At 35.4% G+C, this 72,089-nt stretch overlaps 4 protein-coding genes across 4 annotated transcripts in view; 1 reads left to right on the top strand and 3 right to left on the bottom strand.

Moving 5' to 3' along the window:
* LOC107777282 (pectinesterase) overlaps positions 1-1,743 on the bottom strand; it is a 4,622-nt gene extending 2,879 nt beyond the window's left edge. The window contains exons 1-2 of the mRNA XM_016597279.2: positions 867-1,743; positions 1-121 (exon numbers count right to left, since the gene is read on the bottom strand). The exon at positions 1-121 is cut by the window's left edge and continues 227 nt beyond it. Coding sequence (XP_016452765.1) covers positions 1-121; positions 867-1,605 — 860 coding nt within the window. The 5' untranslated portion in view covers positions 1,606-1,743. The remainder of the gene's footprint in view (positions 122-866) is intronic.
* A 39,568-nt stretch (positions 1,744-41,311) lies between these two features.
* Positions 41,312-42,688, bottom strand: LOC107807068 (RING-H2 finger protein ATL60-like). Its single transcript, XM_016631356.2, has one exon. It carries the CDS (start codon positions 42,495-42,497, stop codon positions 41,706-41,708), a length of 792 nt encoding a protein of 263 aa, XP_016486842.1. The 5' UTR covers positions 42,498-42,688; the 3' UTR covers positions 41,312-41,705.
* Positions 42,689-45,924: 3,236 nt separating this feature from the next.
* On the top strand, positions 45,925-55,070 carry LOC107807071 (26S proteasome regulatory subunit 7 homolog A). The gene is made up of 10 exons (XM_016631358.2): positions 45,925-46,133; positions 46,252-46,333; positions 50,108-50,199; positions 50,280-50,357; positions 51,757-51,818; positions 52,581-52,725; positions 52,839-53,057; positions 53,136-53,317; positions 54,060-54,235; positions 54,686-55,070. The coding sequence occupies exons 1-10, from the start codon at positions 46,038-46,040 to the stop codon at positions 54,841-54,843; spliced, it is 1,290 nt and encodes a 429-aa protein (XP_016486844.1). The 5' UTR covers positions 45,925-46,037; the 3' UTR covers positions 54,844-55,070.
* Positions 55,071-55,491: 421 nt separating this feature from the next.
* On the bottom strand, positions 55,492-64,572 carry LOC107807070 (protein STRUBBELIG-RECEPTOR FAMILY 6). The gene is made up of 16 exons (XM_016631357.2): positions 63,782-64,572; positions 61,255-61,387; positions 61,071-61,142; positions 60,921-60,986; positions 60,763-60,834; positions 60,582-60,653; positions 60,156-60,227; positions 60,008-60,073; positions 59,835-59,894; positions 59,441-59,736; positions 58,384-58,670; positions 57,646-57,911; positions 56,796-56,928; positions 56,162-56,298; positions 55,897-56,053; positions 55,492-55,799 (listed from the first exon to the last, which is right to left on the bottom strand). The coding sequence occupies exons 1-16, from the start codon at positions 63,864-63,866 to the stop codon at positions 55,656-55,658; spliced, it is 2,118 nt and encodes a 705-aa protein (XP_016486843.2). The 5' UTR covers positions 63,867-64,572; the 3' UTR covers positions 55,492-55,655.
* Between the last annotated feature and the right edge of the window lie 7,517 nt (positions 64,573-72,089).

The raw sequence follows: 72,089 nt of genomic DNA, 5'->3' as shown, positions 1-72,089 counted from the left end.
TCTGCCGCTACCACCACATCCGCCGTCACTGACGGTGATTGCAGCAGTCTTCTATCTCCGGTAGACAACCACTCCGGCCATGTTCCACTGCTTTCCTCATTGAGTTTTCTCTTCACTTTACCTGTGTTAAGAGTTGAGACATAAAAATGTGATTTTATTAAACAGTACTCGTACATAAGTAGCGTGTTAAGAATATAATTAACTGGTCCCCTTTAATTAGGTTGTATTTTACGGGTGTCAAAATATATAAAAATAAATATACAAAAAAACAATGAGTGTTCAAATATATATATATAAGTAAACAATACACAAAAAATCAAGACGAGGGTCCGCAACTGTTTGCGTGTCCATTTAAAAAATATTAAGAAATTGATTAAACTATTTTTTAATTTCAACTTATCACTCAACTCTTCTTCTCACCACATTAATCTCTCCATATTTACTAGAGTAAGGGTAAAAATGGGAAAAAATAAATTAATTGTATCTTAATTTTATAAAATGACACGTACTTTTGACCAAATATTTTTAGTAACCATGACAACTTAAAAAAACTGGAGGGAGTATTTCATCCATTTCACTTTACACGTCTTAATTTGACATTTTATATGTCTTAATATGAAGTTTAAAAATGTAAAGAGAACTTTAATTTTGAATTTTGTAATCTTAAACTAGAGGTATGTATATTATAGAACTAAAAAATACTTATTGAATCTTGTGACCTTATACATGTTATGTCATTCCTAGAAGGTACTGTGGTAAAATGAGATTGTTGATATTAAAAACTTACTACTCCTACTAAATATGCAAAGGCGGCATTATCTTTAAATTTAACTAAAAAGAAAAGTAAGACAGTAACATTCAATTACCTGAAGCAACTAACTTCATCTCATTCTGAATATCTGTATCAGTCATGTTCTTAATCATGGCTAAAGCATTACTGCACAATTTCTCCACATACACTTGCCCTTTGAGCAAAATCTTACGAACTTTTTTATCAGCTTCATCATGTGAAAACCCGTCAAGACAAGTCTCTTGATTAGTAATAGCAGCACTAATTAAAGTTTTCAAATCATCTGCATGTTGTCTCAACGACTTAGCATTAGGATATTTTTCCAAATCTTCAACGGCTGTGTGAAGCTCATCAATAGTCTCGTCTATCGTCTCTAAACAATCGTGTAACGCGATTTTTTCGCGTTCTGTTAAACCCTTTCGTGTTTTTACTAGCTTGTCTATGGCGTAGTAGTTGCGTTGAACGGCCTTAGTTGTAATATTCAAGGACAATTCAATGACATCCTTTTGGTTTGTGACTTTTTTGGAGGAGTTTGGGATATTATTTGCAATTGTAGAGTAGCATAGTTCTTGGTGTAAAGTGATGCTACATGAGGATTTTACTATGGTATGAGTTGCCAATGAAATGGCCTCGATTTGGGCTTGATTTGAGCTATTTTTTCGTGAGTTTACTCCAACAACGACTCCAATGACTGCAGCAATTAGTAGGATAGAGGCAATGAGGGATAAAAAGAGTTTTGGTCTTTTTAACATTGGAAAAGAATTTGTGTGTTTGCCAGAATCTGTTATTCCGGCTAAGAATTCTTTGAAAGTCATTGAGTTTGTAGGTGAAAGAATGAAGGAAGAGTATAGTTGTGAGGAAGAGCGTTAGGTAGGTGGTGTTTATATCAGTGACAAGAGCATATATTTGAACTTTGTTTTTTGTTACTCCTCTATCGCGATTCATGTAGTTCGAATTTAGAGAGTATTCTTTGATCCTAATATTTTTATATATATGACTTTTAGATATTTTGGATTGTTAATTATTGTGACTTATACTACTTTTTATATAGTTTTCAACAATAATAAACTCAGTGATTTCCCATATGTGTGGTGTGGGAAGGATAAAATGTACGCAGCCTAATTATCCGGCTCTAGCGTAGTTCGGGCAAATAAATTATTTTTGATAGACTCGCGACTGATAATTTTTAAATATATAAATTTTATTTTAAGAAACCTAAAGATTCTGTATGTCCGAATTCGTGAAAAATTAAGATATTTGATTTTCGAAATTTGAAATGTACCACATAAAGTGGGGAATAATAGAGAGAATAATATTATTCAGATTTGGTTGAAATCATAGAGAGAGCCATGTGAATTATAGTTGTTGGTTTCTCTTTTTGTCATTCATTTTCTCTCTCTTTTTTATGCAATGTGTGCATCATATACTCGTTTCTGTCTGTATTTACTTTTAAATACTCACTTATTATTCCGTTCAAGATTCTCACTGACTACTGAATATCAACAATATATGCAGTAAATTGCTAAACAAGAACAATTGGGTGTTTTTTAACTTGGTTTGGCCTTGGATACTGTGCGGTTTAACTTGGATTAGATGCTGGAAAATGACCAGATTTGAATGGAATGTCTTATTTATTGTATCTGTTTCTTGCGCAGTCTCTTCGTTTATCGTGATATTCCTGGTCAAACGTTGCTCAAACTCAGAGGTGGTTTAATTTGATGGTCTTTGGTTGCCTGGAATAATTACGTATGTCTTTTAAGGTTTTGCATCCAATTGTTAAAAAATATGTAATAACTTTAATTATAATATGATTTATCTAAATTATTTATCTTTTCTTTAAACATCTCACTTGATTAATATTTCACTAATCAAAACTGTGTGTGTAATTTTTTTTTTTTTTAAAATGGAGTGCTAAATAATACGTGCAGAAGATGAAAATAGCTTAAATGAGGATATTTAGATGGATGTGTAGGCATACTAGGAAAGGTAAAATTAGGAACGAAGATATACGGGACAAGGTCGGAGTGACCTCCGTGGTAGACAAGATGCGAAAAGCGAAGGTGAGATGGTTCCGGACATGTGAAGAGTAGGAGCATACATGCCCATTGAGGAGGTGCGGATCTAAGGAAGGATAAAGGTAGACCGAGGAAGAATTGAGGAAGAGTGATTAGATAGGACATGACACATATCTTCAGCTCATCAAGGACATGATCTTAGATAGAAGAGCATTTAGGCCGAGAACTAATGTAGAAGGTTAGTAGATAGTCAAGCAATTTCTCTCTTTTATGTGAGAGAGCATGTATGGTTCTAGTTTAGAGCACCTTATCTGCCGTATTATTGTTATTCATTCTATTAATATCTTATTCTTCAAATTTATTACTATGTTGTTTCTTTTACTTTGGTTATTTTTATTATTATTTTTTTTCCAGTATTTTCATCATAATTGTTTTACTCTTATATTTTTCAAAGCTGTTTTGAAAATACTTTTATTGAGCCGCTAGTCTATAGAAAATAAAACCTTACTTTTGGGATCACACTTATTATTTTATTATTGTTGTTATAGATTTTAGAATAACTTTAGTTTGCTAAAAGAACTACGTAGTAAAATAGTAAAGTGGAAAGAAACAAATAAGAAAAAGAATGAGGCATTCAAACTGAATAACGCGGTAGTGCTCCCAAGTTGAAGTTAAATTTGAAGGCTGAAACAAGGGTGAGCTCCCACCAATCAAGACTCCATTCCCCATAGATTTGAACACTTCAATCCAAATTAAACGTGTGTTCGGAGCTGACAGCTTTTGAGATATTGTAACCCCACATATGGATATGGTGGTAACATTTCAAAGAGAAAAGGAAACAAACAAAGATGTACACGTCCCCTACAAATCCGGGACATAAATTGCATTTCGATAAAATTCAAAACAGAGGAAATTTGTAATTAGAACTTTATCACGAGTCTTTTGCTTTATTGTTAATCATCACATAGGAGAAACTTGCACTTATTTGTATTTTGCTATGGCACTTTAATCATGAGTCTTTTGCTTTACTAGCAGAGGTGGATGTAGTGTTCCGCCGACAGGTACAACTGAACCTGTAATTTTCAACGTGGAATAAAAATTTATATGTAAAAATTCATTAAAACTGTAAAAATAGTACTCCTTATGTTTCAATTTATGTGAACCTATTTCCTTTTTAGTCCGTGTCAAAAAGAATGACCCATTTCCTTATTTGGAAACAATTTACCTTTATGCAATGATTTATAGCCATACAAAATATATGTGTCTCATTTTACACCACAAGTTCAAAAGTCTTCTCTCTTTTCTTAAACTCTGTGCTCAGTCAAATGGGTTCACATAAATTGAAACGGAGGGTGTACAAGAAAAATGTATTCATTTTATTTTTTTTGTGCCTTAATTTGATCGGACACAAATTTTTAAACATAAAAAAGACTTTTAAATTTTGTGGTCTTAAATTAAAAGTGTGTATAACAAAACATGGAACTAAAGACATACTGTCACGACCCGAAATTCTCGCCTTCGAGTCCGTGATGACCCCTAACATTTCACTTGCTAGGCAAGCCAACGTTAGAATATAATTAGCCATTTAAAACAAATTTTAAACTAAATAATAACAAGAAAACAAATGCAGAAATAAAGTCTCAAATAAAGTGAATATTCCATAATAATCGCGATACCTAAATATCATCCTAAAACTAGAACCACAAGTACACGGGCTTCTAGAATAATACAAATAAAGGTCTGAATAAAGAACACGAGAGAAATAATTAATATAATAATTAATTCATGATTTAAAATAATTTATGATTTTTCAAGTAATTATGCAAACAATTAATTTGACGACGTATAGACACTCGTCACCTCGCCTATACGTCGTTCACATGCATTTCACATAACAAATAATTCAAGGATTCTATTCCCTCAAGTCAAGGTTAACCACGACACTTACCTCGCTCTGCAACCAAATTCAAGAATCCAATAAACCTTTGCCTCGCGAATTAGTGTTCGAAATCCTCAAATCTAGTCATAAACAATTCACTTTACTCAATACAAATCGTAGGAATTAATTCCATATGAATTTACTAATTTTTCAAATTAAAATTCGAAATTCATTTTAAAAATCGACACTGGGACTCACGTCTCAAATCTCCAAAAAAACTTATAAAACACGAACACCCGTTCCGATACGAGTTCAACCATACAAAAATTATCAAATTCCGATGTCAAATGGACCTTCAAATCTTAAATTTTTGTTTTTGGAAAGTTTTATAAAAAATCCAATTTTTTCCATCTAAATCTGAAATAAACGATGAATATAATCATAGATTTATGAAATATAAACACTTTAGGATATAGAACACTTATCCCAATCCATATGGTGAAAATCGCCTAAACAATCGCTTCAATTCGAGCTCCATAGATCCAAATATGTTAAAAATGGCTGAAACCTCGAAATATAGCTACTGCCTAGGTATTTACTCTTCGCGATCGCGAAAAATGCTTCGCGATCGCCAAGCACAACTTTTCTCAGCCCAGAATTTGCCTTTCGCGATCGCGAAGTACAAGTGGACAGCTCTTCCAGACAACCTCTAGTGTAATGGTCATAACCTTTTGTACAAAACTCCAAATTATAAATGGTTTAACTTTATGAAAACTAGACACAAAGGGCTATAACTTTCACTTGTTGTTCATCTCCCAATTTCTTATATATTACAAGATATACGCTTCCAAAGTCAGCCCTGTGCAACAAAAAATTTTCAGCTCCTCCCACACATCCTATAGTATATCTACCATAACTTTTTGTGCATAACTCTAGACAGCAATTAATTGTAAAAATTAAGGATGTAATAGGTATTTTATTAATTAGTATGCTAAACGTCAAGTAAAAATTAAGTCACATAAATCAAATAAGCATGTAGCAATTATAACATGGATTCAAGGTATGATATTGAGCAAAGAACACGAGATAAACAATTAATATTATAATTAATTCATGATTTAAAATGATTTATGATTTTTTAAGTAATTATGCAAACAATTAATTTGATGACGTATAGACACTCGTCACCTCGCCTATATGTTGTTCACATGCATTTCACATAACAAATAATTTAAGGGTTCTATTCCCTCAAGTCAATGTTAACCACGACATTTACCTCGCTCTACAACCAAATTCAAGAATCCAATAAACCTTTGCCTCGCGAATTAGTGTCCGAAATCCTCAAATCTAGTCATAAACAATTCACTTTACTCAAGTATAATGGTCATAATGTTTTGTACAAAATTCCAAATTAAAAATGGTTAAACTTTCTGAAAACTAGACACCAAGCGCTATAATTTTTATTTGTTGTTCATCTCCCAATTCCTTATAGATTGCGAGATATAAGCTTCCAAAGTCAGCTCTGTGCAACAGAAATTTCCAAGCTCTTCCCAGACAACCTATAGTATATATACCATAACTTTTTGTACATAACTCTAAATAACAAATGGTTTATCTTTCAGAAAACTAGATTCAAAGGTCTACAACTTTCATTTTTAGATCATATCCAAATTCCTTATAGATTAATAGATATAAGCTTCCAAAACCGTTGTGTGCGGCAGGATTTTCCTCTACGCGATCGTGAAAAGGCTTCCGCGATCGCGATTCACAGTGTCCAAACAGAAAAATTGCTCTTCGCGATCGCGACCGTTTGTCCGCGATCGCGATGCATACCTCTGTGGATAAAACCAACAACTAGAAATGGCCTACAAATGGTCCAAAACTATCCTGAAACTCACCCGAGCCATTCGGGACCCTATCCGAACATACCAACAAGTCTAAAAATATATTACGGATTTAGTCAAAACCTCAAATCATATCAAACAATGCTAAAACCACGAATCATACCCCAATTCAAGTTTAATGAAAGTAAGAAATTTTAACTTCTACATTCGACACCGAAACCTATCAAATCAAGTCTGATTGGCCTCAAATTTTTCACACTAGTCATAAATGACATAACAGACCTACTCTAACTTTCGAAATCGGAATCCGACCCCGATATCAAAAAGTCAAATCCGTGGTCAAACGTTGAAAATCCTTAACCTTTAAATTTTTAGTTTCCATCAAATGGCCATAACTTGAGCTAGGGACCTCCAAATTAAATTTCGGGCATACGCCCAAGTCCCAAATCACGAGAACAGGCCTGTCGGAACTGTCAAAATACTGATCCGTGTCCGTTTGCTAAAAATATTGACCAAAGTTAACTTAATTGAGTTTTAAATCTCTATTTACCATTTTAATCTATTTTTCACATAAAAATTTTCGGAAAATTATACGGATTGCGCATGCAAGTCGAGAAATGATGAATAGTGCTTTTCAACGTCTTAGAACACATAAATAATTATTAAATTTAAAGATGACCTTTTGGGTCATCACGTTCTCCACATCTAAAACAAACGTTCGTCCTTGAACGGAATTAGAAAAGTACTTGAGCTGGTGAAAAGGTATGGATATTACTCCGCATGTCCGACTCGGACTCCCAGATAGCTGCTTCTATCGGCTGACCCTTCCATTGTACTCGAACTGAAGGATAACTCTTAGAACTTAATTGTCGTACCTGCCAGGTTAGAATAACTACCGGCTCCTTTTCGCAAGTCAAATCCTTGTCCAATTGGACTGAGATAAGTATAGACGTCCCTGTACCGATCCTTCATACTCTACTAAGTTTGCTCGTGACTCGTGAGACCTATGTAACCTAGTGCTCTGATATCAACTGTCATGAACCGAAATTCCCACCTTCGAGACCATGATGGTGCATAACATTTCACATTCTAGCCAAGCTAACGTTAGAATATAATTAGCCATATTTAACAAAAATTTAAATTAATTAATAACAAAAAAACAAATACGAAAATAAAGTGAATATTCCATAATAATCGTGATACCTAAATATCATCCCAGAACTGGAGTCATAAGTACACGGGTTTCTAGAATAATACAAATAAAGGTCTGAATAAAATTTAAGTTGTTTGAAATATAATACACAGTTGAGATAAGATAGAAGGGGACTTCAAAACGGCGAATGTTGTGCAGTTATACCTCAAGTATCCACTGATAGTTCTATCCAGGCAAATCTACAATACGCTGCTGGGACCAACTCCGAAATCTGCACAAGAAGTGCAGAGTATAGTATCAGTACAACCGACCCCATGTACTGGTAAGTACCGAGCCTAAACTCGACGAAGTAGTGATGAGGCTAAGGCATGTCACTTACATTAACCTATACACAATAATAATAATAACAACAATAATAGAAATAAAATAGGTATCTCTTTTCAACAATTGAAGCCAACTCGACAGTCATAACCAATTATTATTTCAATCAGTTTCTGTTGCGGCGTGCAACCCGATCCCACAATATATTCATATTCAATTCTGTTGCGGCGTGAAACCCGATCCTCCAATATATTCATTTCAATCAATTCTGTTGCGGCGTGCAACCCGTTCCTCCAATATATTCATTTCAACAATTCTGTTGCGGCGTGTAACCCGTTCCTCCAATATATTCATTTCAATCAATTCTGTTACGGCGTGCAACCCGCTCCTCCAATATATTTATTTACCAATTCTTATAAAAGAAATTACTCCAATAAATGCAACAACTAATATGAAATTATAAGACAACACGCATATAATAATTATGATTTATTAGAAATAACTGGTGACAAGTAGCAATTAATTGTGGAAATTAAGGATGTAATAGGCATTTTATTAATTAGTATGCTAAAAGTCAAGTGAAAATTAAGTCACATAAATCAAATAAGCATATACCAATTATAGCATGGATTCAAAGCATGATATTGAGCAAAGAACACGATAGAAACAATTAATATTATAATTAATTCATGATTTTAAATGATTTATGATTTTTCAAGTAATTATGCAAATAGTTAATTTGACGACGTATAGACACTCGTCACCTCGCCTATACTTTGTTCACATGCATTTCATATAACAAATAATTCAAGGGTTCTATTCCCTCAAGTCAAGGTTAACCACGACACTTACCTCGCTCTACAACCAAATTCAAGAATCCAATAAACCTTTGCCTCGCGAATTAGTGTCTGAAATCCTCAAATCTAGTCATAAATAATTCACTTTACTCAAGTATAATGGTCATAACATTTTGTACAAAACTCCAAATTATAAATGGTTAAACTTTCTGAAAACTAGACACCAAGCACTATAACTTTAATTTGTTGTTCATCTCCCAATTCCTTGTAGATTGCGAGATATAAGCTTCCAAAGTCAGCCATGTGCAACAAAGATTTCCAAGCTCTTCCTAGACAGCCTATAGTATATCTACCATAACCTTTTGTACATAACTCCAAATGATAAATGATTTACCTTTTGGAAAACTAGACACAAAGGACTACAACTTTTATTTTTGGATCATCTCCAAATTCCTTATAGATTGAGAGATATAATCTTTCAAAGTCGGTCTATGCAGCAGGATTTTCCTCTACGCGATCGCGAAAATGCTTCCACGATCGCGATTCATAGTGTCCAGACAGCAAAATTGCTCTTCGCGATTGCGACCGTTATTCCGCGATCGGAATGCATACCTCTTTGGTAAAAAACTAGCAACTAAAAATGGCTTAGAAATGGTTCGAAACCACCCCGAAACTCACCCGAGCCATTCGGGACCCCGTCCGAACATACCAACTAGTCTCAAAACATATAACCGACTTAGTCGAAACTTCAAATCACATCAAACAACGTTAAAATCACGAATCATACCCCAATTCAAGCTTAATGAAACTAAAAAATTTCAACTTCTACATTCGACGCTAAAACCTATCAAATCAAGTCCGATTGACCTCAAATTTTGCACACTAGTTATAAATGACATAACAGACCTACTCTAACTTTCGGAATCGGAATCCAACCCCGATAACAAAAAATTAAATCCGTGGTCAAACTTTGAAAATTCTTAGCCTTTAAATTTCTAGTTTCCGTCAAATGGCCATAACTTGAGCTAGGGACCTCCAAATTAAATTCTGGGCATACGCCCAAGTCCCAAATCACGAGACGGACCTACCGCAACTGTTAAAATACTGATCCGGGTCTGTTTGCTTAAAAATGTTGACCAAAGTCTTATTGAGTTTTAAATCTATATTTCTCATTTTAATCCATTTTTCACATAAAAAATTTTCGAAAAATTATACGGATTACGCACGCAAGTTGAGGAATGATGAATAGTATTTTTCGAGGTTTTAGAACACACAAATAACTATTAAATATAAAGATGACCTTTTGAGTTATCACACATACTAAAAATTAAAGGTGGCATTTTATGAAAAGAAAAAAACTAAGATGAGAGTAAGGCACATAATTGAAATGAGTGAAATATCAATTTTAGTAAGGGAGCAATTGGTTTCTAATATAAATATAAAGTACTAGTTTTTGCTAGTATTCAACATGGGTAAGAATGTCGGTTCCCGTGTTAACAAATTTCATTAGACATTAGGTGAAGAAAACTTGAGCACACCTAACTAAAGAAAAAGATGATGTAACAAGTCAGTATGTAGTAATATTTATAGCTAGTTCATTATTAATTATCAGTCTGTTGAATTTCAAAATGTTTTTTTTTTCTTACAATACATAATTAGTTAAGCCTCCACTCGAAATTTGTGACCTCCATTTGTCATTTACACCATTCACATTACTTCGATCAACGATTAATAGTTGTGCCCTCTCTTCTGACTTCCAACAGAAAAGTTACTTGCCTCTTATGTAGTGTTTGTTATCATGCGTGAACACGAGATACTTTGTGCACCGGGCTGCCCATTATTCCTAATATAATACCGATAAATTCTTTATACTGATAATGTATTTATGTGAAGTCCTTCAAATATTTTGTAACAATACTCCAACTTACATGTCTAACTGTTCCCTATTGTTCATGTTGCATGGTTTAGCCAAAGAACAGGGAACCCATTCCACACATTTTCTCCCGTTTTAACTATTTAATTTAAGGAAATTTTATCGTATACACCCTATTTATTATAAAACCAAAATTATTTTAAAATATTATTTTCTATAGCTATCTTTTATATTTTATAGCAAAATAAGTATTTATGGTATATACTACCATTGTCCATCGAGACATAAAATAAGACATGAAATATGCTATTTATGTTTTTTCTCTATTTCTTTCAATTAACATACGATTCTCTCTCAAAACATTTCTTCTCTCTTCGAGCAAAATATGCCGAATCATAGATACACGAAAGAAAGCCATAAAATCTCAAAATCAGAAACATGGAAATAAACTTATAATCAAAAAAGGAAGCGGAGATACTTTGGGTGACGGAGAGATTGAAGAGAAAGAGGGATTCTTAGCGCGGTAAGTAAGAAAGGAAAGAGGAAGAAGCGGTCGAATTGGAAGCGTTGTAAATTGTAATAGAAGAGGTAATGAAGCAATACAAGGAGTCTTAGCCGGAAAACGCCATCTCCGACGAACTTTATTCTCTTCTTTGCTAGTTAGTCACATACAATGATACAAATACATTGTATTCTGTAGAAATTCACTCAAACACATTGTATTTTTGTATAAATATATTTTTTTGCCTGTGTTTATGTATTTTTTTAATATAGCTGAATACACTTGTATTTATGCATACTATACATACATTATGCATGAATACATGATATAAACATTGAAATACACTTAATATAAACATTAAAATAGAGCAGAATATGAACAGTGAATACATCTAATTTTAAAATATAGTAAAATACACTGAATACAAATAAAAATACAGTGAATATAACCAATAAAATATACTTAATACAGCAGTAATAACATGTATTAGGAATAACTAAAATATTGTTAATACAAATACATTTGAATACATTGTATATAAAATAGCGAATATAGTAAATACAAACATTGAATCTAATGAATGCAACAGTAAAAAAAATTGAAACACATTAAGGGGTCGTTTGGTAGGACGCATTAGATAAAATAGTGCATGTATTAGCTTTATGTATTAATAATACCTTGTTTGGTGCACTTTTTGAACATATGCATACAAGCATTAGTACACCCTATTTGGTATTATCATATGCATAACTAATGCATAAGAAACCCTAGTATTAACAATGCAATGGGTTTTAATGCATGCATTAGCTTAGTTAAAGATAAAATTATCCTTCAAAATTTATGCTAGATAATTATATTATTATATTAACGCAAGTTTGAAATAATCCAATAAAGTAGGAAATAAAATTATATCCCTAGTAAATAAATAAATACTTAGCATATTTTCTTTTTTTATAAATAAATATCAGTTCTATACTACAATATAGGTAGACAAATCAAATATTCTTTTTAAAACCTTTTTCATATAAAAACATTACTCAACATATGTTTCTTTTAAAAAGATAAAGTGATGGACTGATTATGAGGGTATTTTTATAAACAAATAATTCTTTTAGAAATTGTGCAATGCTTTAATACATCAAACCAAACAATGGATAAGAAATATGTTAGCATAACTGATGCCAGCATAACTAATGCAAGCATAACTAATACCAGCATTACTAATACAGCATATTCAGCATTATTCTTATACACTCTACCAAACGACCCTAAATACAAAAGTTATGTATAACTGAAAAATTATTCTAATTAATTGGGTTGATAATGAGGCATGTTAGAATTGATTTTGTTAAGTTATATTAGGAGTGTATCATGCTAATTGATATTATTTCCGTTAATAGACAGCTGGACATACATATTTTAAAGGTGATTATTGTTAATGTATTTATGAATACATGACGCAAATACATGTGAATACATGCGCATACAACTTGACTGCCCTGATTTTAGGTATTTTTTACTACTGTATTCATACAGTAGCACGAATACATGTGAATACATGCGCATATAGCTGGAGTGCCTTCATTTTAGGCGCTTTTTGCTGTTGTATTCATGAATACATGGCGCGAATACATGTGAATACACGAGCGTATAGCTGGACTGCCCTGATTTTTAGGAGCTTTTTGCTACCGTATTCATGAATACAGCAGCGCGAATACATCGAATACACTACCGTAACAACTGAATAGTAGCTATAGGAAGGAATTATGTATATGGTAGCTGCAGAAAGTTAATAGGCACTAAACAATAGTAGTTTAAAAATTCCTCTTAATTTAATCGACCATTGCGATTCATTTTGCTTCTTCTTGAATAATAAACTAACTTCAAACTAACATTAAAGATAAGAAGTATATTTAAGCAAGAAATGTAAAGTAAGCCAAAGTATAAAGTTGAAGTTACTAACATAGTTAAAATTTCACTCGGTCCTTATTCAACCAAAAATTGCACTCTTCTCTATCTTTCCTTCTCATATTATTCATGTGTTTATCCGTCCAAAAAGAGAGAAAAAATATTATACAGTAAAAAAATAATCGGATAAGGGTCTGATTTGCTCTTTTACTATCATAAATAGGTTTTATTTACCCTCCGTTTACGTTTTCTATCAAAAATATCCCTACAGTTATACATTAGGTTCATATTTACCCCTTACTCATTAAAATGGGTTACATTTGCCTTTCGTTATACTTTAGGATCATATTTACCCCTCTACTCTTCAAAAAGGGTTACATTTGCCCTTCGTTATACTTTCTTGATATATTTATCCTTACAATTATACCCTACATTTACCCTCATCTAGTAGATCGCCATGTCCCACCTTTGTTTTCCTACATGGCGCCTATGTGGATTTCTTTTTCTTTCAATTTAAATATGGTCACCTATTTAAAATAATTTAACCCGCCCACCCAATTTAAACAAGATTTCATTAACTCCATTATTGTGCAACTTCTTATAATTTACTTTGGTTACTGCAATAATTGTGAGCTGTATTAGATTAGTGATTTTGAGTTCAAAATTATTGTTTGCCAATATGTTGTCGCTGCTATAACTATTGTATTTCTCACAATCTTCATAAATGCCTTATCAGAAAATTGCTTTTCGTGAATCAATCATGGTCAATTGACCCAATTTAGACTTTACAGAGTTGTATCTCTACAAACACTTCAAAACATCTTTGAGTGATTCATGTCTCCTAACTCCTAAGTATTAAAGTGAAACAAATTAACATAGACAAAGGTGAAATAATTAAATAAATCAATTAGAGATAGCACTATAGTTTCGTTCACTCACTGTCCAAAATTTTCTCATTCTCCGAAAAATATAGAGCTGACCCGGAGAAGAGAGATGGACGGGGGGGGGGGGGGAGGGTTGGAAATTATGATTTTTATTTATTTTAGTTAGTGTGTCTTATTTAAATTGGGTAGGTGGGTTAAATTATCTTAAATATGTAACCATATTTAAATTGAAAGAAAAAGAAATCCACATAGGTGCCCTGGTAGGAAAATAAAGGTGGGATATGATGATCTACTGAATGAGAGTAAATGTAAGGTATAATTGTAAGGATAAATATGTTAAGAAAGTATAATGAAGGGCAAATGTAATCCGTTTTGAAGAGTAGAAGGGTAAATATGATCTTAAAATATAATTATTTTTAATGTATAAGGGATAAATATGAACCTAATGTATAGCGGTAAGAATATTTTTTATAAAAAAATTAAACGGAGAGTAAATAAGGCTTATTTATAATAGTAGAGTCACAAATGAGACCCTTATTCGGAAAAACATTGTAGACCATCGAGAAGGGAATTAAAATAAGGAGATGTCTTTTCGGAGGATGAATATACTGACATGTGAATTTGTTAAGCACATGGGTATATATTGACGCAAGTTGTAACGTGGTTTCTGGACCGGTTCTCAATCATTCTTCGCCTTCACACACACACAAAAACAGACCGAGGGGCCGAACTAGAAGTTCGAAAATAAGTTTGGTCCAACTTAATAACTTTTATTTAAATAATATATTTGTATTAAAATTCTGAATTCATAAAATTAAAATCTTAATTATGGCTCTGCACACATTCTCTCTTTCTCCTTGTCGGCCATGCTTTATCGTTTTCTAAGACTTACACCCAATTACACCTTCTGGTCCATAATAAATAATTTTTTGTCTTTTTATTTTGGTCCAAAATAAGTGATCTTTTACTTAATTAAGAAGGATTAACTTTGTTTTTTCAAAGTTTGTCTTTATTTACATATCTCAGTGTGTCAAGTTAACAATATGCAAATTTTAATTATGGGTAATTTAGTCAAAATACCTATGTTTTTCTAGGAGTTAGTATTTTCTTAAAAGCTTGTTTGGATGGTTGTTACACATCGTTTCATAATGTATCGTATCGTATTGTATTGTATTGTATTGTATTGTATTGTATTGTATTGTACTGTATCGTTTGATGAATACAATGTTTGGATAGATTGTATCGTTTGTTGTTGTTTCATGATATCACACACCAACAATATGGAGAATAAATTTACAATATTATAAAGAAAAATTATGATACAGGGTAAATTTATTATATAAAAAGGTAGGATAAATGATAAAATAAAATTATTTAATAATAATAAAGGGTGATATGAGAGAAAAAGACAAGATAACGATGCAACCACACCAAATCTGTCGTTACATAAAGTGGCACATTTCGTCGTTACGTAACGACGGATTTAACGATACGATACAATAAAATTTAAGTAACAACCAAAACAAACATTGTATTTGAAGTAACAATACAATAGATAACAACCATCCAAATATGCTGTAAGGGGTTTGCCAAAGGCCAAAAGGTCACTTATTATGGAGCAGAGGGAGTAATAACTTATTTCCATATCACATTTTCCGGCTGTATTTGGCAATAAAGAAGTTCCAAACTAAGTACTCTCTCTATTTCAAAAGATTGTCATAGTTTGACTTGACATAAACTTTAATAAAGAAGGCATGACTTTTAAGATATATGGTCTTAAATAAGCCATATCATTTGTGTGGTTGTATAACTTTTGAAACTTGTAGTCTGAAACATGTCATAGCATTTGTGTGGCTATAAATACTGCCTATTAAAAAATATTAAAAAGTATCACTCTTTTTTAAAACAGATTAATAAGGAAATAATGTCAATCTTATTGAAACAGAAAAAGTATATAACAACGCAATCCTGCAAAGATTTAAAAAAAAAAAAAGGAATTGATATTGATCATATTTCAATGGTGCGCTTCTATTTCTAAGTTATGCATTTCATTTGCGTGCGAAGCGCGATATATTCACTAGTTTAAATAGTAATCATTTATCAAGTATGTAGTCATGAAGCCCACCGTTTACTCATAAAACACACATAAGAAGAGGTATATAAGCTAAAAACGAAGTTTTAAATTTGACAAATGCGAACACTAGGATTCAAAACTTTGAATAAGTAATTATATATATATATATCAAAGTTAGTTATGAATAAGTTTAAAGAAGAGTTGACATTTGTGAAATATTAGGTAGGTGATGGAGATGTTGCCATGGAAAAAAGATGGTGATATATGGTGTCGAAATCAAGATAAAAAGAATATAAGGTAGCTAGGCTATGTTAATTTTAATTTCTTCACTTCTCTATATGCGAAATAACGGATGAAGAAATTTGGACGAGTACAATCAATATACAGAAAACGCAAGCCGAGCCGAGGGTGCATCATAGATAGAGACATAGATAGTATTTGTGTTCAGTAATTTATTGAATAGTTATATATATTTTATATAAAATCCAATCAACCATCTTTTTTAAAATTCAGAACTTATAAACTCACAATTTCACGTCTGTCTCTAATTACAGGGCATTTAAGAGAGAGAGATTTGATATTGGCGGTCATTGGTTGCCGGGGGAGGATGCATAATTGGAGGAATTAAATACGACCATTTTACCACAAGAAAATCGGCCATGATTTAGGGGATTTGGTACCATGCACTGGCAATTCGTCAGCCAACAACCTTTCATGTGTACACTGTACACGCACAAGATTTTGTACACATGATGACGTTGACCTTGTTATAATTTCGTTTCTGAGTGAATTTGGATATAAGATTTTCATGGTTTTAATATTTTACTTTCCGTCTCAAATTGATATTACTTTATACTAGTATTAACACCCGTGCGGATACGGAGACACTAATCATATCAAATATTTGAGTTATTTGGATTATATATAAATAATCTTAAAATTTAAACTTTCTCGATAAATATAGATAATAATTGAATACTCCCTCCGTTTCAAATTAGATGAGGTACTTGTCACGACCCGGAATTTTTCACCGACGGGACCGTGATGACGCCTAACATTTCACTTGCTAGGCAAGCCAACGTTAGAGAATTATTAAACCAATTCCTTATTTCCATTCAGTAATTAACAATAATTAACTAAGATAAAATATTATCATAAAAACTGTATTAATTACTACCACCCGGATCTCGAGTCACAATTCACGAGCATTCTAGAATTTGCTACAAGTAATAGTCTCAAAGAAATACAATTGTCTGAATGAAAGAAACAGTAGAACATAAAAGATAAACGGGGACTTCAAGGTATGTGTACACCGACAGATCTACCTTGAGTCTCCGGACAGCGGACCAATAGCAAAATCTCGATCAATCCGAGCTGATATCCAAAATCTTCACAAAAAGTGCAAAGTGCAGTATCAGTACAACCGACCCCATGTACTGGTAAGTGTCGAGCCTAACCTCGACGAAGTAGTGATGAGGCTAAGGCAAGGCACCTACAAATCAACCCGTATAATTTAACAGTGTATATGCAAATAACCGAAATGAAGAACTAAACAGGAAATGTCGGGAGGAGAACATACTGAGGGGAATACAAGATAAAGAACTACAACAGAATGATCACCGGAGCAGTCAATATACCATGAATCAACAGGAATAGTGAATACAGTAAGGAAAAATGCACGGCATCACCCTTCATGCTTTTACTCTCAATCTCACCATAAAATCAATAGAAACGGCATGACATCACCCTTCGTGCATTAACTCTCATATCATGGCACGACATCACCCTTCGTGCATTAACTCTCATATCATGGCACAACATCACCCTTCGTGCATTAACACTCACAATATGGCACGGCATCACCCTTCGTGCATTAACACTCACAATATGACACGGCATCACCCTTCGTGCATTAACACTCACAATATGGCACGGCATCACCCTTCGTGCATTAACACTCTCCCTTACCATAATGCAATGCATAAATATCAACAAGGAGATAGAATAACAAGTACAAACCTTACTTCAACATTTGGATCCATAACATCAATCTCAACTTTGAAATAAAAACTCAATTATCACCAGAAAATTCGTAAATATGATAAGAACGATAAATTGAACAACACTAGTATAACACATCGCAATTAGGCATAGGAATGAGACAATATAAGAAAAACTGAGAAACAAGAAAAACAAGTAAATTGGCGGCGCATAAGTACTCGTCACCTCACATATACGCCGCTCACATGAATTTCACTTAGCAAGTAATCTAAGGTTCCTAATTCCCTCAAGTCAGGGTTAGACACAATACTTACCTCGCTCCGAAGGCCACTTAATTCTCAATCACAGCTTTTTCTTTGGAATTCACCTCCAAACCACTCTTATCTATTCAAACATGACTCAATAATATCAAATATTGCTTAAGAAATTAATTATATTGCATAAATTAAATTCCCCAAATTTTCCTCCAAAAAGTTAAAAAATTAACCTCGGACCCGCTTGGTCAAAACCCGATGTTCGGGCCAAATTTTTTTTACCCATTCACCCCCAAGCCAGAATATATAATTAGTTTTGGAATCCGACCTCAAATTGATGTCTAAACCCCCAAATTTACGAAATCCCTAGTTTCTACCCAAAACCCCTAATTCTACCATGAAAACCTTAGATTTCAGGTTGAAATCTTGTAAAATGTAATGAAAGATTGAAAGAAACCAGTTTAGAATCACTTACCTATGATTTGGGGAAGAAATGGTCTTTGGAAAATCGCCTATTGTGTTTTAGGTCTTGAAATTTTGGGAAATGAATGAAAATTCCCGTCCAAAAGTCATTTTGATCAGCTGCAGATGTCGCATTTACGACCTGAGCTTCGCAAATGCGAAGGAGTCATCGCAAATACGAAGCCCTTCACACTTCTGCTTCCTTCGCAAATGCGAAGATAAGTTCGCAAATGCGACCTTGAATCTTCGCAAATGCGACTAAATGATCGCATTTGCGATCACTGCCCTTCCCCAACTCCCTTCGCAAATGCGGAAGAAAACTCGCAAATGCGAAAACTATTGGCCCAACTTCTCTTCGCATTTGCGATGAGAAGCTCGCAAATGCGAACCTCTCAGAGGACGCAATTGCGATGCCTGATCTCGCAAATGCGAGATAAAAGGCCTGCAATAATATCAGATGCACCTTCAGTATTTTCCAAGCCAAATCTCACTCCGTAGCCTATCCGAAACTCACCCGAGCCCTCGGGGCTCCAAACCAAACATGCACACAAGTCTAAAAATATCATACGAACTTGCTCGCGTGATCAAATCGCCAAAATAACACCTAGAACTACGAATTTAGTACCAAATCAAATGAAATTCTTAAGAACACTTTAAAAATTTTATTTTCTCAACTCAACGTCCGAATCACGTCAAATCAACTCCGTTTCTCACCAAATTTCACAGACAGGTCTTACATATCATAATGAACATGTACCGAGTTCTGAAACCAAAATACATACTTGATACTAACAATGTCAAATATCAATCAATTCTTAAAAACAAATAATTTTTAAACTTTTAATTTTCATCAAAAATTCATAACTCAAGCTAGGGACCTCCGAATTCGATTTCGGGCATACGCCCAGGTCCCATAATTCGATACGGACCTATCGGGACTGTCAAAGTACGGATCCGGGCCCGTTTACCAAAAATATTGACCGAAATCAACTAAAATTAACTTTTAAGGCAAAAATTCTTATTTTCATTAGTTTTCAACATAAAAGCTTTCCGGAAACCTGCTCGGACTGTGCACGCAAATCGAAAAGGATAAAAATGAGTTTTTTAAGGCTTAAGAGCGCAAATTCGAGTTCTAAAATATAAGATAACCTTTTGGGTCATCACAATACTTTCCTTTTTAGTCTGTCCCAAAATAAATGACACATTTCTAAATTTGGAAATAACTCAACTCTTCATTTTACCTTTAATGAGAAACTTTTATAACCACACAAATGTCATGGTCCCACAAAGCTTTTACCCCTTAAGCTTTTAAGACCACAAGTTTCAAAAGTCTTCTTCTTTTTTCTTAAACTTCGTGCCGAGTCAAACTACCTCATCTAAATTGAATTGGAGGGAGTATTAATTAAGAAACACTACATGAAAAAGATTAACTACTTCTCAAATCTCCTAGTTATAATTCTATTTTTCTTTTTTGGTACGATTCTCGCTAATGTTATTAGATCCTAAAAATAGCCAGGAAGCAAAATAATAACTCATATTTATGGCAAAACAATCAAAGGTTGAGACTATGAAGGACTCTTTGGATACGACTTGACTCTTTTACCATTACTTGACATCTTATTTGGTGTGTTGATATCTTTTAAAAAATATTTCTATTTTAAAATTTAGTTTCTAAAAATTTATTTTTCAATAATAATTATTTTTATAATAATATAAGTAAAAATATTATCCTTAATTCAAAATTCATTTTAATCGGCTATCTAAAAATTCTTTAGCCAGTGAATTTTTTTTCCAGTATGACTCTATTTTGATATTTGACATTAACCATGTTAAATATCTGAGTTATTTGAATTATATGTAAATAATCTTAAAATTTAAACCTTCTAGATAATTGTAGATAATCGTTAGATATTAATTAAGGAACACTACATGAAAAAAGGCTAACATTTTCTCAAATCTCGTAGTGATAATTTTATTTTTGCATCATTCTCATTGGTGTCATTGGAACCTAAAAATACCCACAAAGCAAAATAATAACTCGTATTTATGGCAAAGCACAAAGGTTGACACAATATGAACGATTCTTTGGTTACGACGTGACTCTATTACTACAACGTGAACTCTTATTTGGTATGCTGTTATCTTTCAAAAAATATTTCTATTTCAAAATTTCAATTTCTAAAATTTTATATATATTTCAATAATAATTATCTTTATAATGATTCAAGTGTGGATATTATCCTTAATTTAAAATCCACCTTAATCAGCTATCTAAAAAATTTAATAATTCTTTAGCTGGTGAAACATTATTTCAGTATGACTCCATTTTGAGTTTATCGATATCTCTAGCCACATATTTTGAATTTTGAATATCCTATGTATACAGATTTTTTTTCTTTGAATCATTAAATCATTAAATATTAAATTAGTTGATTATTATTATATAATATTGCATATATTGTGTTAAAATTACCAAGTAATTTTTTCTCGATACTATACTTGGCTTAACCTCAATGCAAACCACTCAAATTGCATTTAAATTCAAATTCAAATATCATATCAGTTTGTTAGTAATAGTGATCTTTTAAAACCGACATACAATGTAAATTAAAAAAAAAACCTAAGATATCCTTATCTTATAATCTATGTATTTGAGTTAAAAAAAATATTTAAAATCGTAAGATCAGCTTTCAAATTTTTTATACCCAACAAAGATGAAACAAAAGAAGAAATTCGTTGTCATCTCTTATTTCTGATTTTTAGATTTTTCATACATTTTTTTCTATATTTGTTTTCTTTTATCTTATTTTTTATGTCTTTCTTTCTTTTGTTAAAAAAATAATAATTTATTTCACTATAAAAGGATGAGTTTTAATAGAAATTGTCTACATAAGAACTTTATTTATATTTTTAGTCTTTGGTTGAAATTCTTTCATATTTTTCTTTTGGTTTTATCTAATCAACCTAAATAGTTGCTCACCCAACTACTTAAATTAAAAAATTGAAGTATGTATAAGTTGTATATAATCCATATATAATATGTTTATAATCTTGTGTTGTCGGTATATCATCTATGTATATTAGCTATAGGAAGTAAACAATAAATCTGGCCGGATATTTATGTAAATATTCCATAAGATTTCGGTTTCTTGATTTTATCCATGATATGACTTCTATTATAATAATTTTAAAAACTCTCTACAAAAATTCAAAAATATCTTATATTTGTATTTTTAAAATTAAATTATATTTTAAAATATAATCCCATTTCGAATAATTTGTTTACATTTAAAAAAAATAGTTTAAGTCATACCAATTTTTTTTTAAAAAATATACTTTTTATTACACTTGAAAATCGCTATAGAAACTATCAATTAGAAACCAATATCCCTCTCGTTGAATTCGAGAAAAAAAATCTTTCACATAATCTAATGATTCAAAACTAATATTCTTCAACGAAAAAAATATTATACCCTTATAATGTTGTATTGACTGCAGCTAAATGGAGAGGTTTCGACTTATACCCTTAAATTCCTAGAAGGTGCTAAATTAAAATTAATTATAGTAATTGTATAACTAAAGTTGTGTTATTTGTTTGATGCCCATTTATACAAATTGACTCTTCAAAGTAACATTCTTCAAAAAGGAAAAAAAAAAAAATTAATATTGACTAATTTTTGTGATGTTTCTTTCCCCAGTTGTCCAGCATGTAGGTTTACTTTATTATATATGTAAGTAAACTTTTATTCGATTTTTAAACTCCTTTTTGTTATCTAGATAAACATACATGTACTCAATATATTACATTTATTTTAAAAGAAATTCACTTTATTCAAATCTAGCTATAGTGTTTTAAAGAACTATAAGTATATGGTTTTAAATGTGAGAGTTTTATAGTTATCTGCAGTAGTTTTTTTTTTTTTTTTTTTTTGCCAGAGCCGAAGTAGAATTTAAATAATTAGATAAGATAAAAAAGGTTCCTAACATATGATCATTAACCGAATTAAGTATGATAACATGATAATAAAAGATAAATTTCTTTTTTATTTTAAATCAAATTTAAAAAATTTGTCTATAAATTCAAAATATCCTTTAATTGATATTCAGTTTTTTTAGATATATATGTATTTGACTAATATAGTCAAATATAGAATAAAGTTATCATATGCTATTGACATTTATTAGCTTACCACTTGGCTTAACCACAAATGCCAATTATATATGGTAACTTTATTTTTTTTTAATTTTTTTTTTAGATATATATGTATTTGACTAATATAGTCAAATATAGAATAAAGTTTTCGACAAGAGTGAGTTGCTCTAGTGGTGAACACCCTCCACTTTCAACCAAGAGGTTGTGAGTTTGAGTCACCCCAAGAGCAAGGTGGGGAGTTCTTGGAGGGAGGGACCCGATGGTCTATCGAAAACAACCTCTCTACCCCAGGGTAGATGTAAGGTCTGCGTACAAACTACCCTCCCCAGACCCCACTAGTGGGATTATACTGGGTTGTTGTTGTTGTTGTTGTTGTTATTGTTGTTGTTGTTGTTGTTGTATATGGAATTTATTCTTATAATTCGTGTTGAGTATATTGAATTGGATCTAAGATTTTCATGGTTTTAATATTTTACTTTCCTCTCAAATATATATTACCTAGCTTATGTTATTAAGGATGCCGAACTATTATGTATACACATATTATTTATCGAAAAAGATAGCTAAAATACATAAAGACCCCCTTAAAGTATATTGTATATATAGATAAAATATTAGATTTTAGAGGTATATAACATATATTGAACACTCTTTATCGGAAATTTTTATTTTTTTATTTTTTTTCAAGTTTGAACATCCTTAAGAAAATTTATGATTTCACCATCGATTATTTGTCGAAAAAATAATATGTACACAAATTAAAGGAAATTTTTAATGAAGCGGTCTCACTGTCCACCCATGTTAATCGAAGTTCACTTTCCTTTTGGTTTTATTCGGCATTATTCAAAACACCATGCATTCATAGAGCTATGGAAAGGGGACACATACGTATTTGCTACACTCAGTCTGAATTTTGTATATATAATGAAAAAGTTAAAGCAAAAAAAGATTATTCCCTACGGTACTCTTGAATAGTATTAGTTTTGGCAAATTAAATTTGTTTGGAAGTATCTAATATTTTAAAGAGTGTGGGAGTCTTAATATAACGAGACCTTTAAGGAAGAAATAAAAGGTGATTAATATAAATATATTTTCTTATGATTAAAACCATTAATGTAAACAGTTTCTGGCGTAGGCTAAAAATGATAATACCCCAACTGGATTCTCTTTAATTGTAAATAGTTTCTGACGTTTGAATACAAGTGATACGAGTTAATTATAATTAAATAGTAGTTACGATTAGTAATTAGGCAAACTATAGTTATTAAGCTCTAAACAATGGTAGTTGTTTATGAAAATTCCTCCCAAAAAATCATTTGGGCCGATTCATTGATGGCCTTTTGATAAATGGGCTTCGATCCAATGTACATAGACAAAAGCCTAATGAATATTGTAACAAACTATAGCCGTTTGTGTGAGGCTGTGTGCCTTATGTGGCTCTAAGGCGTTCTTCATCATTAGCTGCGAATTAGATTATTTTATACTGAAGTCCCCTTGTATGAGTCTTGTGTAATTAGATTTATTTTTTACTCGTTGTCAATCCTCCTCCTTTTGGGTTCTGCACAGACAGGATCGCCTGCTTAGATTATGCCCGGTTTTAACCTTTTCTCGAATTTTACTCTTAGCAACTCCTATGTTCGAAGCAAGATGTTGTATAATTAGATCACGAATTACAAATGTCTGAAAAAGTTCTATTGCTATTGGGTTATATGATGTTAGTTCGTGTTTGCAATAAATTTGTGCAGAAAAATAAAACGGCAATCACAAACAATTATAAAGAAAAAAAGATTTTATTGATAAACATTACGGACTACAACTTTGTTTATTCCTTATTCTTTCTTCTGATTTGTTATCCGTAATTCGAGGGCCTTAGAGGCGTATTTCTCGAATGTAGGATGATATGCATCTCCTTGACGTACTTGATGATCAGGAAGCATGTAGCAGCACTCCATTTGGATCTTGAATGTTGCTAGAATTTTAAGCAAGACATATTTGACATGCCTTTAATCTCTTAATGAATATTCCAAAATTTTAATGGAATTTCGGAGATTGTATATTTGATCTCATTGTGCATATTCCGGGAGTTTATAAAATTCCTGAGATCGTCTTTGAAGGACATATGTAGCCTTATTTATAGGCATGAATTAAGGTTTGTGTGAAGTAGCCACCAAGTAATCTTAATAGACTCCTAATGTTTCAAAAGTCGTCTTGAATTTAGAATTTATTTTGATCTGTTAAAATTTCAGTGTCTACAATGGGGTCTTATCGAAGCGCTTTATTTCACTTGATTACTCATGCTTATTCCAAAGCATTATTATTTTTAGGATACAGATCCATTATTCATTCAACGGATATTCTTCGGCTAAAAGCCAATATGGATCTTATGGAAGGCTTAAGAAACCAACTAACATAACAACACTCAACACTTTGAGTGGCATAGGTGGGGGAAGACCAGTTAAGATCTCGAATAGGCTATGTTTTGTAATCGGACCTTGTATATATATGTAAATCCAGTAGAAAAGGTAAAGGAACAATATTTGGTGAACAAATGCAAAGGTCAAAAGAGGTTTCATTATTAGAAGCAAAAAAAGAGAGTACAAACATGTTAAATCCAGTGGGAAAAAACTGCATAAAGTTTTGATATAATGGAGGTTAAAGAAATATTGTTGAAGCTGCCACTGCTTTCTCTTTGTATATCTTAGGTAATAGACTAATAGTAACTCTTTTAAGATCTCTAATTTTTGTATGGTTAGGATCTCCTTAGGCATGGTATTTTTCTCTATCCTGTGCATCCTTGTATTTCTCTGTAGTCAAATGATTGTTAATAAGATCTGTCTTTTATTTTCGTGGCACAACTTAAAAAATCTGCATTTACGAGTACAATCAGAAGTGAATTCATCCATTGAGTAACAGAAGGTAAAGGGGGACAGAAAATTAGATGCATACTCAGAATCTCAAACAAAAGAGAGTAGAGTTTAACTGTAATTATTTGTAGGTCTATCAACTCATTTTTTGTTAGCTCTAGTGATCAGCTTCCACTCACCTCTGTCGTTTAATCAGAATTAGACGAAGCTTGTATTGATATGCCAAATGCATGCAATTTAAGTTGTTCTTTTCTTTTTGTTGCTATTTTTGCTCATTATTGCTTAGTTAAAAAGAATAGCTTGCGGTAACTACTAAAGTGTCTGTCATGTGACTAGGATATCATGAGTTTGAGCCGTGAAAACAGCCTCTTGCGGAAATGCAGGGTTAAACTGCGTAAATAAATATCACGACCCCAAATTCCCTCCGTAGGATATAGTGATGACACCTAATCTCTAAGACTAGGTAAACCTATCAATGCAGAATAATAATAAATATTTGAAATAAATAAACTACAAGTCAAACAATTTCAACTCCTAAAACCTGGTAGAAATAAGTCACAAACTTCTAAGAATTTATTCTTTATGTCTCTATACATCAGAGTCTAAAGCAAATAAGGAAGACAATATAGTAAGATAGAAGGGGACTCCGGAGTCAGCGAACGCTAGCAGATATACATCGAAGTCTCCTCGTACAGCTAGTTTACTGATGTGTGGTCTGATAAGATGTACCTGGATCTGCACAAAAAGATGTGCAGAAGTGTAGTATGAGTACACCACAACGGTACCCAGTAAGTGTCGAGCCTAATCTCGGTAGAGTAGTGACGAGGTCAGGTCAGGCCCTACTAGAGAATAAATAATGGCATGGTAAAATGTTTAAACAATATTATAAGATAAAATGACAATGGAAATGAATCAAGTAGTATGTCACATTTAATTACATCAAATAACGGCAAATAAATACCTCGTGAAAACAAAACAGAATTCTTTTCAACTTTAAGAAAATCACAACAATAATCAAAGGCAATTGCGGCCAGAAATCAATATCAACAAGGGCACTCCCGAGGTACCTCATCGTAGTCCCAAATCATAAACAAATTCACAACATCTCATTTCTTTATCTCACCGCGGGAGCCTTCACAATTTATTTGAAAGAAAATATTTTTCCCGAAATAGCATCCCGCGTTTTAGCCATCCTTATCACACCGCATGACTTCTAGTAGTTCCTCCTACTAGCCACGCGTATCAAGCCACTCTTATCTCACCGCAAGCGTTTCAATACCCAGACCTTATACCACCGCATGCGTATCAATATCACAATATATCACAATTTACACCTCAAGTGCTCAAATAATTTAACTTGCCAAAATAATTCAACAACAATATTTTTTTGCAATAAAGAGCTCACGACTCATGCCAAAATAAATCATTAATAATATTTTTCCACAATAAAGAGCTCACGGCTCATGTCAAAATAATTCAACAATAATATTTTTCTACAATAAAGAGCTTACTGCTCATGTCAAAATAATTCAACAATAATATTTTTCCATAATTAAGAGTTCACTGCTCCATCACAACGAGTACGAAAATCGTACAAAAATATTCAGGAGTAAATAATTCAGGAAAATAATATTTCAAAATCTTTAATACGTTGCTTCAATATCAAGTTTAAAAATGTCAAATAATTCATATTAATAATATTTAATTTAAAAAAATCAACCTTCAAATAATACACAGAATAAAAGAAATCAAGTTCCAACTAAACAGATAAAATAATTAGCAGGAAAAGATCAAGCAAATTTAAAAATATAAACATTAAATAAATAATGAAGAATATAATAAAATAAAATAATTTAATTAATGCGCAACAGTGATTTACACAATTTAAAACATAATTTTTTACATTTAGCCCGTGTACACGACTTTTCACACATTACAATTATCAATCCTAGGGGAATTTCCCCCACATAAGGTTAGACAAGTCACTTACCTCGCCTTGCTCCAATTTAAACAAGTATTATATTTTTTCCTCAATTTTTTCGACTCCGATCGACTCGTATCTAGTCATAATTAATTCGATACAGTCAACAAAAATTATAGTAATCAATTTCATAAGAAAATATTATATTTTTCAATAAAATCCGAAATTAGCTCAAAATTTGCTCGTGGGGCCCCATCTCGGAATCCGACGAAACTTATCAAATTCGACAACCCAATCAATTACGAGTCCACCCATACCAATTTTACCAAATTCCGATAACAACTCGACCTCCAAATCTTAAATTTTCGTTTTTGGAAGATTTTGCAAAACTCTTGATTTTTCTTTCATAAATTCACGGATTCATGATGTAAATGAGCATGGAATCATAAAATATAATCAATATAGGATAAGGAACACTTACCCCAATATTTTTCCGTGAAAATCGCCCAAGAACCGTGCTCCAAATATCCAAAACGAAATGAATGAAATGACCATTTTTGGTCCTTAAGTTTCTGCCAATCCGTCACTAAAAGTTCATTTTCCGTCACTAAAAGTCCACCAGAAACTGCTCTACCAGCCTTCCTTCAATCGATCATAACTTTATGTACAAATGTCCAAATAATAAATAGTTTAACTTTATGGAAACTAAAATCAAAGGGCTACAACTTTCATGTTTTGTAAATTTTCCGATTCCTTATTGATTGCGAGATATAAGCTTCCAAATTTGACTCCACGCACCAGAAATTTCTGCAACAGAAATTTCCAGCAGCCTTCTTTGTCCGAAATCCATTCCGTTTAACTTCCGAAATCCACCCGAGACCCTCCGTACCTTAACCAATTATACCAACATGTCCCAAAATACAATACGAACTTATTCGAGGCTTCAAACAACATCAAAACGACGAATCGCACCTCAGATCAAAATCTATGAACTTTGAACTTTCAAATTCTATATCTTGTGCCGAAATACATCAAATCAATTCGGAATGATTTCAAATTTTGCACATAAGTCATAAATGACATAACAGACCTATTTTAATTTTCAGAATTGGATTCCGACCTCGATATAAAAAAGTCAACCCCCCGGTCAAACTTTCCAAAAATTCAACTTTGGCATTTCAAGTCTAATTCTACTACGGACTTCCAAATAAAATTTCGATCACACTCCTAAATCCAAAATCACCATACGGAGCTGTTGGAATTATCAAAATTCTATTCTGGGGGCCGTTTGTACATAATTTGACATCTGGTCACTACTTGAACTTAAACTTTTAATTTTTTTCATCAAAATTTTATATCTCGGGCTAGGGACCTCGGAATTTGATTCCGGGCATATGCTTAAGTCCCAAATCACGATACAAACCTACCAGAACTGTCAAAACACTATTCCGAGTCCATTTGCTCAAAATATTAACCAAAGTCAACTCAGTTGAGTTTTAAAGCTCTAATTCATATTTTAATCCATTTTTCACGTAAAAACTTTCCGAAAAATTTTACAGACTGTGCACGCAAGTCGAAAAATAATAAATAGTACTTTTTGAGGTCTTATAACACAAAATTAATTATTAAATTTAAAGATGACATTTTGGGTCATCACATTCTCCACCTCTAAAACAAACGTTCGTCCTCGAACGGAGTTAGAAAAAGTACCTGAGCTGGTGAATAAGTGTGGATAACGGCTGCATATATCAAGCTCGGTCTCCCAAGTTGCCTCCTCGACCGGATGACCCCTCCACTGAACCTTCATGGAAGCAATGTTCCTTGACCTCAGCTTTCGAACCTACCTATCTAAAATAGCCATTGGTTCCTCAACATAAGATAGATCCTTGTCCAACTGAACCGAACTGAAGTCTAACACATGAGACGGATCACCGTGATATTTCCGAAGCATGGAGACTTGGAATACCGAATAAACTGCAGAGAGACTAGGTGGTAGTGCAAGTATATAAGCCACATCTCCAACTCTTTCAAGAATCTCAAAAGGCCCAATATACCTAGGGCTCAACTTGCCCTTCTTCCCGAACCTCATCACGCCCTTCATAGGCGAAACCCGGAGCAATACTCGCTCACCAACCATGAATGCAACATTATGAACCTTCCGATTCGCATAACTCTTCTGTCTAGATTGGGCTGTACGAAGTCAATCCTGAATGAACTTAACCTTTGCCAAGGCATCCTGAACCAAGTCTGTACCAAATAGCCTAGCCTCGCCCGGTTCGAACTAACCCACTAGGGACCGGCACCGCCTACCATACAGGGCCTCATACGGAGCCATCCAAATACTTGACTGGTAACTGTTGTAAGCAAACTCCGCAAGTGGTAAGAACTAATCCCAAGCACCCCCAAAATCTATCATACACACACGAAGCATATCCTCAAATATCTGAATAGTGCGTTCGGATTTCCCGTCCGTCTGAGGGTGAAATGTTGTACTCAACTCCACATGAGTACCCAACTCTCGATGTACAGCCCTCCAAAATCGTGAGGTAAGTTGTGTATCCCGGTCAGAGATGATAGATACTGGTACACCATGAAGTCTGACAATCTCGTGAATATATACCTGAGCCAGCTGCTCTGAAGAGTAAGTAGTAATACAGGAATGAAATGAGCTGACTTGGTCAATCTATCCACAATCACCTAAACTGCATCGAACTTCCTCCGAGTCCGTGGGAGCCCAACAATGAAATCCATAGTAATCCGCTCCCATTTTCATTCTGGAATTTCCAACTTCTGAAGCAATCCACCTGATCGTTGATACTCATATTTCACCTGGTGACAATTTAGGCATCGAGCTACATATTCCACTATGTCTTTCTTCATCCGCCTCCACCAATAGTGCTGTCTCAAGTCTTGATACATCTTTGCAGCACCCGAATTAATGGAGTACCGCGAACTGTGAGCTTCCTGAAAAATCAAGTCGCTCAAACCATCTACATTTGGCAAACACAGCCTGCTCTGCATCTGTAATACATCTTCATCTCCAATAGTGACTTCCTTGGCATCGCCATGCTGAACTGTGTCCTTAAGGACAAGCAGATGGGGGTCATCATACTGACATTCCCTGATACAGTCATAAAGAGAAGACTATGAAACCACACAAGCCAAAACTCGGCTCGGCTCGGAAACGTCCAATCTGACAAACTGGTTGGCCAAGGCCAAAGGCCTCTCTGCTACTGATAAATATGCTAAGCTGCCCACACTCTCCGCCTTACGACTCAAGGCATTGGCTACTACATTGGCTTTCCCAAGATTATAGAGAATGGTGATATCAAAATCCTTAAGCAACTCCAACTGTCTCCGCTGCCACAAATTAAGATCCTTCTGTTTAAACAGATGTTGTAGACTTCGGTGATCGGTGTAGACCTCACAATGGACACCGTACAAATAATGCCGCCAGATCTTTAAGGCATGAACAATAGCTGCTAACTCAATGTTGTGTACAGGATAATTCTTCTCATGCAAATTTAATTGCCTGGACGCGTAGGCAATCACCCTACCGCCTTGCATCAATACTGCGCCGAGGTCAATACGCGACGCATCACAATATACAATATAAGACCATGAACCTGTAAGTAATACCAACATTGGGGCTGTAGTCAATGCTGTCTTGAGCTTTTGGAAGTTCTCCTTACATTCCTCGGTCTATCTGAACGGAGCACCTTTCTGGGTCAATCTGGTCTTAATAGTTGTTCATAATCAATTACAGAATCGTCAATTAACTTCATGTTAACAAAAATCTCATTTCAAACTTTCATAATACTGATAACGAGACACGAGGCATGAAGACCTCAAAATTATTTACCCGAAATAATGGGTCACATTTAACGTCACCTGGGCGGGAACCTATCTCGTAGGTTAAAACTCAATAATTACAACACAAATTTGGCAAGTATGCAGAGAGGATTTCATATAAGTATTTTCAAATAGGCCTAACAGACATGACTCCCTATTAGTACTATAGTACAAATTGGATCTCACAAGGGAGAACTTAAACACAAGATTTTTCCTCACAAAGATCTCGTCCTTATATAACTTCCACCGCAGCTCGTAGCCCGGTTTAAACATATCAGTTTATTTTAAAAATGCGAGGATCTCGTCCTCAGTTCCGAATCACAAGTAATATGCACATCGTGCTAATCGAAACTTTCCATTTGCTCCTTCTAAATAATTTCTGTTAAACAAAATCACAACACATAATGAATCCCACACCGGTAGGGCATATAATTCACAATTTGCAATTAATTATTCAGAATTTACATCAAAACTTACCGAAATGAGTAACAGAAAGCCACATTTAGCCTCGCAGCTCTTATTAGTGACCAACACGAAATGATATGCGTAGTTATCTCCATAAAATCTCCCAACAAGGGAAAACACATAAGTAGATTATAGAATTATGAAGCTCACTCATAAGTGGAGCACCATAGAAGGACTCGTTTCGATACTGAGAACTGAATCAAGTTAAGGAAATTATTCCTTTATATTATATCAAGGTCGTATCTGTAACGACACCAACTGATGTAGCGACCTCCGCCATACCATAAAAATATATTAACGGCTGGGTCTCCACCTCTAGGACGCCTTCTACCCGCCTGCCCTCCACCCCTAACTAGTTGTGTGGGTGGTGTAGTAACTTCAATGGGGCACGTAGCCTGAGTGCTTTGATGAAATATGTCTCTCCCAAGTTTGGGACAATTTTCTCATGATGTGCCCAGTATCACCGTATTCATAACAACCCCTTTGCGGGTTTGGCTTCTCATATTGAGCCTGTGCCAGATAATTGGAATAACCATTGTAGGAACTCATGTTGGTGGTGCATTAAAAGAACTTACTGGAGCACCCCGAGTAATCTGATGTGCGGACTGGGCTGGCCGACTGCCCGAGCCCCTGCCATAATGATTTATACTTGCGGAGTAGAATCCACTGAATCCCCCAAAACCTCAAGATGTCTTGGTCTCCTTAGTTTTCTTTTTCCTCACCCCGAACACATTCTAATATCTTGGTAATTTGTACAACTAGCAGCAATGAAGTATCAGCTTGTAGCTCCCGAGTCGTACAAAATTTTATGATCATAATTGAGTTCTTTAATGAGTCTGTGGACTCGCCCTCTGGCTGTAGGAAGCAAAGTAGGAGTATGATGGGCTAACTTATTGAACTTGATGGCATATTCTGGCACCGTCAATGGTGACCTGACGCAACCGTTCATACCCTATGCGCCACGCATTACGAAGAGTCTGGGAAACAAACTCTTTCAAAAGTGTTTCTGAGAACTGAGCCAAGTGGGCAGTGTTGCATTGGCTGGTCTGCCCTCTTCAAAGGCTTTCCACAAACACCGGTGGAGAATTATCTCTCCCAAGGCAAATTTCTTCTTTTGTTATGTTGACTCAACACTGTTGAGCTAACCCATTTCTTAACATACTCTTCGATTCTTCTTTTGGGTAACCTTTACCCTATTTATACACAACGATCACAAAAGTAGAGCTCCATATAGACAAATCTTGTCACGAACCACATAGTCCAGACTCTCGTCAACAAGTGTACTTCCTCCGAAGCACCCCAAAATCTACAACAGTGACGTATATGCTGAGTAGACCTTCTACAAATTTAGAGTTATTTCTATAACTTCTTTGGTATTGAAGTATAGGATTATTAAGGAGGCAGACATACCGTAAATCCCAACCTTATCCTCTACAAAATCTCACGTCTTAAACTTGTGTAAATTTTAGGGAACCTTTCAGTACCACATATATACATTTCAGGCCAAAACTGATATAATACATGACCCCGCAATCCACCCATTAGCAGTGGACTCCCCCCACTCGGTGCGAAGTCATAGGTCACAACGTCCGATGATCCACAAATAATAACCTTCACAGCTTGTATAAATCACCTAGACGCCAACGTCCGTTGCACCCCCACATGATTCACTAGGTGATCTCTCAATACGCCCACATCTTCAGTCGGAACCACACGTTGAGGCAATGTTTGAGCATCTCTGGCTCCCTCATAGTCCATCTACGGCATCACGAACCGTCGACGCACAACTGATACCGAGTGCACAATGTAATACACGAGCGAATACAAAGGAATATAAGATATATATTTCAAGCTAAATCAATGTCGCACGATAAGGAGTCAAAGAAATGAATATTTCCTAATAGTTCCATAGCCTCTCGAAGATAAGTACAAACGTCTCCGTACCGATCCGCAAGACTCTACTAAACCTGCTTGTGACTCATGACACCTATGAACCTAGAACTCTGATACAACCTTGTCACGACCCCAAATTTCCTCCGTATGATGTCGTGATGGCACCTAGTCTCTAAGACTAGGTAAGCCTATCAATGCAGAATAATAATAAATATCTGAAATAAATAAACTAAAAGTCAAACAATTTCAACTCCCAAAACCTGGTAGAAATAAGTCACAAGCTTCTAAGAATTTATTCTCTATGTCTCTATACATCAGAGTCTAAAGCAAATAAGGAAGACAACATAGTAAGATAGAAGGGGACTCCGGAGTCTGCGGACGCTGGCAGATATACATCGAAGTCTCTTCATACAACTAGTTTACTGATGTGTGGTCTGATAAGATGTACCTGGATCTGCACAAAAAGATGTGCAGAAGTGTAGTATGAGTACACCACAACGGTACCCAGTAAGTGCCGAGCCTAATCTCGGTAGAGTAGTGACGAGGTCAGGTCAGGCCCTACTAGAGAATAAATAATGGCATGGTAAAATGTTTAAACAATATTATAAGATAAAATGACAATGGAAATGAATCAAGTAGTATGTCACATTTAATTACATCAAATAACGGCAAATAAATACCTCGTGAAAACAAAACAGAATTCTTTTCAACTTTAAGAAAATCACAACAATAATCAAAGGCAATTACGGCCATAAATCAATATCAACAAGGGCACTCCCGAGATACCTCATCGTAGTCCCAAATCATAAAAAATTCACAACATCTCATTTCTTTATCTCACCGCGGGAGCCTTCACAATTTATTTGAAAGAAAATATTTTTCCCGAAATAGCATCCCGCGTTTTAGCCATCCTTATCACACCGCATGACTTCTAGTAGTTCCTCCTACTAGCCACGCGTATCAAGCCACCCTTATCTCACCGCATGCGTTTCAATACCCACACCTTATACCACCGCATGCGTATCAATATCACAATATATCACAATTTGTACCTCAAGTGCTCAAATAATTTAACTTGCCAAAATAATTCAACAACAATATTTTTCCACAATAAAGAGCTCACGGCTCATCCCAAAATAAATCATTAATAATATTTTTTCACAATAAAGAGCTCACGGCTCATGTCAAAATAATTCAACAATAATATTTCTCTACAATAAAGAGCTCACTGCTCATGTCAAAATAATTCAACAATAATAATTTTCCATAATTAAGAGCTCACTGCTCCATCACAATGAGTACGAAAATCTTACAAAAATATTCAGGAGTAAATAATTCAGGAAAATAATATTTCAAAATCTTTAATACGTTGCGTTAATATCAAGTTTAAAAATGTCAAATACTTCATATTAATAATATTTAATTTAAAGAAAATGAATCTTCAAATAATACACAGAATAAAAGAAACCAAGTTCCAACTAAACAGATAAAACAAGTAGCAGGAAAAGGTCAAGCAAATTTAAAAATATAAACATTAAATAAATAATGAAGAATATAACAAAATAAAATAATTTAATTAATGCGCAACAGTGATTTACATTATTTAAAACATAATCTTTCACATTTAGCCCGTGTACACACTCGTCACCTCGTGTACACGACTTTTCACACATTACAATTATCAATCCTAGGGGAATTTCCCCCACACAAGGTTAGACAAGTCACTTACCTCGACTTGCTCTAGTTTAACCAAGTATTATGCTTTTTTCTCGATTTTTTCGATTCCGATCGATTCGTATCTAGTCATAATTAATTCGATACAGTCAACAAAAATTATAGTAATCAATTTCATAAGAAAATATTATATTTTTCAATAAAATCCGAAATTAGCTCAAAATTTGCCCGTGGGGCCCACATCTCGGAATCCGACGAAACTTATCAAATTCAATAACCCAATCAATTACGAGTCCACCCATACCAATTTTACCAAATTCCGATAACAACTCAACCTCCAAATCTTAAATTTTCGTTTTTGGAAGATTTTGCAAAACTCTTGATTTTTCTTTCATAAATTCACGGATTCATGATGTAAATGAGCATGGAATCATAAAATATAATCAATATAGGATAAGGAACACTTACCCCAATGTTTTCCCGTGAAAATCGCCCAAGAACCGTGCTCCAAAGATCCAAAACGAAATGAATGAAATGACCATTTTTGGTTTTTAAGTTTCTACCAATCCGGCACTAAAAGTTCATTTTCCGTCACTAAAAGTCCACAAGAAACTGCTCTACCAACCTTCCTTCAATCGATCATAACTTTATGTACAAATTTCCAAATAATGAATGGTTTAACTTTATGGAAACTAGAATCAAAGGGCTACAACTTTCATGTTTTGCAAATTTTCTGATTCCTTATTGATTGCAAGATATAAGGTTCCAAATTTGGCTCCACGCACAAGAAAGCCTTCTTTGTCCGAAATTCATTCCGTTTACCTTCCGAAATCCACCCGAGACCCTCGGGACCTTAACCAATTATACCAACATGTTCCCAAATATAATACGAACTTATTCGTGGCTTCAAACCACATCAAATAATATCAAAACGACGAATCACACCTCAAATCAAAATCTATGAACTTTTAACTTTCAAATTCTATATCTTGTGCCGAAACACATCAAATCAATTCGGAATGATTTCAAATTTTGCACACAAGTCATAAATAAAATAACAGACCTATTCCAATTTCCAGAATCGAATTCCGACCTCGATATCAAAAAGTCAAAACCCCGGTCAAACTTCTCAAAAATTCAACTTTTGGCATTTCAAGCTTAATTCTACTACGGACTTCCAAATAAAATTCTGATCACGCTCCTAAGTCCAAAATCACCATAGGGAACTGTTGGAATTATTAAAATTCTATTCCGGGGTCGTTTGCACATAATTTGACTTCCGGTCACTATTTGAACTTAAACTTTTAATTTTTCATCAAAATTCCATATCTCGGGCTAGGGACCTCGGAATTTGATTCCGGGCATACGCCTAAGTCCCAAATTACGATACGGACCTATCAAAACTGTCAAAACACTGATCCGAGTCCGTTTGCTCAAAATGTTGACCAAAGTCAACTCAGTTGAGTTTTAAAGCTCTAATTCACATTTTAATCCATTTTTCACTTCAAAACTTTCCGGAAAATTTTATAGACTACGCACGCAAGTCAAGGAATGATAAATAGTACTTTCGAGGTCTTAGAACACAAAATTAATTATTAAATTTAAAGATGATATTTTGGATCATCACAATAAACCCTTATGCTTCGACCCTTCTCCCGACCCCGCGCATAGCAGGAGCTTAATGCACCATGCTGCCCTTTTTTTGCTTAGTTAGAAAGAGTTGGGACATAAATGCACCTTGATATGAAAAGTTTATAACATTCATATCTGTATAATACTAAGGAAATACATCTAGCAGCAAACCTTGTTGCTACAAAAGAACAAAAAGTAGATGCTAAGTGGTGCCACTATTGGCTATTCTAAGAAGAGACTAATATCTAATGCTGCAAACTACATAAAAAAAATTGAATGAAAGAACTGACACTCTTCTTTGCCCTGTGATCCTATGCTATGGCTATGGGGGCTTGGACCTGGTACAAGAATGCGCGACATATGAGAAGAACTGCTTGTACAAGTAACTCTTGAACATTTGGGGTTTCAGAAATTACTTATTTTGTGTAGGATTGGATCTGCTTCGAGGTATTCTTCGAAAGCTTGATTTAACTTTCTTGAATGGTTGCTTCTGAACTTTGAGCGTAGTTTCTGATGATGAATGTTGTTCCGATAAGACGAAGCGAGCTGCTTCTGCAGCATTAGGGCATGAATGTAGAATCAAGATAAGAGCTACAACAAAAGTTGCCAGTATTCTTGAATGGCACTTCATAATGTGGTGCAGTAAGTTCAATAACTGATCAAGAAATATGAGTTTTGCTTAAGGTAATAGATGATCAAGATTTGGTAATGAGATTTATATGTATGTTGAAATTAATTAAATGTAGTGAAGGATCCGATGCTAGTGGGATCATGTGATGTTTGCTCATTTGACTGTTTTAATATATTGAGACTCTGATATTTCCAGATTAGTTGTGATAGTTTCAGAGTGATCATGTGGTGTGGCACGTGATAATATTTTGATAAACTGGAAGATCAGTGAAGTGGTTTACTATATTGTTTTCAACTCTATATCTCGAGATATTTGAATTCTTGCATTAAAAATTGATTTGGTTTTGTTGAAATCCATTTAAAGCTAATTAATACTACTAAAATCCTGAAAAAGATTCTGTGGTAGTTGTGATTTTTTCATCTAGCTAAAATTCTATGCTTCCATTTTGATTTGTTTCCCGAATCATGTTCTTCGTAGTCTCAATTTTGTGTGTTTATAGTAAATGTTGAATTCACTTGGTTTAGTCGTGTGTTTATTTCTTTATATTTTGAATTTTCTTTTTAAATTGTCTTCTTTTATCTTGTTGTTGTTATTACTTGTTGCTATTACTTCTTTTCATATTTTCTTTAGCCAAGGGCATCCAGCATTTGAAGTTTATGGATTCCTACCGTAATTTTAAATTAATATACAATAATAACTGGGTTCATATTAGCTATTTATAAATATTTCGTGAATTTTTTAATAGAAATACAACGTCTATGCAAAAGTTAATGGGTTCCCGGGAACCCAGTAACAGTGCTCTAGATCCGCCACTGGCTAAGGATCTATCAGATACAGCCTCTCTGTCTTTCAGGGTAGAGATAAGGTTGCGTACATGTTACTCTCTCGAGACTCCACTTGTGAAAATTTACTGGATTTGTAATTGTTATTGTTGTCTTTTTAGTAAAAATCATTACTCTGCAATTACTACTATAAGAAAATTGTGTTTTCTCTTAGTAAATGATACATACAGTTGTTGACTTAAGACTCTCATCACTATGTGAAATCATTTTCGTTGATTATTTAAAATATCTCATATTATTAATTTCGAAATTGTAGGGGTAAATGACTTTTTTTCACCAAAGTCATATAACTTTGTTTTCTCACACAAAAATCATAAAACTTTCACTAATTCACACAAAAATCATACAACAACAACAACCCAGTATAATCCCAATAATGGGGTTTGGAGAGGGTAGTTTGTACGCAGACCTTACCCCTACCCTAGGGTAGAGAGGTTGTTTCCGATAAACTCTCGGTTTCCTCCCCCAAAAACTCCCACCTTGCTCTTGGGGTGACTCGAACTCATAATCTCTTGGTTGGAAGTGGAGGGTACTCACCACTAGAGCAACCATCTTTTGTCTCACACAAAAATCATAGTGGTCGAAAAATAAATTTTCCGGTAGTATTTTTTTATTTTATGTTTTTTCTTTCTTTCTATTTTCAGTCTAATAAATAATTACCCAATTAAAATAGAAGAAATATGAGTATATTTTGAACCGCTCCTAAAAATAATAGCCAATAAAATATTATATTGGCTAGCAAATACAATTAGTTTCGGTCGGATGGTTAATTTTATATTTTTTACTTAAAATAGGAATGACCCAACCCAACCTGATCTAATACCCATATGCATAAGTTAAAATAATACTAAAAGTGAATTCTTCCCCCATAAAAAATTTAGTTCGGAATGCATGAGATTCTGACAAAAAAACAAAGAAATAAAAGGTATAATTGGAGAACACTTGAAATAAAAATGCTATCAACTTGAATAAAAATCTTGAAAAGTAAAATAAAAGATAGAAGTATCATTTTTTGAAGAATTTACTATTCACTTTTAGTATTATTTTAATTTATATGTATGAGTATTGGATCGGGTGGGTTAGGCCGGGTTGAGTCATTCCTATTTTAACTGGATTATTATATATTAGACTGAAAATAAAAAATAAAAAATCACAAAATAAGAAAATATTACAAAAAATTATATTTTTCGATCACTATAATTTTTGTGTGAGTTAGTAAAAGTTTTATAATTTTTGTGTGAGAAAACATAGTTATGTGACTTTGACGAAAAAAAGTCATAATTATATAATTTTTGTTTGAGAAAATAAAGTTATATGCCTTTGATAAAAAAATATCATAGTTATATGACTATCGGTGTGAAATTTATCCAAATTATAGATAGGTGTTAAAGCATTTAAGAGTGTTTGTGAGCAAGCCTCACTTGTCACTTTAGCTTGGTTGAATACCAAAGACATTAGCGGAAGCAGAATTTTCACCAAGAGGTTCTATCAAATAACAAAAATAAATACTTGAAGAAATCAAAGGGATTCAACAACTAATATATAAGCATAATAAAACTTTTTTCCTTATATATCCTTCCACTACCCTGGCTCCTCCCATGACCAAAGGTACGTAGTATCGACAAGGTTCAGTTGTATCATTGAAGGATCAATAATGTTTAAACCAAAAGATTCTTCTTGAGTTTGATCAAGTGATTCAACTCTCCGTGTGTGTGTTTTTGTGAAAGAGAAGCAAAAGCAACCAATAAAAAAAGCAGACCTAAACCAACTTGAATTATTACATACGGGTTCGGACAAATTCAGCGAATCCAGTAACCAAAACGAGCTATGGCCTATATGTTGAGTTTTTTTATTTTTAAGATGAAATAGACTTAAAATGAGGGTGAATGGGAAATAGAGGGAAAATGAAATTTTGAGTAAAATTTTAAGTTTCCCCCTCTTGACAATGAGACATTGTCCCATATTAGAAGAGGAAAAGATTTTTGGTGGGTATATATATAATTGCTCTTCTTGTAGCTCTTAAAGAGTTAAGAAGAAAGCAAGCCTCGCGCCGCCGTCGTCGTCGCTCGCTCGGCTACGGCTTCGGCTTCGGCTTCGGACAAATGATCGATTGATTGACTTCAACACTGGCTGCTATATATATGTGCAGCAGCTGTTGAACATATATAAAGGATTTGGCTATACATTGCACTTCTTCCTCTCAGCATTTCCATACGATTTTTTGAGTTTCTACTCCTTCGTTCTGCATTGTTTTAACTTCAAACAAAGCAATTGTAAGTGTGATTTGTTACCGAATTTTGTGTTCGCTGAAACACTGGGGTTTGAAGTACCGCTACACCAGTGTGTGATTCGTTCTATCCTGGGAGGAAATAATCCATTACCTTGAGTACTAGGAGGGGATTAAATTCCTTAAGGAAACACTGTGAATTCAGTGGGCTCGAATTAATTACTGTTTCATTACGCTAACTTATATTTTGCAGAATTATTATTTACAAATACAGCAATATTGGCGGGAATAACACTATACGACAAATTCAGAACCCATAAATTTCAAATTAATTTCGCCTCTAGGTCTTAGCCAACCTGAATTCAACAAATAAGTAGCAATTGTTTGCATTTCTTTGACCATATATAAAGGAATATTAATTCTAACCATTAGCTCAAATATAGAAGTATTTTCTGAAAGATACCAAACTCAAGCAAAGAGTAAATGTTGTAGCAGAAAAGCTCACTGCTCACGTTGACAAAAAATAACTTCTAACACTCTTCTGTAAGAGAAGATGGATTGCATCTATTCTCAAACAGAGAGAGAAGCCTACTACAATATGTTTATACATGTACTAATATATCCACTACCTATACACACCTAAAAGATGCAGACACCAAAGTGTCAACTTTTCATCTGCAACAAGAATCAATGAACTCTATACCTTAATTGCATTTACATTACAGTATGTACTACGCAATAGGCATATATAAAGGGAACCAAACTCACTTCTTGAATCCGTCTCTGAGTCTATGCTAGCTCGGGCTTCTACCACCACCTTGTTCTATATCTACATTTCGCGAACTAGAAGGATTAAACGCCCTTCTATCCCCGCTCAAAAGCCTCATCAAACGCCTCAGTCTTTCAGGCATTACAGATTTCGACTCTTCTTCAATAATTCGCCCTGGAATATCGATCACCAACATTCCATCTGTCCGATTATTACTCGTAGATGCTGTTGAGTCCAAACAAGGATTACATAAAGTGCTAACTTGAGTCTCATTTCCCCAATACAGCACATTGGTTGGGAAATTCGGCAACTCTGTTGAAGCCTCAACCTCCTCAGCCTCTGATTCCACTGACTCGGGTGTTTTATCCCCAGTCGTGGAAACTGCGTTACGACAAAGAGGGCAAGTGGAATGACATTGAAACCACATGTCAATGCAATCAACATGAAACCCATGATTACATTTTGGTAAAAATCTTGTCTTTTCACCCTCAGTGACATCGCAAAGACAAATAGTACATTCCAGTGTTCCATCTTTGAATTCTTTAGCATCAAATGCAAGCACAGGAATTGTTTTAAGAATTGACGGGTCAAGTCCCTGAACTTTGACTTTGTGGCGGCGCCCTGTGCCGCCGTTGGAGTCGTCGTCGGCTTCTTGCCGGCGACGATTCTGGGACCATTTCACGTAAAGGTGAAGGAAGAATATGAAGATCACAACCAGGAATACAAATATGATTACCCCCAACATAATCTTTCCTAAGAAAGCTAACGCACTTGACTCATCTAGTTTATTGCTAGTACTGCTCGAAGCATCTTCCATTTAATCTGAAACAAGGACGACCTTCTTTTGGCAAAAAAAAGACGATTTAGCTAATTGTTAAAGGAAAGAACAAGTGCCAAAGTGGGTTTTTGAGAGAGAGCGAACAAAGTGTTTGGCTTATAGGATGAGAGGTGGAATTAGAGGTAGTATTTATGAGTTGGGTGTAAGGAGTCTTGAATGGATGGCTAAGACGACGAAGAAGAATTCAAACAAGAAATTAATTTCTGCCCCGCCTTGTTCATTTCTAAGAGGCTTCTGCTTTGACCCGACTCTTCCTACTGAAAACGTGGAACGGAAGAAAGTTGAGGTCATGGGAGAGATATTGCCTTGACTTTTACTTAGGCAGACCAAAGTGTCAAGTTTGACATTACAAAAATAAATAAAGGAAAAAAGAAAAGAGAAACAATTGGTTTAGCTCGGGTTATTGAAAGGAATGGCCCATAAGGAGATGGTTTAAGTCGAATATCTAGAAATTTAATACTCCCTATTTAGAAAATAGCCCTCGGATCTGCACATAGTTATTGCTCTTCAGAATTTTTTCTGCCAAATTAGTTGAGTTTATGTTATGTTTACTTTACATATCTATTAATATGTTATTCCCTTCTTTTATTTTTACTTGTCCACTTTAGACTTTTACGCTCCTTAAAAAATAATAATTATAGTGTATATTTTACCATATAACCCCTAATAATGATAGCATTTCAAAAAGTCTTGAAAAATAATTTTGAAAATGAGTAATTAATGATAAGGGTAAAACAAGAAAAAAAAAATATTTTTCTCTTAATTTAGTATAGTAGATAAGTAAAAGTGAAAATATATTTTTAGTATAGTAGACAAGTAAAAGTGAACGGACGGAGTATACTATATTTTTTGGTTTAGCTGGAAGGAGTCATTGACAGAATAATTTGGGTTGATAACCCAGTTAATCAATAAGGTAAAGTTTTGTAAAGCCCTCTGTCAAATGTCAAACTAGAGTTTGAAATCTATTGATCATCATCCAATAGTGACCAAAATTCATCATAGCACTTGGATTTGCTTTTCTTCTTTGGTTGTGGTTGGGGGAGGTAATTTCAGTCGATTCACTCACTAAAAGGTCTAGTTGTTTTTTCTCCTATTTTTATTGTTGACATGTTGAATTAGTTAGTTGGCATATGAAAGGTAACATCCCAGTCCTAGTGTACCCATACACATCTAAGAGACCGTTTGGATTTACTTTTAAAAAAAGTGTCATTTCAGCAAAAATAACTTTTAAGCTAAAAAGCAATAAGTTGGGTTTGCTCAACTTATTATTTTTTGCTTATTTTAAGCAATTTTAACTTATTTAAAGCACTTTTTAACATTACCAAACATTGAAAAAAGCTAAAAAAAAATTTAAAAGCTGATTTGTCCAGCTTAAAAGCAAATCCAAACACACTCTAATATACGCAAATAGCTCCATAGATCCTAGTTTCTATCTTTTTTTTTCCTTTTAGTTTTTCTTCTTATTATTATTATAATTAAAGGTGTTCACGATCTAGAAGGGAGCCTTGGAACAACGGTAAAGTTATCGCAGTGTGACCTATAGGTTATGAGTTCGAGCTGTGGAATCAGCCACTAATGCTTGCATTTGAGTATGCTGCCTACATTACATCCCTTGGGGTGCGGCTAGGGCTGCTTATCGGGCAGATTGGGCGGTTAATTACTCTTAACGGTTTGGCTTAACAGTTATCGGCTTTTAAATGTATTAATCCGCTAGCCACCCGATAAGATATCGGGCGGATTGGTATCGGTTTAGCTCTTATCGGGCGGTTATCGGGCGGTTTATCGGCCTAATTAAATCTATATTGCGTGCATTAATTGTTTGTTGACCGCCTAGCATACAAATTCATAATAGGAAATTACACATTGAGTCCAGACAAACTTGTCTGCTAACGCCTACATAAGAATGATGTAGTGTGTCATGTGTTGTAGAGTGAAAAAAGTAGAACACATTGTAGGCTAGATTACATCCCAAAGCAGACTACATATGAGTCCAGACATACATGTATGTTAACGCCTACCATTAAATCCCAAAGCAGACTACATTACATGAGTCCAGACATACATATGTCTGTTAATGCCTAGCATACAAATTCAGAATAGGAAATTCCAGTCTATATTCAAAGTGAGTCCAGGATACATATTTCAAAATGATTAATCCATAAGTGAGCAGAATACACAGAAATGTTTGGCCTGCAGCTAACGCCTAACAAAGCTTGAATTTATGCAGCTTCAAAGTTCAAACAACAACTTCAAATTTCTAACTTAAACTCTCAACTAGGCATTTCACGCTATATCATTAACCATACAAACAACACCGAGCAAAAGGCAGCTATGTATAGAAATAAGGATGGATTATAAGTAGTAAATAATTTACAGGAAACGCAGATGCGCTATTTCCCCAGAACATAATTCAAGACAGTACTATCGTCAATATTGTGGGATAAAAGTTGTGGCAACAACACTGTTGTTCTTCTATTAAACATAGACAGCAGGCATTAGTTTTAAAAAACAAAAGCAGAGGTGAACCATAGACAACAGCTTAAACAATCTTATAGTAGGGTGGGAGAATAAGCTAAGCAAATAGCTGGAAGAAGTGGAAGAGTTTTTGATATTTAATATATATATGGATAAAAACAAATTATATATATATATATATATTCTTATATATATATATATATATATATATATATATATATATTCTTAACGGGTTAACGGATTATCCGTTAAGAAAATTGAATAATCCGCCCCCAAACCGATAAGCCGTTAATAAAAAAATTTAATCTGTTCCCCGTCCGTTAAACCGTTAACCCGATACCAATAAGCCATTAAGCTTCAGTTTCGGTTCGGTTTTCGGTTACGGTTTGGTTTTGAACACCCCTAGGTGCGACCCTTTTCGGAACTTGCGTGAATACGGCATGCTTCGTGCACCGAGTTACGTGTGTTTACCATCTGGTGAGAAATGATTCAAATAAAAAATTTAACTAATGATTAAAAAAAGCGATATAATTTTTTATTTGAATTTAAGTTTTTTTAAAAATTGACAATATTTGATTTTATTTTATAAAAAAATTAAAGAAAGAAACTTACAAAATGGCTAAACTTTAAATAGTTATAAATAAGGGAAAAGGTCCAAAATTGTCCATCTACTATGGTATATAGTTTAAGTTTGTCCCCGTTATACTTTTCGTTTAGATCCACCCCTGCCGTTAACAAATTTTCTATAATTGCCCTTAACCCTAACGGATCTACACCAAAGGGCAATTGTGCAAACTTTATTAACGGTAAGGGTAGATTTGGACGAAAAGTATAACGGGCTTACAAATATAAACTATATACCATAGTAGAGGGGCAAATTTGAACCTTTTCCCTTAAATATATTGCCCTTAAAAGTGGCTATTTGTGCGGACTAAACCGGCCTCCTAGCAGGTGCATTAGACGGCCCGGTTCTGGGTTTAACAAAAGGACTGCTCTGAGTAGAGAATCAGCTGAAACTTCCATTTCTGTGCATCTCGAAAATCAATGGCACCAACCGCAGCGGATGTGGAGGATGAGATAAAGGACGAGAAGAACCCTCCGCCTCTTGATGAAGATGATATTGCTCTTCTCAAGACTTATGTAACTCTTCTTTGTCTTTCCTGTAATTCATGTTTAATGCCCAGCTATTGGGGAAATATCACGAATTTTCTTAAGATTAAGATTAAATTTTACTAAATATTGGAAATGATTTATGCAGGGTTTGGGACCTTATTCAACAAGCATAAAGAAAGTTGAAAAGGAACTCAAGGAAATGTCAAAAAAGATTAATGATTTGTGTGGTACGATTTTCTATGTCTTTGATTCTTGTGCTTAATGTTTGAATTCGTGTTACCTCTATTGCAATGTGATATATATAATAATAATAATTTTTTTTTTTTTATCTTTTCCACCTTAAGTTCCTATCTATTTAAGGATGGGTTAGGGCAAAGTAACAATGCAGCAATGTTTACTGCAAAAGATTGAGGTTTTAAGAGGGATGGCAATGGAGCGGGGCAGGGCTGGCCAAGCCTTGACCTGCTAACATTTTGAACCGCCCTGCCCCGTTTATGTTTTTTTTTTTTAAAAAAATAAAATTATTTGTCTTTATTTTTTCTTTTGTAGTATTCTAAAATAATTTTTTAACTTTTTCAATTTTTTATTTGAACTTTATATATTAAAAGAACCAATTGGAACTTGACTAAGTTGTTTTATCCTTGTTCAATAATTGATTCAAAATTTATTTCATACGCATAAATTATTCACTGAAATAATTATTTTTTGTTATAGATTATGCTTCCAGCAGTTAGCTCCTTTAATGGAGTAATCAATTAAGGTTAAAATAAGAAACCAATGGCAACAAAATGATATGCTCCTTTAATGGAGTAATCAGTTAATGTTAAAATAAGAAACCAATGGCAACAAAATGATTAAACACAATCTGTTACAACTTTCAAGACCAATAAGTTTGAATTTTAGTAAAAACTTTACCATTCAATTCATCATTTTACTAGTAACAATATGAAGAATTTAACAAGCAATCCAACTGGACCATACCGTTACAGTTACTATATTCAAAGCCAACAAAAAAAATGATAACAGAGAGATAGATGTGATTCTGAATCATTCAATCAAAATGTCAAATAGATTGAGCAACTTTCAGATAATCCAAAATAAAGTTTGCCCCGCCCCGCCCCGCCTAATTCTTCCCTTGCCCTGCCCCATTAAGTGTTTGCCCAGCCCTGTCCCGCCCCGCCCTGCCCTGCCCCAATTGCCATCCCTAGGTTTTAATTGTCTATTTATTTATTTATACTTCTCTGTCCCAATTTGTGTAATGGTGTTTGACTGGGCATAGAGTTTAACAAAGAAACTTTTGAAACTTGTGTATTAGTCATCTCATTAAGGGTAAACTAAATATTTTACAGTTAAATTTGTCACGACCCATTTTCTGAACAAGCCGTGACAGACACCTGATCGCTAAATTTGACCGAGCGAACCATCTGCGCTTATCAAAATTATTATAACTTCAAACTTTATATGCAACAAGGCAATATTTTAATCAAATACTTTTAATTAATTTGAATATCTAAAATAAACCCACTCCAAAACTTTATTTGTAGTAACTACTGAAATAATTCAAAGTTATTATCAAAAACACATGAATCTTAACCCACCGGCTGTGTCTATGAAGCCTTCACTGATAACTGACACACTGCTCACGACATGAGATTTCCTGGCCAGTTCTCCAAGTAAACAAAGAAATAGCTAAATAATGACGACTCAAAGGAATACTCCACGAACAAGAAGGGAGCTCACCAATAGCACTGGAAGTGAGGAAAGTCCTAACCCGTAGCCTGATCGCCTGCAAAACCGGTTACTACGTTGTACCGTAGACCAACGCAGGTTCCCAAAAGAGAACGTCGGTACCATTCATTGTACACACTGAGTCTCAACGACAGGGAACAAAACTTTAATAAAATATATATTAAAGCAAAGATTCTAAATGCATGGAAAGCATAAAGCTTCTAAGAACAATTCTAAAATAATTGCATAACAACAGTTTATGAATATTCTAAAAGAAATTCTTATCTTTTTCTTTCTTATCTAAAAAAAATACTTCACTTTATGCTTCGGGAGTTCCAACTATCCTGATTCATTTCTGTCTTAGTCACCGTGTGATCGGTACGGATTCGATCCCAACCTGATCGAATAGGCCCAATCCACGAGGTGCCACTCGCTTCATGGTTCTCAGCGCTCATGTGTCATACCTTAGCCTGGCTAGGTAAATTCTCAGCAATGAGACCCTCGGCTCGTGTGCTCCCTACTTTGGCACAAATAGTTTCAGGAAGTCAACGCCTTGATCAGGACCCTCGGCCTGGACGATGACACCTTCTCAGAATAGAGGCAACAACAACAACAACAACAACATACCCAATAATATCCCACACCGTGGGGTCTGGGGAGGGTAGTGTGTACACACGCAGACCTTACCCTTACCTTGTAATAAATTGTTCCCAAAAATACTCTCAAAAATACTTTAATAATAAATTGTTCTGTGTGACCTCGCTAGGATCTAAATCAACTTCTCAACTTTCTTGATCATTCAAGTCTAAATCTTTTCTGGAACAACCTATACATACTCATACTGGTATCCTTAAATGTAAAGCATGGCATAAGCATGAAATAAACATTCAAAAGTATTTCTAAAGATTCTTGCTTCTTCATGAATTTTCAACATGAAAATGGCATATAAGAATAACACAAAAATCTGAAAATTTATGCACATATACCAGAATAAATCATCTAAATTTTAGCTAGAATAATTCTAAGTTAATAGATACTCACTTGCTCCAATTAAGTACATATTAACTCTTTTAAGCAATTCATCAAACGCCTTATATGTGTGCTTTTGTGAGTTAATCCACTTTAGTAAAGGGTTATATCAACTCACCTCAAAACTCTTCGAGCCAATACGTAGGCTCCAGTCCAATTTATACCCGTCAAACAATCGATTCTATAACAACCAGTGCATTTTAATTAATTTCAAAGTTTCACACCTAAACATGGAACTTACTGTTGATACAGAGAAGAAGGGAATTAACTATTCAATTCTTACCTACTACTACTGTAGGATAATTGACAATAGGAAATTTTATATACCTGAGTTCAAGAACTAATGATTTGTAAAGAAACCTAGAACTTTCCGTTGCTTGCGTGAATAAGCAGCAAGGCTACTTCTATTTCGTGGCTGCCTCTGTTTCGTATAAGGCTTTAAGCCTTTTGCCTCTGCATGAGTAAACAGAACGCTAGTTCTGTTTTGTTTAAGGCTTTAAGCATTTTGCCTTCTAACAACCCACTTTATGGGCTTTAGGCTTGTCCCTTTGTTTTTTTAACTTAACTAATATTTAATGATACTCACTTTTAATAATTAGTAATATTAAAATTATTAATATTCCCCTGCTTGTATATCACATTATTTATAAATAGAGAAGTAACTCAAAAGCCAATCATAAAGGTTTAAATCCATAATAGAAGTATAAGTTTTTTGCACTCAAGGCAAGATTTTAAAAAATTAAATTCTATATTAAGTGTGTCTTGAAACTTTTAAAGATTTGAGGAATGTTACAAAATTGTTTCTGGATATAGAAATGTATCATTCTTTTTAGAACAGATTAACAAGAAAAGGGAAGGGTAGCCCGATGTACAAAGCATCCCGCATTCATGTATGGTCTGGGGAAGGGTCGCACCCCAAGGGGTGTAATGTAGATGGCCTACCCTAATGCAAGCATTAGTGACTGCTTCTACGGCTCGAAAGCATGACCTATCAGTCACACAGAGACAACTTTACCGCTGCTCCGAGGCTCCTCTTTAGACTAACAAGGAAACACCACCATATAAAATTTTATATGAGACAGGTAGTATTTGTTTTTGAAGGTGGGAGAGGGTTAGATACGAGAGTAAAGGAAACAGAGGGATCTTTTTCATTTCCTTTTTAATTTGTCAGAATATGTAATGTGTTTCTGTTACTATTTTCTTGGATATTCCTTAATTATATGGCTGTCTTCAACTCATTGTAGGTATTAAGGAGTCTGACACTGGGTTAGCTGCACCAAGTCAATGGGATCTTGTTTCTGATAAACAGATGATGCAGGAGGAGCAACCTCTTCAGGTGTGGTTTTATGAGAATAAAGATGCATGGTCATGTATTTAGTCAAATTCCTTGAAGCTATAACTAAACGTGTCGAGCAGGTGGCTAGGTGTACGAAGATAATTAGTCCCAATACAGAAGATGCAAAATACATGATAAATGTCAAGCAAATAGCAAAGGTATGTTCTCGTGGCTTTCACGTACGGCATTGCTTTCGGTCGTAATGTGCTTCAATTTGTGGAGGTGTGATGGGACGTTGTTTTTCCTTTTTGGGGTTAGCAAGACATAAGACGTTTGAAGCCTGCTAATTTGGAGATATATTGATAATTTACGTATGGTTGATATATGAAAAGAGTTGACTACTATGACATTAGGAAACTTGTTTGCCCTATAGTTCGTCATTTTCATCTTAGAAAGTACATCGATTAAAGAAGTGGACATGTTCTCACGAGTTTGTCTTTAGCCTGAAGGATGTTTAACCCTTGTTTTTTGGTTTGAATTTGGCGAAAAGGGCCAAATATACCCCTTTACTTTCGAATATTGTCTATATTTAACCTCCGTTATACTATCCGGTCAAATTTACCCCTACCGTCACCAAACTTTTAAAAATTACCCCTTGATCTATTAAGTAATCCGAAATCTCCAATTTCCTTTTATTTAAATCACTTGTTCTTCTTACTCCATTATTTCTAGAAATTACTATTGATGTGAATGCTAAAGGTACTAGACTATACAAATTATTCATGGATATTTTTAATTACCAATGCACCCACTTCTTTTCTTGTGATAATGGGTTTGGAATTGGTTTAGAATTTTATTTATTTTTCAACCATATACACATTGTAGAATTCAGTGGGTCTATTTATTGTGTATTATATGCAACTGATAATCATGTATGTACATGTATATTCGAATATATTTTGTTATTATCTGGTTAGTATAGAGTTCGATCGACTAACTTAAGAGTGCACAATGCGTAGGCATTTGATTAAAGCAAAGTTGAATTCGACAATGTAAAGTTTCAAAGGAACTTCAACTTCTATCACTAATAATTGCAAAGTCTCCATATCTTTGGTGCAACGAATTCATTAAAGGTGTGGTGTTGTAAATACTTTTGGAATTTAGACAAGCTACCTAATTTAGATTCTTCAATTTACTATACCTTGTTTTCTAACCGGTGTATTATGTTAATATTTTTTTCTCTTATAATTTTTTTCCAATTAAGAAAGCAGGTAAATACCAATTATTTCGAAAATAGTGGAGTATGAAGAAGAATAAGTGACTTAATTAAAATAATTTGGGAGATTTTGGGTCACCTGACGGACTGAGGGGTAAGTTTTAAAAGTTTGCTGATGGTAGGGGTAAATTTGGCCGGATAGCATAACGGTAGGGGTAAATTTGACCGAATAGTATAACGGAGGTTAAGTGTAGACAATATACGAAAGTAGAGGGGTATATTTGACCCTTTTCCCTTGAATTTATTGGTTATGATGTTTAGAAATGACAGAAGTTACACAATATTGTTTGTTCGATAGCCTTCCATGAAGTTTTTTGACTACGCTCGTTTTGTAACTGCAGTTTGTTGTTGGATTGGGAGATAAAGTTTCTCCAACTGATATAGAGGAAGGCATGCGAGTCGGGTAGATTCTTCTCTTCTCTCTCTCCCTTCGTACCCCTCCTGAAGTTGCAATCTTAAGCAAAATCAGTTCTGAGTATGGTGGGATGATAACTTTCCTTGAAATAATAACACTCATTGTATTACACAGGATGGTTTCTAGATAATGGGCTCGTGGAGGGGGGTGTTATGAACATTAAGATCTCTTAGCATTTTGTTAATGGACCTTTTTTCTGATACAGTAATACTTTATTTGATGTGAAAGCTTCCGGTATATAAGAAGTGTACCAAAATAGAGAACCTATAGACATGTTTGTAATGGATTCATCAACTACGGATCAGAATGATTTGGAGCATCTAGATATCACTTGCTGTCATCCTGCAGACAATAAAAGAACTTTTGCAACACATATTTGCCCCCTCATATGCCACTTTGGCATGTGCAGTTCATTATAGAGTAATTATCTTCTAGAGGATGGTTGGAGAAGGCTTGTAGATTTAGCGAGCATTTATCTTATTTATATTTTTCTTTTTCACTTAATAAATGTAGTATGAAGTACTCTTTTTGTTATGGCTGGTTATAGAACTTCATTGCTTAGCATGTCAAGCCTTGTGGTTACCTTCATTTTGTGTTGGTTATGCCTACTTTAGGATTCATGAACTATTTAGGCAGAACAAAGTATTTTAAACTTCTGTATGGAAGATTACCGAACAATTCCAAATTCTTGCCTCTTTTGTAAATCTTGATTGGGAGGATTGGCTTGACTATTTTTTATTATTATTGCAGAGTTGACAGGAATAAATATCAAATCCAGATTCCGTTACCTCCCAAAATTGATCCAAGCGTTACAATGATGACAGTTGAGGAGAAACCTGATGTAACATACAATGACGTTGGTGGATGCAAGGAGCAAATTGAAAAAATGCGAGAGGTACTCATGATTGTACATGCTTCGGTTGTGTTATTGGGTTTTTTGTATCTGACTTGATCCTGCTGCTTGGAATTCTTTCTTTTTGACATGGAAATTTTGATTTTTAACAACAGGTTGTTGAGCTGCCCATGCTTCACCCAGAAAAGTTTGTGAAACTTGGAATTGATCCTCCGAAGGGTGTTCTCTGCTATGGTCCTCCTGGTACTGGAAAAACACTGCTTGCCAGAGCAGTAGCTAATCGAACTGATGCATGCTTCATTCGTGTTATTGGTAGTGAGCTGGTTCAGAAATACGTTGGCGAGGGGGCTAGGATGGTGCGTGAACTGTTCCAGGTCAGATGCGCTCTTGCTGTCAAATTCTAATGGGAGTTCTTATAGCATTGATTACTGACTTGTGATTTCATATGGCAGATGGCACGCTCCAAGAAGGCCTGCATTGTGTTTTTCGATGAAGTGGATGCCATTGGAGGTGCTCGATTTGATGATGGTGTAGGCGGAGACAATGAGGTTCAGCGAACTATGCTTGAAATTGTGAACCAACTCGATGGATTTGATGCCCGAGGGAATATTAAAGTTCTCATGGCAACCAATAGGTTAAGTTTGACTTATGTTGAAACTGTTGTTTTCAGTGCATACATCTAGTTTATTTTATAAAGGTAAATAATATTATTAATAGTGGGGAAATCTCCCATATACAAGCAGTATACTGAAAAGTAGATTCTCCGTAAATGTACTCGATCTTCTATATAAACTGGAATCTCATGGTTGCACCAAAAAGAAACTAGGAACGAGAGACTATTTTTCAGCATATGCATCTAGTTTTTCATGTGGGTTCTAGACTCTGGGATACTTTGGGTAATTATGCAGCTATTGGTGAATGACAGCTCGGTTGGTGGTATATGCTTACTTGTCTTTTACTTTCTCTTTAGCAAATCTACTGCTTTCTTCTTTTCTCATATTTTTGGACTCTCGCCTCAAATATATGGTTTTCTTGCACTCCAAAAGTCCATTACTTTTGCGTAGATTTTCAAGTCGAGCTTTTAATATGGTATTTGGCAGTGAAGGGCCACGTTTTACTGAACGAATCTTACAAGGTTCCTTGTGGCTCTGACTGATATATAATATAACTCCTCTCTCGTGGAGGGGATTTGCCAGTCCTCTTCTCTTGCTTTTTTGGAATTGGAGGTCGGAATTGTTTCCATTTGTTTGAAGTTGATTTATGGTAGTAACTAGTAACAAGTGTTTTCAGTTCATTGATATTGATAGCTAAAATACTATTGAACAGATTGATATCCTCTTGCTCAAGTTATAACTCCATCTTCCTATTATCTTCAGACCTGATACACTTGATCCTGCATTATTGCGTCCTGGGAGACTGGATCGCAAAGTTGAGTTTGGTCTGCCGGATCTAGAGAGTAGGACACAGATATTTAAGATTCATACGCGAACGATGAACTGTGAGCGTGACGTTCGATTTGAACTTCTGGCTCGTCTTTGTCCAAACTCTACTGGTAACCTCTTGTTTAAATTGCTCCATGAGTAGCATATTATATTTATTTATTTGATATAGTTGTAGCTGTTGTTTGACTTATGTACATGTTGATTCAACTGCTCTGTCCGACTCCTAATACTTGCATTTCTTTTTCAGTCAGCACAGGAAAATGTCTACTCTCCTAAAAGCTCAAGTTATACCATGTCACACTTACCTTATCCAAAAAACAAAAAAAAAAGTCACTCGTCGACCAACATTCTATTTAGTATCTGACAAAATCTTACACATTAAAAAATTTGTAGTATATAGTTTCAAGAATCAAATTTGTTTCACAATTCAATTTAAACCATGTTCTGTTTTTCGTTTATCTACCTAATTGTCATCTACTTAAATATTTCTTACCATGCCTGGGTAATATGTTAGCCAATTTTAACTTCTATAAAGAAATATTTTCATTCTTAAATTACAGGAGCTGATATAAGAAGTGTGTGCACAGAGGCTGGAATGTATGCTATTCGAGCTAGAAGGAAGACTGTTACTGAGAAAGACTTTTTAGATGCTGTCAACAAAGTTATCAAAGGGTATCAGAAATTCAGTGCGACGCCAAAGTACATGGTCTACAATTGATCGAGCTGCTTTTATTTTTGCTTCCTTGAGAAAGGAAAACAGGGCACTGACAGGAATGGAGCAACACTGTTTGATAATTGAGCATTATTGTTTCCTGTAATTGAATCTTAGGAATATTTGGCCTGTGTGCACATGAGATATGTTACGTTTATTAGTTAGATGTTGGATAATGTATTGATTTCTGTGGGCGTCACAAGGTTATCCACAACATGTTATCATTTCATGAAGATTTGATCATTGTTATTTGAATTATTGCTTCTTAGTTCATCATAGATTGTGTCATTAATATGTTATGAGAAAAAGCAAAAATGCTGGAAGTGAGCTTTGCCCTCAATTTCTTCTATAAAGTTGCTACTGTGCAGGCAAATGTCACCATAGTTAGACTGTTGCATTGAGCAAAAACTGCGATGCAATATATTGGCTGGTTCCCCAGATTGTCGATGCTAGTGGCTCCTTTCAATTTTGGCAAGAACTTTAATGCCACTAAAATGGACCCTTTCGAGTTTCAGGTTTCTGCTAAAAGTGGCACTTATTCACTTCAGATGTCTATTATACACTTCTGACTAGATTTTCTCCCAAATTATTTGGAAACAAAAGTACACGACTCATTCATGTCATCGTGTATGGAATGAATAGGAAATAAGATAAGAAATGAAAATTAAATATGCACTATGAACAAATTTTAGTATCTAGCAGTGGTAGAATGCAATGCAATCAACAAGATCTTGCTGAACAGATCAGCAGAACATTATATCCCATAAACAGCAAACAATAAAGAGACATTTCGTAGAAAAGGCTATATTACATTGGAACTAAGATTGGTTGTCTTGAGCATCTGTTTCACCCCTTGAACTCCGATCAAGACTAAATGTCCTCTTGCTCATATTTGCTCGTTGAACTAGCCGAACTAAGGCTTCAACCACTTCTGACATAGGTGGCCGGAACTCAGGCTCAGGCTGCAACAATAGCATACAGGACATTGAGATAATGTCTAGGTTCTTGATAAACACAGCAGATTTATGAATTCAGCTGACTGTCTATACAAAATATTACCTGGACACAAAGAGCAATTACATCAGCGAAGCGGGAAATAGATTTAACCGGATAGAGCCCTTTGAGCGCTGGATCAACCATCTTAGCCAAGGCATCAATATCATGGAGTTGAGGTGTTGCCCATCTAACTAAAGATTGTTCTGATCTTGGTCTCTCACTGCATCAAGAGCATACATATTGATCAAGAAAATTGATACCATCTGAATTTCTTCCTGTTTGTTTTCAAGTAATTTGACACAGTATCATGGTGACTAAGTTACTTTACCTATCAAAAGGTTTTCGTCCGGTAAGAAGTTCCAACATAACAACTCCAAAGCTGTATACATCACTTTTTATGGTGCATTGCCCATACATAGCTCCCTCAGGCGCACCATATCCAGACCCTGTATTATGGTTTAGTGCCTACAAATATCGGGACGTGAAGCTTTTAGGAAGAACAAACAGCTAAAATTTTGTACCAATTGAATAGTAGAGGAGCAAGAGATAAAGCACCAGGAACCATTGAAAGACTAGTGCATAATAATGAGTTACATGGTAAAGTGTTCCTTCATAATATTCTACTGCATAATTTCATGCCCAAGACTTGAATAAAGTTTCTGTTTTCTACGTGACAATTTCTCTTTCGGCCCGAATCTATGAACCACGGAGACACTTGTAAAAGATTCCATGTTCCAATGGTTTGTGCACAAAATAAAACTTCCCTGAAGCAAATGACGTTTCAACCATGTGATTCGTCAATATTTCTTATCTCTTTGAAAAGGACACATAAGCAGCTAATAGAATGTCAAAACATGCCTCTCTCTCTCTATATATATATATACACACACACATGCACATATGTGCATGCTTATATATCGAATCCATTGCAACAATGCATAAAGTAAGGTGCTCAAAACTACCTGATCTGCATCATCAATAAGGCTTGCTAATCCACAGTCTGATAGATGAGGATTGAGTTCCATATCAAGTAAAATATTTGCAGATTTAATGTTTTTATGAACCAATAATGGTGAACAAACTTCATGCAGATACCTGCAAAGGATGCTTATATTAGCTAGTGAAGAAACTTGCTCATGCAAATTAAGAGATGTGGAATCACATAAATTGGAAATTTATTATCATCCCTATTTCATTTTATGTGGCAGTATTTCCTTTTTAGTCAGTTCCAAGAAGATTGACACCTTTCTTCATTTGGAAACATTTTGACTTGAAACTTTAGATTTTACCCTTAATGACATGCTTTTATACCCACATAAATGTCATTGCAAGTTTAATACCACACGTTCCAAAAGTCTTCCTTTCTTTCTTAAACTCCGTGCCTAGTCAAACATCGACACAAAATGAAATGGAGGGAGTATAAAGTTTTGATCAGCTTTCTATTGGCAAGACCAGCATATTAAGCATACTGAGCTCTAACTAAATGGAATAACGAACTCTTCTTCACGTTAACTTACTGGTCATCAATGTTTAAGAAAGACCAAAAATCTATAGTGGTCTTTTTGTCTGACAAGTTTGATTTCCAAATGCAATAATACTATGGATCCATTGGTAAAATTCATTACGACTCACGACTAAGTGCTTGGTATTGACTTTCACAGAATCCCCTTTTCTATAAATATTGGGTATAGATAACAAAAGATTTATGTAAACTATTAGCCTTCAAAAAAACAAGGATAACGTAGCATTGCTGCACATTCCATGAATTTTATAGTATAGCATAAAATAATTCTGAAAATTGCAAAAACTCACTCTAGTGCTCGTGCTGCACCAAGTGCAATCTTGACTCGACTATTCCATGCTAGTGGCTTGCTCTCCTCATCTGACAGATGTAGGAAATCATGCAGAGAACCATTTTTATGGAATTCATAAACCAGCAAGTGCTGTCCATGCTCTGAACAGTAACCAACCAGCTCAGTTATATTTGGATGATGCAGCTGGGATATCTCAGAAACTATATTGAGAAAATCTTCGGGATTCTGGAGAGCAGACAAATTAATTTTCTTCACAGCAAGAACCTACAACATTTCAAATAACAGGAAGGAACACGTGAGCATAGAATCAGAACAAACAAAATTCGTCAACAAATGAAGTTCTCTTTTTTGAAACTTTCTTTAGTTTGTTGTTTTCCTCATCAGACTATTTTTCAAAAGTAATTTTGATTAATTAGCATCACTAAACCACCTTCAAAATCCATATCCCTCTTACGGGGTATCAACTTTTATTTTATATTCATAGGAGAGAGTCCATATCCCTCTTATGGGTGTGTGAACCACTTACATAAGCATAAATACTGGTGGCTTCAAACAGAACTAGTCAGAACAAAAGTTTTCAACATATAAAGTTCTATCACACTTTTCTAAATACTTAGTTTTTCTGATCAGACATTTATCTACGATTTAATACCATCTTACTTGAACATGTGTTAGCATCACTAAATCACATTATAGTCATAAGAAAGAAAAAAGATTTCATAGAGAGAAGTTTTACTTTGCCATCATTAAACTGAGCGCAATAAACACGCCCAATTGATCCCTCGCCAATAAGGTTTTCAACATTGAAGCTATCAGTAGCCATCTGTAGGTCTGCAATTGAATATTGTGTAGCCCTTATTTGAGCTGTATTAATTTTCTTGGGAGGAACAATGGGTTTTGGTGACATGTCAACCGCATCAAAGGACTTAAGGCGCTCAATAGGTGGAGGTCTTAAATTTACGGCAGTGGGAGTTTCAAATGTGTTTATGCTTATTGTGGAGGAGGTTTGATAAGGTTTCATCTCTGCACCCAAAAACAGACATTGAGTAAGAAATTTAGCAATAAAGAAAACATAACAATGAAAATGTTAGACAGCACCAAATAAAAGCCCCAACTCAGATCCATTACAGCATTGAAGTTGAAATTGAGATGAGGCATGAATGATATAAGCATGAACCAGAAAATTACTGATGAAGTTGCAGGTGGAAGGAACTTGTATTGTTAGATTCAGTTTGGGGCATTCAATGGATTAAAAGGGAGAAAGCAACTTCCCAACCATGCACCTGAAGATAATTCCTTCACTGTGCTGAAAGTTACAACCTGAAGCACGAGTTCTTCGGGTCAACTATATTCTGAAGAGGTTTTGTTTTCCAGGAAATTAAACCGTCAAGGGTAGCTGCTGTTAATTCGTCAAAACAATCATAATCTTTAAAAGCAACAGGTAATTTAGGACCTCCTCCAAAAGATCAGTTTGACTTTCTAAAGGTTATACCTCTGGAACTTTCTATAAAGCATGAAAATTTTGACTCTTCAGAATTTATAATCTTTCACATCCATACTGTTTTTACCCTTCGATGATAAATATGTTGCTGTTTCGCTGCTTCCTTTTGTATCAACGACAATACCTTGCAAAATTTTGATACGACTTCCATGGTTTATAAACAATTAACAAGCTAAGCATAGTGGCTTAACAAATCACAATTGATCATTATTGTTCCTTGAGAAATATCCAAAGAGTTGAGAGAACATTCATGACATTTCTTAACAAATCAAGAATTGTGAAAGCGGAATACCTTGTACTTCCTGTGAACTAAGAGGAGCAAATGGCTGATTATCAAGTTTTTCTATGTCTGTGGACGACCTTCTTGATCTTTTCTTGATAATAAAGAATGCTATTATTGCCCCAACTACTAGAATGGATATCACTATTCCTGCAACACCTCCACCCCCTATACCTGATTTCCCACCGCCATCACTGCCCGAATTGCTGCCGTTCCCTCTGGATTTGTGATTTCCATTGGGGTTGTTTGCAGGTGTGCCAGGTGGAGGTGGGGGTGCAGTTCCTGAGCTCCACGAATTACCATTTGATCTGTTATGAAAGATTCATAAATCCCGACCACAATTAGATAGAACCCTCCAAAGAATTTGTAAAGATGAATAATAATTATTGGAATCTGAGACACTCACTGCACTATCCCTTTCAGCTGATTAGGAATCCAGCCAGTAAATTGGTTATTCTCAACATTCCTAAGCATGAAGGAATCAGCTTGATTTTCAACTAATGGATTTAACTCAAATTCGAGAACTGAGATATAGGTATCAGCCATAATATCTACACATATTTGGGACACAGAACTTACAGATCGCCGAGGGGAAGATTGGCGAGGACGTCAATAGTTCCTGTAAACTGGTTGTTCTGCAAATACCTGCATAATACAACAATGAAACTTTCATCTTTGGAGGAAGCTCAGGAAATAGAAATATGAAGTTTAACAACTCTTCTCTTACATTTTGTTCATACTAGTTAGTGACTGGAAGCTTTGAGGAAGATTACCCGTCATAGAATTAAAAGAGAAATCCCTGAAACATTAAAAAATCAATTAGAACTATGTGACAGAGAATGAGAAATTTCAAACTATTATTTTTAAACAAGGATATGATAAGAGCAAGCCAAATCCAAGTAGCAAACTAGCTGAATTGGCATAACTTAATACTTCTGAAATCAGACCAAAGACATGATTCCCTTCTCCGCAGTACTGTGGGAAAGGGAACAACATGTGTCTAAACCTCTTTCTCAAATAGAGACAACAACTTAAATAATAGAATAAGTGCACTTTCATGATAACATTTGAGAACAGAAAACTACTCTCATTCAGATCATAATAAGGCAATACCAAAACTCTGATGAAATGACAGGAGATGAATAGGACTTACAATGTGTTGAGAGCAGAGAGCGAGTCAAACGCGACAGTCACTGATCCTTGAATTTGATTGTGACTGACATTTCTACAACCAGATATAAAACGTCGCAGAGAATCATATGGAACCCCTAGAGAATGAAAAGTACCAAGTATCTTAATTTTAAACAAATATCAAATTTAAGCATTTCACTTACAAGTATTGGAGGGAGGTCATCTGTGAAATGGAATAAGGGAGGCCACCATTAAAACCACTAGCAGCAAGGTTTCTGCATTGCAAGGTAAGTTCTAAGAAAGATAAGAGGAAGAAAATAGAACAAGAAAGGGAGGAAGACATGTAAATAATCACACATACAATCTTTGCACATTTGGAGGAAGCTGGAAAGGTAACTGGCTCCCCATATTGTTATTGCTTATGTCACTGCAACATTCCCAAAGATGACCACATTCAAGCATTCAACATAAATCCAATTAATAAGGAACAAACGAAGGCCATTCATCTTACAAATTGGTAACAGATTTTAGACTATCTAGTTGGAACCCCATTGAACCCGAGAGTCCAAGACCTGATATCTTGCTGAAGGAAAATGAAAAGAAAGGAAACAAATCATCAGAACACACCAAGTAAATAATTTCAAGAAATTGAAATGACATGGAGATGAAGACAAAAAAGTAAGACCAAACCCCACATTTCAGTTACTCTATTGCCAGAGCAGGTAATGCCTGTCCAGGACTCTCCACAAGGATCACCACCATTGGCACTCCATTTTGTCAGCTGTGCTGGTGAGTTTAAGCTGGTATACAGGACTCTCAGAACAGATGCTGAAAATTAAAGTGCCGCCAACTAGATCATTTTAAAATCAAGACATATCTGACCGTGAAAGGAATTTAATAAATAAAGAAATAGATACATATGAACTGAAAGTGTGGGAGAGGGTGGTGGAAGTGAGGGTGAGGAGGACGGTGTCTATATCCGACAACCAATTCGGGTTCATGACAGGTCGTTCGACTATGGAAGCGATCCACCTTATTAGGAGGTTGGGGGAACAGTACAGGGATAGGAAGAAGGATATGCACATGGTGTTTATTGACCTGGCAAAAGCGTATGACAAGGTCCCTAGGGAGGTTCTTTGGAGATGCCTGGAGGCAAAAGGTGTGCCGGTTGCCTACATTAGGGTGATTAAGGACATGTACGATGGAGCTAAGACTCTGGTTAGGACTGTGGGAGGCGACTCGGAGCACTTCCTGGTTGTTATGGGTTTACACTGCGCTCAGCCCGTTCTTATTTGTTCTAGTGATGGACACACTGACACGACATATTCAAGGGGAGTTGCCATGGTGTATGTTGTTGTTGATGATATAGTTCTGATTGATGAGACGCGAGGCGGCGTTAACGAGAGGCTGGAGGTTTGGAGACATGCCCGTGAGTCTAAGGGTTCCAAGTTGAGCAGGACTAAGACAGAATACCTGGAGTGCAAGTTCAGTGTTGAGTCGAGAGAAGCGGGCTTGGACGTGAGGCTTGGATCGCAAGTCATCCCCAGGAGAGGCAGTTTCAAGTACTTTGGGTCGGTTATCAAGGGGGATGAGGAGATTGACGAGGATGTCACACACTGTATGGGGGTGGGTGGATGAAATGGAGGTTAGCATCTGGAGTCCTGTGTGATAAGAAAGTGCCACCGATACTCAAAGGTATGTTTTATAGAGCGGTGGTCAGACCGGCCATGTTGTATGGGGCAGAGTGTTGGCATGTTAAGAACTCACATATCCAGAAGGTGAAAGTAGTAGAGATGAGGATGTTGAGATAGATGTGCGGGCACACCTAGGATGGATAAGATTAGGAATGAAGATATTCGGCAGAAGGTGGGTGTGGCCCCTATGGATGACAAGATGCGGGAAGCGAGACTTAGATGGTTCGGGCACGTGAGAAGGAGAAGCCCAGATGCCCCGGTCAGGAGTGTGAGCAGTTGGCCATGGCGGGTTCGAGAAGAGGGAGAGGGCAGCTTAAGAAGTATTGGGGAGAGGTGATCAGGCGGGACATGGCGTGACTTCAGATTTCCGAGGACATGGCCCTTGATAGAAATGTGTAGAGGTCGAGCATTAGGGTGGTAGGTTAGGAGATAGCTGATAAGGTTCGTCCGGGTGGGAGGCTAGTCTGATAAGATTTTGTCCAAGGCTGCTAGCGATTATTGTTGTGTCCACAATATTGTTTCGTTTTTCATAGTATCGGGCCTTATTCATTAGTTTTTGTTATTGTTTTTCATTTATTTTCTAGTTCTTATGTTGTTGTTATTACTCATATGGTTCTGTTAATGGTACTGACATATTGTCTCTCTTGTCTCTTTTCGTTTTCCTGAGCCGAGGGTCTTTCGGAAACAACCTCTTTACTCTCCGGGGTAGGGGTAAGGTCTGCGTACACTCTACTCTCCCCATACCCCACTTGTGAGAACTCACTAGGTTGTTGTTGTTGTTGTATACATATGAACTGAGAAGTGAGAACAACTCAAGAGAAGGATTTTACATAGGACAAACTGTTAAAAGAATGTGCAGCTACGACGCCTTGACCAGCATGGTACAAAGTGGTGAGCAACTCAACAAAACCACTACTGTGAAACTCTTTGGATCATCAGCAGTCCAAAAGTAAATTACATAGCTTTGTCAAGTCTTTGATCAACTTCAAACTCAAATGTTCTTTTGTCCCCCCCCCCCCCCCCCAAAAAAAAAAGGAAGAAAAACTTCTCCAGTAATTGCTTATATAATGCCGAAAATAATAAATAAACAAATCAAGTTAGAGCATGTAAGCTCCAAATTTACAAACCACAAGTTTCCCGTAAGAAGGTACCTTTTTCCAGACTTCAATTTTAATGAAAGAAACTTATTATGCAAAAATTGATCATTTCTATTAAGTGAGGACAAGACTGAATACAACTACAACTACACCAACTACTACTCAATTCCAAATTCAGTTGGGATAGCTTTATGGCCATAAATAATATTTCAATCAGTATATAAAATGCTGTTAAGAATTTCAGCATATGTATTTAGCCATTGTAGCTAATCTATTTGCAACTCTTCTCGAGTCCATTCTCAGCTAAAATTTTCTTTGGGAACGAGAAAAATAAAACCTTTACGAATTACTTCAAATCTATTTCTTTATATGACACATACTGAAAAACACAGAGAGATTAATTAAGAGAATGATAAAAGCAAGAGACTAACCATCAGATGGATCTGTGTCAGTACCATTGGCGGAGCTGAAGAACAGTGCCACCGCCACCGCCACTACCTGTAGCAAAAACCTCATCTTTCACTCACCACTAACAACACTAAATTATGCAACACTTTTCCTTTTTTTATATTACTAGACTTGAGTATATTTTAGGAATTGAGTAAATGGTAGTAGTAGAGTATATAATTAGTGAAAGATAAAAGAAGAAAAGGGTCAAACAGGTAAAGGGATTGATGTTTTTGTGAGTAGCCATTTCAAAGAAAAGCTGGCAGTAGCAGTCACTATTCAGCTACTGCTACAAGATTCCAAAACCACAGACTTTTTTAACCATTCTCGTTTTTTTCCTTTATTTACAGTATAATTACAGTACTCCTTCATTCTATTAAAGATATTTAATTGTAGATCCGTTTGACAAAAATGAGATTGTATATTTAGACACACCTGAGCATAGTACTGACACTATGGTTTAAGGAAAGGAAATTTCCTTTATCCGAAAAATATATATATATATATATATACACACTTTAGAATCCTCTTAAAATAAAGAATACTTTTTACATAGTGATAAAAGTTAAAACTTTTTTAGTAGGAGTAGAACTTTTGGCTTTAAATTTGAATTCTGCTTAATAACGGAAAGTTCTAATCCTAAGATGGAAGAAGGAACGCTTGGACAGTGAAAAGAAGGGGAAAGGGCCAAAAATGCCCCTCGATAGTGGAAAATAGAGTAAATTTGTTCTTATTTTGAATTTGATTTCAAATATTTACTTATTATTAGTGGATTAATTCAAATATGCCTGTCAACTATGAAAAATAGAACCAATTTGCCCTCAATTTGACTTCAGCCCCAAATATGCCTTTATGATGAGTGAACTATCAATCCATTTTTTCAGGGTTAAAATTTTATTTGACTTCTATTTCTAAAATAACGAGAGGACGAAAATAAATAAAAAAATTAAATTTAAAATCAGTTACTAACACTTGATATCGTTATCTTAAAATTTAAAATAAATCATGGGCTCCGTCCCTGCCCGAATGAGAACGTCCACATGTAATGAGAGTATACACATGGCATTGACACTATAGTGAATGAGAGTCCACATGTAAGGAAAGGGAATTTCCTTCATTAGAAAATTATAAAGTGTAATAGAAAAAAAAAATAGAATCCTTTTAAAATAAAAAATAATTTTTTTATATAGTAATAAAAGTTAAACTTCTTTAGTAGAATTTCTGGCTTTAAATTTGAATTCTGCTTAGTAAGGGAAAGAACTACTCCTAAGATGGAAGAAGGGAAGCTTGGACAGTAAAAAGAAAAGTAACTTAGAGATTCTGTGTTTGACATTTGAATTATGGATAGTACTGCTTACGACAAAGTGGAATATGAAAGCAAAACACAGAGTAATTGACAAATTGATAAAATGATTACCCCCACCCACCTCACTCTTTTCTTCTTAAATTATTAACGTTGCTCATGATTGACAACTTCCTAAATTTAATCAATCATAGTTACTGAAGTGGAAAGGGAAAAGTAATAGTACTGTCGCTGCTGAGGAAAAAAAGTAAAAAAACCCTTTGGACAGAGCATTCTACTGGTTTTTATTTTCTTACTCTGTTTAAAAAGAATTACTCCATATAGTTTTATATTTAAAACACTCTTTCATTCATCCCGGCCGAGCTTGAACATTGGTTATAAAAACTTAAGTAAATTGTAACTTATCTTTTATACCATAAAATAATATGTGTATATCTTTGATCAAATATAGGTCGAATAACCTAGGTGTCATCATTTGGCCATTATTGATTCCATTAATAATAAACGCGTGTGTTTACCCTAAAAACGGATAACAATTGAATTTATACGCGGTTTTAAGGATATGTGATATAATTTGGCACAAATTAAGGGAATATGTTAATATTAAATTTGACGATAAAAGAAATAAAGGCAAACCAAATGAATTGAATAGTCTTGGCCCTTGGATTCGATCACCCTTGAATCAAGAGAAGTTTCAACTTGATATAAGAACAGAGTAACAAGATAATGAAAGTTAGAAAAGGACAGTGTATTGCTTTATGTTGCCTAAAAGTCGTGCCCCTTTACAAATGATCATATCCCCTTTATATAGTATGGGAGTCCTATATTTGATACAGTTCTAAATGAAGTAAGAAATCTCCTAATTGGCTAATTAACCGGCCTATCCTTGATACATGCCGAGATCTCCGCCGTGATCTACGCTCGATCGCGGGTATTTCGCCTTTCTGTTATCCGACTCAGCAGGTTTCCCTCGATCTTGCCTGATCTTGACTTTGTTCGGTCCTGGGGTCTCGAGTTTGACGATATAATTTCACACCTCGGTTCGATATGACTCGAGGTTGGACCTTAATCTATCATATCCCAGTCTTGATTAGTCAAGCAAGGGGCGAGCCCGATTTTGACCGTATACAGATAGTGCTCTCGTTTCTTGGAGAGAAAATGACGAGAAACGACATGAATTTCCGAATCCCGTCTCGATGGGCCATGACGTAAGCGACGAACCTGACTATGACATAAGCAACAAATGGATATTGAAATGTCCCGTCGGTCCAGTTATTAAGGCATTAAATGCCTGCCAGCCGCTGGTCGGCCACTACCAGTTCTGAACCGTCACCAGCAAGCTATAAGTATCCAATTTTTCTTCATTCAAACTTTATGCTAAAAGCTCCTCTTATTCTTGTTTTTCCTTCAAAAATCCCTATGCTTTGCAACTCTTGCACCCAAATTTCTTAAACTTTTGTCAAACCGCATACCATCTTAATTCTCTTTCCTCCTATTCTTCAATGGCGAAAACTTCAAAAATTGTACCGCAAAAGGAGTCCGCTTCTTCATTATGACATGTCGGTGGCGGGGGTGCGGCGAAGCCTCACTTTGTGGAATTCATTCCGGCAGGGTGCCCCACTGTTACCGATTTTAAGGTTGAAAAGACCTCCTCGGTACCGGGCCGATGTGAGCCGGTCTCGAGATACATGTGCTCAATCACCGAGGATCTCCTCACCAATGTTAAAGAGGACTGCAATTGGATCAATAAGCATGTGATGGTTCCTTCACCCGATGAATCAATCACTACTCACGTGGAGGGTTTTCTAAGTGTTTACACTTATACCTTCATGTTGGGTCCCTTAGACCCTATCGTCATTGCCTTTTGCAAGATGTATGATGTGACTCTTAGCCATATCTACCCCTCCTTCTGGAGAATAATGATTCTCCTCCGATTTTTTGTAAGCAAAATCGAGGGATGTCCATTTACCCTCGACCACCTTATGCGCCTCTACAGTCCCCGATTCTATTGAGTGGGGCTGATCAAGCTTGCGCATTGGGCCAGTAAGGCTCCGTTCTTGAGCATAGACGAAAAATCCATTATCGTTTCTCGTTGACCACCTGCAAGTGTTAGTCTGAAAAAGGAAATGAAATAAGGTCGTACCTTAGCAGTAATACCATTTTAGGTGAGATATATTCCAATTACTCGGTATCTGTTCTCCATTCATCATTCCGAGCTTGTAGGACCCTTTCTCGGTGACCTCAAGAATCTGGTACGGTCCTTCACAATTCGGATCCAATTTCCCTTTGTTTGGATTTTGGGTGTTGAGGGTGACTTTCTGTCACGATCCAATTTCACCTATAGGTCGTGATGGCGTCCAATACTACGGCTAGGCAAGCCAACTTAATAAATTAAGTATTCATTGACAAAATTTAAAACCAATAGAAATAATAAAATCTAAATTCTACTAATGTGTGTGCCAAGACCTGGTGTCACAAGTGTATGAGCATCTAGTAGATTATACAAAACCTCAAATACTGTCTGAAATAAAAATAGACAGAATGAAAAATACAAAGAGAGACACTAGTAGCTATAGAACGGATCAGAGAAACAACTCACCACTATGCCCATGGATAATGTGGGTGTAAGACGATAGGCCCCCCACTAGTACTTGCCTCAGTTCCTCAAAAAAGTGCAAACTGTGCCCAAAGGACCGCACCTGCGCATCCGCTTCTGCGCCCAATTCTTCACATCTGCGATGGCCGGGCAGATCCTCCCCTTTGCACCTGCGGCTGGTGGCTCGCACCTGCGGCTGACCATGCGCAGGTGCGATCATACGAGAAGCTGGAAGCTTCAGCTCTTCTTCAAAATTCCAAAATTGATCTGAGCCTCGTTCGGTTAACACTCGGTGCCCCTGGAGCCTCGCCCGAACATACCAACAGGATTGAAATCATAAAACGGACTCGCTCGAATTCACTGAACGTGTAAAACAACATCAAATCTAAGAATCATACTCCAAACCAAATTGATTCAAACTTAAGAATTTCAAGTTCTTCAATTTACTTCCAATGCATCGAAATATACTTAAACTACTCGGAATGACATGAAAATTTGCGTGCAAGTCTTAAATCACTATACAAAACTATTCCCAAACTCGGAATTTCAAACGGACTTCAATTACTCAAAATCCTACTCCAAACCAAATTTAAAGAATTTTAAACCTTTAAATAGTTGATTTTTACTATTAAGCGTCAAAACGCACCAGGGTTATCCAAAACTCGTTTCGGACATACGCCAAGTCCAAAATCATCATACGAACCTATTGGAACCATCAAATCCCGATTCCGGGGTCATTTTCTCAAAATGTTGACCGAAGTCAAACTTGGCATTTTAAGGCTAACTTAAGGAACCAAGTGTTCCGATTTCAACCCAAATGCTTCCAAATCCCGAACCAACCATCCCCGCAAGTCAATAATCATTAAAAGCACATACGAGAAATTTTATTTTTGGGGAACGGGGTTCTAAAAGTTAAAATGACTGGTTGGGTCATTACATTCTTCACCTCTTAAACAAACGTTCGTTCTCGTACGGGTTTAGAATAATACCTGGAGTGCTAAATAAGTGTGGATATCTGCTCTTCATGTCTTCCTCGGCCTCCCAAGTCGCTTCCTCGACTGGTTGGCCCCTCCACTGGACCTTTACTGCTGAAATCCTCTTGGACCTTAACTGGCAAACTTGTTTATCAACAATGGCAAATGGCTCTTCTTCATAACCCAAACTTTGATCTAGCTGAACTGTGCTGAAGTCCAACACATGTGATAGGTCAGCATGATACTTCCGGAGCATAAATACATGAAAAACCGGATGAACTCCCGATAGACTAGGAGGCAATGCAAGCTCATAAGCAACCTCCCCAACTCGTCTCAACACCTCAAATGGGCCTATAAACCTTGGGCTCAACTTGCTCTTCTTCCCGAATCTCATAATTCCCTTCATCGGCGAAACCTTCAAGAGAACTTTTTCACCTACCATAAAGGATAAATCACGCGCTTTCTGATCCGCGTAACTCTTCTGTCTGGACTGTGCTGTACGAAGTCACTCCTGAATCAACTTTACCTTTTTCAAGGCATCCTTTACCAAATCAGTACCATATAACTTAGCCTCACCGGGCTCAAACCATCCGATAGGTGAACGACATCGACGACCACATAAAGCCTCAAATGGAGCCATCTCGATGCTGGATTGGTAACTGTTATTATAAGCAAACTCGGCCAAAGGCAGGAAACGATCCCACTGACCTCCAAAGTCAATCATACATACTCTGAGCATATCCTAAAAAATCTGAATTGTCCGCTCTTACTGCCCGTCGGTCTGCAGATGAAAGGCTGTGCTGAGCTCTACACGGGTCCCCAACTCACTCTGTACTGCTCTCCAGAAATGTGAAGTAAACTGAGGGCCTCTATCCGATATGATGGAAATTGGCACACCGTGCAACTGAACTATCTCCTAAATATAAATCTGGGCAAACCTCTCTGAAGTATACATAGTCACAACATGAATAAAATGTGCCGACTTGGTCAACCTGTCAACAATCACCCAAACTGCATCAAACTTTCTCAAGGTCCGCGGCAACCCAACTACAAAGTTCATAGTGATGCGTTCCCATTTCCATTCCGGTAGGCCACCTGGCCTCTGGAGCTCATATTTAACTTGTTGGCAATTTAGACACCTAGTTACATACTCAACTATGTCCTTTTTCATTCGTCGCCACCAATAATGCTCCCTCAAGTCACGATACATCTTCGTAGCACCTGGATGAATAGAATACCAAGAAATGTGTGCCTCCTCCAGGATCTTTTTCATCAGTTCATCCACATTAGGAACACACAGACGATCCTAGAGTCGCAGAACACCATCTGTACCAATAGTGACTTCCTTGGCACCAGCTCGTAGTACCATTTCTCGAAGAACCATTAAGTGTGGGTCATCATACTAGCGAGCCTTAATCTGATCAAATAGTGAAGACTGAGCTACGACACATGCAAGAACTCGGTTGGGCTCTAAGATATCTAGTCGCATAAGTTTGTTGGCCAAGGACTGGATATCCAAAGCTAATGGCCTCTCTTCTGCTGAAATGAAAGCCAAACTACCCATACTCTCCGCCTTTCTACTCAAGGCATCTGCAACTATATTTGCTTTACCTGGATGATATAGGATAGTAATATCATAATCTTTTAGTAATTCCAGCCATCTGCGCTGCCTTAAATTTAAGTCCCTCTGCTTGAACAAATGCTGCAAACTATGATGATCAGTATAAACTTCACAGGACACCCCATAACGATAACGCCTCCAAATCTTAAGGGCGTGAACAATCGCAGCTAACTCCAAATCATGTACCGGATAATTCTGCTCGTGGGGCTTCAACTGACGTAAAGCATATGCAATAACTTGCCCTTCCTGCATTAATACACAACCCAAACCAACGCGTGAAGCGTCGCAATACACTGTATACATTCCTGAACCGGAAGGTAACACTAACACTGGTGCTGTAGTCAATACTGTCTTGAGTTTCTGAAAGCTTGACTCACAATCATCGAACCATCGGAACTGAACACCCTTCTGGGTTAATTTGGTCAAAGGTGCTGCAATAGATGAAAAACCTTCCCTGAACCGACGATAATAACCTGCTAAACCCAGAAAACTCCTGATCTCAGTCACCGAAGTGGGATGATGCCAATTCTGAACTGCCTCAATCTTTTTGGGATCAACTTTAATACCTTCGCCCGATACAATATGCCCCAAAAATGTTACAGACTCTAGCCAAAACTCACATTTAGAGAACTTAGCATATAGCTTTTGTTCCCGCAATGTCTGAAGCACTACTCTCATATGTTGCTCGTGCTCCTCCTTACTGCGCGAGTAGATCAAAATGTCATCAATGAAGACAATGACAAACGAATCAATATATGGCATGAATACCCTGTTCATAAGATCCATAAATGTTGTCGGGGAATTAGTTAAACCGAAAAATATTATCAGAAACTCATAATGACCATATCTAGTACGAAAAGCAGTTTTCGGAACATCCGAATCTCGATTCTTCAATTGATGATACCCCAACCTCAAGTCGATCTTAGAGAACACCCTAGCACCATGCAACTGGTCAAATAGATCATCAATACATGGCAACGGGTACTTGTTCTTAATAGTAACTTTATTCAATTGGCGATAATCAATACATATTCGCATTGTTCCATCCTTCTTTTTCACAAATAATATTGATGCACCCCAAGGCGATACACTCGGTCTGACGAACCCTTTGGCTAATAACTCTTCAAGCTGTTCTTTCAATTATTTCAATTCTTTCGGAGCCATGCGATACGGTGGGATAAATATAGGCTGAGTATCTGGAGCCAAGTCAATACAGAAATCAATATCACGATCAGGTGGCATACTTGGAAGATCTGAAGGAAATACATCGGAGAACTCCCGAACTACTGGCACTGCATCAATAGCCGGAATCTCTGCAGTAGTATCCCGAACATAGGCTAGATAAGCCAAACAACCTTTCTCAACCATGTGTTGAGCCTTTATAAAAGAAATACCCGATTAAATGAACTAATCGACTAACCCTTCCACTAAAGCCTAGGCAAAGATGGAATAGCCAAGGTAACAGTTTTGGCATGACAATCAAGAATAGTATGATATGGAGATAACTAGTCCATACCCAGAATAATTTCAAAATCAATCATCTCGAGCAATAAAAGATCTGCTCTAGTTTTATAACCACAGAATGTAATAATACAGAACTGGTATATCCAGTTCATAATAACAGAATCGCCTACAGGAGTGAACACATAAACAGGAGTACTCAAGGACTTACAAGAAACACCCAGGAATGGAGCAAATAGAGACGACATATATGAATACGTGGATCCTGGATCAAATAATACCGAGGCATCTTTGCCGCAAATAGAAATAATACCTATAATCACAGCATCTGAGGCCT

The sequence above is a fragment of the Nicotiana tabacum genome, chromosome 15 (assembly GCF_000715075.1).
Source record: "Nicotiana tabacum cultivar K326 chromosome 15, ASM71507v2, whole genome shotgun sequence".
NCBI lineage: Eukaryota > Viridiplantae > Streptophyta > Magnoliopsida > Solanales > Solanaceae > Nicotiana > Nicotiana tabacum.
The sequence above is the reverse complement of the archived record's forward strand: the minus strand, read 5'-3'. Positions and strand labels throughout refer to the sequence as shown.

Bases quoted from the DNA above. Each gene is read 5' to 3' on its own strand.
- LOC107807068 (XM_016631356.2), bottom strand. From the start codon at position 42,497: ATGGAAGATGCTTCGAGCAGTACTAGCAATAAACTAGATGAGTCAAGT.
- LOC107807071 (XM_016631358.2), top strand. From the start codon at position 46,038: ATGGCACCAACCGCAGCGGATGTGGAGGATGAGATAAAGGACGAGAAG. The intron at 46,134-46,251 runs GTAACTCTTCTT...TGATTTATGCAG, and splicing joins TTGCTCTTCTCAAGACTTAT to GGTTTGGGACCTTATTCAAC. The intron at 46,334-50,107 runs GTACGATTTTCT...AACTCATTGTAG, and splicing joins AAAGATTAATGATTTGTGTG to GTATTAAGGAGTCTGACACT.
- LOC107807070 (XM_016631357.2), bottom strand. From the start codon at position 63,866: ATGAGGTTTTTGCTACAGGTAGTGGCGGTGGCGGTGGCACTGTTCTTC. The intron at 59,895-60,007 runs GTAAGTTCTGTG...CTTCATGCTTAG, and splicing joins AATCTTCCCCTCGGCGATCT to GAATGTTGAGAATAACCAAT. The intron at 56,299-56,795 runs GTAGTTTTGAGC...CGATATTTGTAG, and splicing joins TTATTGATGATGCAGATCAG to GCACTAAACCATAATACAGG.